Genomic DNA, 72,089 nt, shown 5'->3' with positions numbered 1-72,089 from the left:
TTATTTCAAAGTACCAGGTGGCTCCAGCTGGGCTAGGGCAGAGTGAGTGAAGGAGAGAGGAGGCCAGAGAGTTAGCCAGGAGTTAAAATCTGGTAGAGTCTCTCCAGGCCAAGGACTGGGGTTTTTACTCTGGGTGAGACCAGAAGCCCCTGACTGGCAGGCTTTGAGCTGAGGAATCACACAGCTCACACAGTACATCAATGGCAAAGAAAATCTAAATTTTCACAGATATGTTTGGGTGAGGAAATCAAGGCCAAATTTAAAGTGTGGAAGTCTAATCGGATGACTGATTTGAACACAAAACACCTGCCATAAGGCTTTCCCCTACATTTACTGCCGGCCTGTCAGCCAGAGATGTTGACCCACCCTTTTCGAGCTATGCTGCCCTAAGTGGAAAGAGGGAAAGGTGATCACCAGCAGGAGTCCCAGGATCCCCGAAGTCAAACCTGAATGACTGCACAGAAGGAATAATCATGCTTTTGCCTGAGGTAGGTTCTCCCCATGAGTCACCCTAGGGAGGTTGCTGTGTAACGAGTGAACTTCCTCTTCAACATTGTCCTAACACCAGACGCAATGACGACGTTTGTGGAGATCTCTTTTCCCACACTCGGTGTGAGCACAGTTGAGCAAAAGTAGTTTGTTCCCTTACCCTCACCACCACTACCAAATTGCTTGTGAACAGTGTTCGTTCATTCATGGATGCCCTACTGTGTTTCCTTTGCTTGTCTGTTTCGCTGTTTGGTGTGCTATTTATCGTCTGCTGCTCCTCCTTCGGAGAGGAGATTGACCTTTTGCTTTACCCTCGCCTGTTATAGGTGTTGGAACTATTTTTCTTTGTCTTGGGATTTTGTTGACAATGGTGAAACCATAGGGGGAAATTGACAGAAACATAATTTTGCGGGGGGGCATTAACATCTCCCTCTCACTGTTCACTGGATTAAAAAAAAAATGAGTAAATGTGGAGGATGTTGGCAATATATATTTATTCATGCAACAAACATTTACGGAGGACCTCCTCCATGCCAGTCACTATCGAGACAAAGTAGTGAACCATGAGACACACGTAATAAACAACCACAAGTGCCACAACAACTGCCCTGGCTTGGAAGAGCTTGCCTTCTAGTGGACGGAGACAAGCAAACATCCTAACAAGGAAGCAAATCGCATAACTTGTGTTGAAGGAACAAAGTAAGACAAGGTAAAGGGGAATTGTACGTGTGGTGGGGAGGGGCACTTGAAATAAGATGTTTAGGGGTGAGCCACATTGAAAAGTGACGTTTAATCAAAGACATAAAAGCGACAAGGGAAGGAGTCAAGCAGAGGCATTCATTATATGATCTGATTGTATGTTCTAATAGCATTTTTCTGGCTGCCGGATTGACGATCAGTGGGCCAGTTTGGGGGGGGGGGTCGGGGGGGGGTTTAGCGGGTTGGCGGGAGGGAAGGGGAAGCAGAGAAATAAGTCAGGAAACAATTTCGGTGTGCTGGGGCAGGGAGGGGAACAGATGGTGGCTCGTAACTGGATGTTAACAGGGGAGGTGGTGACAAGTGGTCAGATTCTGGGCCTATTTTGATCAAAAGAGCTCACGGGACGGGAATCTCCTAACAGGCTGAAAAATGAGCGGTTGAGTACAGCAGCAGCATGAGGGGCCACTCTCAAGTCTATGGCACCACAGCTGAATGAATAGAGTTGTCATTACCCTGCAATGGAAAATACCGCAGCTGAAGACGGTTCATTTGGGGAAGATGGGGAAGTTCAATTTTGGGCTTGTGAATTCGGGTTGACTCCTAGGCAGTGTTCCCAACGAACTAGAAAGGGAGGTCATCAGCTAAGAGCGAGGCCGGGAGAGGCGGTGTTGGAGGTTTTGAAGAGAGAAAATAAGTTGTGGAATGGAAGGGTGGACAGGATTGGGGGCATGAGAAAAATAAGTAGGTTGAGCATTGGAACTAAACATCTTGTGGAAGGGTGTTTTGGTTTAAAATAGCGACATGGGGTGTTTCAAGACCAGACAAAGGTCACTCTGGATGATCCCATCAGAAAACTAGCTCTTGCTGGCCTGCCCGCTCTGTGAATACAGGTTTGCTCTTGCTGGAGAGGGTGGTACGGATAGGCCCGAGTGAGTGAAGAAATCAGTAATCCGGGTTTACGTCCTCAGTTGTGCGGAAGCAGCAGGGATGGGCCTAAGACATGCTAGGACACATTTCTCCCAGACGCCTAGCTTATGCAGAACTGCACTCTGAGTTTTTGCTCACAGAGGAAAGAGCTCTCACACCGTTAGGCAATTCGTCCCAGATCTGAAAGCGAGAGAGACAGGTTGGAAAGGGCCTTCAGAGAACGAAAAAGGAAAACCGGTAAGCCGCGCCATCTTGTAAGCAATGGGAGATAAGCAGGGACTGGCTTATGGACAAGTTTCAAAGCCCTGCTGGCCAGCTTGGTCCAAACTGCTGTATGAATATTTACAGATCCTACAAAGTGCTTTCTCCGAGACCCTGATGCCAGAATTGAGGGACTAAGAGCCACGCGACAGCGCGAGGAAGGAAGACTTCTCTAAGTACTGCCAGTGTAAGCATGTCAGAGAACAGGAATGTATATACCCTTTCCCCAGATTGGAACTTCTTCTTCTAGACCAGGCAGACATAGAAATTCTCCTGTTTTATATATGTATACACACACACACACACACACACGGATTGTATATAATACTAAATTATATCATTTTACATACCATAGTATACATTATGTATTATATATACTATGTTCTGTTATTACATACTATTATATTGATATTATATCATTGTATTTAATTCTGTATTATACTGTTACATTTAAATATATCCTATATTAATGTTAAAGGATGGATATAAATATATAAAATTTATAGATTTGTGTGCATGTCTGCACACACATACATGTATATGTGCACATACATATATGTATACACACCTACACACACACACACACACACACACACACAGGGATTTTTCTTCCAGATGAGGCCTCCCTCAAATCTTCTTACTTATGGGTTTGCCAAAAGCAAATCAGATGCAGGGGAGGGTGGAAGTACTGACTGAAATAAACTTAAACTTGGGCCTATAAGCAAACCCCCACACAAGGTTTATCAGACAAACGAAAAATGAAGGGAGGCGATAAGGCCATTTGACTCACTGTCTACACAGTTTTCTGAGGAATTAGCAGTGGTAGCAGCAAAGGGGCCAGCACAAGTGCCTCCCCCTGCCCCCTCCACCACCAATGTCTACTGAAGCCAGGTACCTGGGTCCACAGGTCTTAGAGGGGCAGCCTTCCCCACCAGTTCCCCAAGGGTTAGAAGATTGTATCCATTACCGCTGTTCAGTCTACCCTCTGCCCTCCATGTGTTAGTATACCAGACAACGTCCTCCTTCCTTTCACCATCAGATGGGGATTACTCTGCCTCCCTTTTCTCTGAGTTCCATTGGCCAGGGAGGCTGGGCATTCCACCACAGTTCTGAGTCCTCCCCTTGGAGCTCCTGGCCTGGAGCACCGGAGAATTACACAGAGGCTCTTCTGTCTGTCTGGGCTGCTGTGGGCTACAGCGGGGGCCAGCCAAAGTTTTCCCGAACTTTGTGGAGAAACTGATGAGTACCAGGTGACCCGCCTGAGTTTCCTGCAGTTTTCCCTCCTCCTTGAGTTTCCACAGGGCACCGTGCTTCCTAGTCACCATTCCCATCAGCCCTCCCCAAAGCAGAGATTCGGGTAGCCCCTGAAACTCGGTGAGGATAATTTAATAGCTGATAATCAGTGGGATATATCCTGGTGGTGGGGACTACAAGAGGTATCGTTTGGGATATGGGTTGCCCCCCACCCCACTCCCACTCCCATATTCTACAGAGGCCTTGAAGGGCTGGAACCCTACCCAGTCAAAATTCTGGAAAAAACTTTGGCCAGGAGGGCTGGGGATTTCAGGAGCAGCATCCCACACCCCTGTACTATCTACATGGCCCCAAATTAAAGATATGCTGCCGCTTATACCACCTCCTCTAGGTGCCCATGTTACTCGTCAAACTTTTCCATGAAGCTCAGGAAAATAAAAACGGCCATGGAGATGCCTGGGCATCTTCTCCATTCAACAACATCTGTTCAACGTCCTCCTGCCCCAACCCTGTCACTGGTCTCATACAATTTGTTTTCTCCTTATCCTCATTTCCCATCAATGTCAGGAACACACACCATACCTCTTACAGAGTAAGCAATTAGCTTCCTGGCAAACAGTCCTACATGCCAAAGAAACCAGCAATGTGTGCTCTTAGTAGTAGTTTAGTCATGGAGCACCTGCGGTATTTTACAAATGCGCATCAGAATCACCTGAAAGGTGTTTTTTAGCCACAGATGGCTGGGCCCTGACCCCAGAGTTTCTGATTCAGTAGGTCTGGGGCAGGGCCCGAGGCCTTGCATTTCTAACATAGCACGCCCAGGTGATGCTGATGCTGTTGTTCTGGGGATCACACTTTCAGAAAAAACTGGACTGGAGACAAACCTGGATTGAAACCATGGCCGATTTGTTTAATCCCAGGTAGGCCACCTAAACTAAGCCTTAGTCTCCTCATATATAAAATGGAAACACAAGTACCAGTGTTTCTATTGCTGGTCACTGTTAAGATTAAACGAGGGAATATGGAGAAGGCCCTTGGCATGGGGCCCAGCACACAGCAAACCTTGAACAGAGGTAGGCAATTATTATTACTGTTGTTGCTTGTTGATCAAAACATACCATGGCAGACATTTGGTCCTCGTCTAATCACCTTTTCCCCCATTTCTAGGAGGAATTCTGTCCCCCAAATAATGCAGCTAAGTTATACGCAGACTATGGATGATCCCAAATCTCAGTACTCAGAACATAGAGGATGAATCCTGTCATGGCCTGTACTGGGAGTAAAGGTGGGTGCTGATCATGGAAAGAACCGAAGATCATAGCCACCTGCCACCCACCGTCCAACACCACAGGGCAAAGGCTTGCTGCTACCCTGGCCTAAACCCGCTGGTGTCCTGGATATTTCCACTCAACACAAGTGTGCAGTTGCCCCTCTAACAGGGAATTGGGTGGGTACTCTGTTTAGCATCTACTGTACACTAAAGCAGCCAGTCCCCCCCAACCCCCCCTGCAACTCCCACCTACTCAGGCCATTCACTTGCTTTGTCCATTTACAAGTTCTTTTTCCTCAGATCCAATTTTTGAGGCAGAGGCCTTCGGGATATTTGGACAAACTCTGGAACCCACTGTGGCCATTCTTTCTGAAGGCCTCTTCTTCTTAAACTTCCCTTCACTGTGTACCTCACCTCTACATCAGGGAGAAACCTCAGCCAGTCATCGATCTCTGCAGCTTTTCAGCTAACCTCTCCTCCACACCCAGAACAACTAAGGGATTCCTATTGCTGTCTACACACAGAATATGCACTCATTCACTCATTCAAGTTGAGATGTTGTTGTCAACATGGTTTCACCTTCCTGCTGAACCACAGGGTCCCTTAAAAGGTCACAGCCATAGTCACGTGTGCCGCGTCTATAAAGCCTCCAAAACTACATAGGACCTACTGTACCGTGGGGCCCATTCCAAACTCTTGTCTGGAATTAAAATTCCACTGGAATTCCACCGATAGGACTGCAAGTCCCTGACTGACTCCTCCATTACAGCAAAGCCAAGCCCCATAAATGATCCAGTCTGGAAGGATAAGATCCTAGGACCCGTAGAGAAAGGAGTCCAGAAGGGAAGGCAAACCACAAAGAGGAAGGGAACCAGGCTTCGCCACCCTCTGTGCTCTTTGGGGTTCAGTGGAAAGAGCTCTTTAACCTAAACACTCAAGGCCCTACCCCAGCAGCTTTTGCTGTCCACGCTGTAGTGCCAGCACTTCCCGGTCCTGATCCACTGAGCCCTTCTACTAGTATTTTCTATTCTGATGATCAATCATTTTGAGAGCCTGGGAGCAGGGAATGAAGCAGCAAACATTATCTATATTCTGTGTTAATCTAAGCCTCCGTATTAATAAGGCATGAAACAACGCAAAACCAAGCAGCTTTTATCCTCATCAGTGTCTTCAGAGCCATCCAGGACCACTCCCAACGTCCTCAACGCTCATTTCCTTGAAGACGAAGAATCTGACCACTCAGTAAAAGCGCGTACACGCATCCACCGCATTTCTTTCTGTCTTATCGCCCCGTCTTATTAACCACTATCTGAAATGAACTCGGTAAGTTGTTTCTGTCTCCACTCACTAGAAGGGATGGTACCCGAAACCAGGGCCCTCGTATTCTTACGTGTCTTTGGGTCACCAGGGTCTAAGGCTGTGTCTGGTAGTTAATGGGTGTGTCAGTGAATATTTGTTTTACGAAGGACTGGGCGAATGGATGGGTGGGTGGGTGGGTGGACAGACAGATGGACGGACACACACTGACGGACGACGCCCTTAAAGGGGATTCCAGGGCTAGTGGTCTTTCCCTTTCTCCCACTCAAGCACCTAGGCCCCCACCCACAGAGTAAAGGAACGGCAGAGACTTCCCTCCGAAGAGCCTGAAGGCAGAGACGACACAGCCGGCCGGGCAGTTCCATTTACCACTAACGCGCATGTCCACGCGGAACCGAGCTCGTCCATCTTCCCATTACCCCTCCAGATGACCCTTAGAATGGGTCCGAGAACTAGCATCTTCCTCCTCCTCGCCCCCAATTTTCCCAGTAATGCCCACCACCGCGGAGACCGTAAGGAACTGTCCACAACATAAATGCACGCCACGGGCACTAAAGAGCCGGCCGAATTCCGTACGACCCTAAAGCAAATGGCCACAGTTCCCATCAACCACCGCACTCCCGACCCGGAACTTCCTGCTGCTGCTGCTGCCGCAGTGCGCCTTCGACCGCCGCTTAGTGAACTTTTGGCCATTTGGTGGCAGCATCGCTCCACAATCGCGCCCAACTCCGCTGCTCCCCCGCCCTTCGTTTTCGAAAAAAAAAAAAAAAACGCTCCTCAGAGTCAAAAATTCGACTTCCTCCCCCGCGGAGGCGGTTTTGGTGAATTTCCTTTTTTGCCGAGGGCTCTTTTAGTGAAGCCTTGCACCTCCCACTTCTGACTTACTTTTTTTTAACTGAAGTGTACCCTCTCACCCCTTGGTAGCTGTCTTAAAGTAGCTGATGGATTTTTGTCAGCTGACTTTAACTTTGCCTTAACACAGACAGTAGTCTCATTCTCATGTCTCTGAAGGTTGATTATAATCCCATCCCAGATTCATGGGAAGGACAGCAGTACCTCCTATTGGGTTTTTGGTATCAGAAAGGTGAAGACTATTAGCATAAACCCTGGCTTCCTTAAGAACAATTTTCCTTCTTGGTCGAAAGTCTGTCTTAAAGTGGTCATCACATCTTTCCAAGATAGATCGTAAGCCAAGGTCAAATGCTATAAGACCTCTAGGTAACCATCCTGGTTACCAGAAAACTTCCCCAGATTTTGTTTAATCTGTTCAACTCTATGAAAGAGAAAGGTTTTGAGTAACCTGAAGACAAGGCTCCTTGGCCACTTCAACCACAAGATGCAGCTTGGGGTGGGAAGCCCCTGGATATGTAAGCAGTGAATGGCGAGGGTCACAGGTTGGGAGACATGGATACAAACCAGCTGGCCTGGAAGGAGGGGAAGAGGGAGGAATAGAGGGTGAAGAAGATGGTTTGGGCAGTGCCAGTGCCTTCTGAATTTCCTCCTCACAGAGGGACTTAGCATCTCTTGTTTGGGTGTCCCTTGGCAACTACAAAGAAAGCCATGGGAAAATCTGTGGCACTGAATGTGTTAAAAGACAGGCTAGAAGAAGAAGGTCAGATTGCTGGGGATCAGAGGCTTCATTCAAGAAAGGACTATAGTGAAGATGGTTGTGGCTGGCACAGATGCAACAAGGAAATACATGATAGGAAACTTGAGATGATGAGGTGAGAGACACACAGACTAGTGGTCCCCAGCAGTAATAAAGAAGAGGGTTAAAATAATGAGTTAAAACATTCTCAAGAAAGCATGGGATAGATGGGGAAGGCTGAGAGGACATTCCTTGAAGGTGATGGTCCTCTAGAAATCCAAGTTTGAAGTGGTTGGGGAGATAGGAACCAGCCAAGAAATGGGGCAATTCAAACTGTTGTCCTCTAGAGGAGGCAGATAAGTAGAGTCAGAGGCAAAGTGATTTAAATCACACCACCAAAAGGTGGCGTGCAAGCTGGTGCAGCCACTTTGGAGAATAGTGTGGAGATTCCTTAAGAAATTAAAAATAGAGCTTCCCTATGAACCTGCAATTGCACTCCTGGGTATTTACCCCAAAGATACAGATGTAATGAAAAAGAAGGGCCATCTGTACCCCAATGTTTATAGCAGCAATGGCCACAGACGCCAAACTGTGGAAAGAACCAAGATGCCCTTCAACGGACGAATGGATAAGGAAGATGTGGTCCATATACGCTATGGAGTATTATGCCTCTGTCAGAAAGGATGAATACCCAACTTTTGTAGCAACATGGACAGGACTGGAAGAGATTATGCTGAGTGAAATCAGTCAAGCAGAGAGAGTCAATTATCATATGGTTTCACTTATTTGTGGAGCATAACAAATAACATGGAGGACATGGGGAGACGGAGAGGAGAAGGGAGTTGAGGGAAATTGGAAGGGAAGGTGAACCATGAGAGACTATGGACTCTGAAAAACAACCTGAGGGTTTTGAAGGGGCAGGGGGTGGGAGGTTGGGGGAACCAGGTGGTGGGTATTAAGGAGGGCACGTATTGCATGGTGCACTGGGTGTGGAGCAAAAACCATGAATACTGTTACACTGAAAAGAATTTTTTTTAAAAAGTGGCAGCATGAAAAGGATTGTGTCTCAGCTCTTGGCATGGACACAAGAAAAAGTTAGAGATCAAGTGCCTGAGGTGAAAGCAGCAAACTGTTTGATTATGGACATTACACTCTCAAGTTGGGAGAGCAGGCACCTGCCTCTCTTGCTGGTTTTAATGTTATCTCTTTATATTTAGACATTTATATTATAATGTGTGTTGATGTGGGTCTCTTTGGGTTCATCTTGTTTGGAATTCTGGATTTGGAGGATTTGAAGACTCCTGGATTTCCATGTCTCCTTACTTCCACAGGTTTGGGAAATTTTCAGCCATTATTCCCTCATATATTTTTTCTTTTTTCTTTTTAAAAAAGATTTTATTTATTTATTTGAGAGAAAGAGAAAGAGAGACCTGAGAGCAAGGTGAAATGTAGAGGGAGAAGCAGACTCTCCACTGAGCAGGGAGCCCAATGTGGGGCTCAATCCCCAGGACCCTGGAGGAGCTAGAGGCAGATGCTTAACCAACTGAGCCACCAAGGCACCCTGACCTTCTCAAATATTTTTTCTGCCTCTTTTCCCCTTCTTCTCCTGGGGCCCCAATAATGTGAATTATTCTGCTTAGTGTTGTCCCATGGGTCTGTTACTATATCTTCATTTTTTAAAATTCATTTTACTTTCTGCTGTTCTGTTTTTGTGAGTTTTTTTTTTTTTCTGACTTTCAGATCACTGATTTTTTTTCTTCATTTGTCTGCTATTGAAAACTCTAAAATTTTTTTAGATCAGTTCATGTACTTCTCTGCTCTGTGTCTTCTTGTTGGTACCTTTTAATTTTTTATATTTTGCTGAAGCTCTCACTGTATTCATTCATTCACCTTTCATGTTTGGGAAGCCTTTTTATGACCATTACTTCAAACTCTTCTTGATGTAATTGCTTGTCTCTCCTTTATTAAGGTTTTTTTTTCCTGGGGTTTTATCTTGTTCTTTCATCTGGAACAAATCCCGTGTTTTCTCATTTTGCTTGACTCTCTATATCAGGCAAGACAACTGTCTCTCATAGTTTTTAATGTTGGCCCTTTTTAGGATGTGAACTTTATTATTTATCCTTGTCCTAGTTCTTAGTTGTCTTTCAAACTGTCTGTTCAATTTTTTGAGGCCCCTTTGTGCCCAGAAACACAGCTCCCCTGGCCACCAGAGTCCAGCACTCAAGGGACATCCTCTGTATGTGCTGTATATACCCACTTCTTTTAGGGGACTATGGGGGGTGGGGGTGAGGTGTTCATCTACTGCAGGAGTGGCATAGTTGGATAGAGTATTGTCAGCATTCTCTGACAGTGCTACAGGAGTGGTGTGGAGTGGTAGGCATTAGCAGGTAAGGATAAGAGTGAAAAAATTGTACTTGCTAGCACCAGTGCTAACAAGGTAGAGGGAGAACATAAGAATGGCATCCATTAGTACCTCTGTCCCTGTAGAGATTTTCAACAGGCTTTTGATCCTCTGGAAAATACATTAAGATGAGCAAATGAATCTCCTTCACATGTGATCTAGCTTCTTTTTAAACTGCTCCTTTTGGGGGTACCTGAGTGGTGCATTTGGAAGTATCCAGCTCTTGATTTTGGCTCAGGTCATGATCTCAGGGTCCTGGCGACAATCAGAAGTCAAGCTTTCATTTTTTGCAGAGGGATCTTTTAGTGAAGCCTTGCACCTCCCACTTCTGTCCTTAAATTTTGCTACAACAATGAGAGTGTTAGTGGATGAAAAATTACTCAGGAGGGGAAATTCAGGGTAGGCAGGCTCTTGCTTAACTGGTCAAACAGGATTCTTGCTGAGGAAGGCCAAGGCCTGGAACACCAAGCGCGCAATAGCGATTCTATCGGATATGAAGGTTAGGGAGGTTCTCACCAAATTGACGTAGCAAATATCTGCCTAGGGAGGGCCAAAGTAGAGGCATAGTGGAAAAAGCTCGGAATAGTCTGACTGGAATTTGTTGAAGTAGACTTTGTCAGTAGGACGCATGATCACGTAATATCCTGTTATAGCCTGTCCATGTGGACGTGGACCACTGCATTAACTTATCGTTTGGCATTCAGAATTTTCCTACATAACTGTTTTTGTTTTGTGTTGTTTTTAAAGCTTGAAGGAACAACTTTCCACAAAGCTTTGTTTTTCTGTCTCATTATATCATAATCTTTGTTCTAGCAGTCCTAATCCTTTGTCGGGAATACAAAACTAACAGTTCCAACGAGAGAGCAAGCCCTTTAGGATAGACAGTGTCTCTCTTAATTGAATGTGTATCAAGAAGGATCTAAAACCAAGGGGTGAGAGGGTACACTTCAGTTAAAAAAAAGTAAGTCAGAAGTGGGAGGTGCAAGGCTTCACTAAAAGAGCCCTCGGCAAAAAAGGAAATTCACCAAAACCGCCTCCGCGGGGGAGGAAGTCGAATTTTTGACTCTGAGGAGCGTTTTTTTTTTTTTTTTCGAAAACGAAGGGCGGGGGAGCAGCGGAGTTGGGCGCGATTGTGGAGCGATGCTGCCACCAAATGGCCAAAAGTTCACTAAGCGGCGGTCGAAGGCGCACTGCGGCAGCAGCAGCAGCAGGAAGTTCCGGGTCGGGAGTGCGGTGGTTGATGGGAACTGTGGCCATTTGCTTTAGGGTCGTACGGAATTCGGCCGGCTCTTTAGTGCCCGTGGCGTGCATTTATGTTGTGGACAGTTCCTTACGGTCTCCGCGGTGGTGGGCATTACTGGGAAAATTGGGGGCGAGGAGGAGGAAGATGCTAGTTCTCGGACCCATTCTAAGGGTCATCTGGAGGGGTAATGGGAAGATGGACGAGCTCGGTTCCGCGTGGACATGCGCGTTAGTGGTAAATGGAACTGCCCGGCCGGCTGTGTCGTCTCTGCCTTCAGGCTCTTCGGAGGGAAGTCTCTGCCGTTCCTTTACTCTGTGGGTGGGGGCCTAGGTGCTTGAGTGGGAGAAAGGGAAAGACCACTAGCCCTGGAATCCCCTTTAAGGGCGTCGTCCGTCAGTGTGTGTCCGTCCATCTGTCTGTCCACCCACCCACCCACCCATCCATTCGCCCAGTCCTTCGTAAAACAAATATTCACTGGACACCCATTAACTACCAGACACAGCCTTAGACCCTGGTGACCCAAAGACACGTAAGAATACGAGGGCCCTGGTTTCGGGTACCATCCCTTCTAGTGAGTGGAGACAGAAACAACTTACCGAGTTCATTTCAGATAGTGGTTAATAAGACGGGGCGATAAGACAGAAAGAAATGCGGTGGATGCGTGTACGCGCTTTTACTGAGTGGTCAGATTCTTCGTCTTCAAGGAAATGAGCGTTGAGGACGTTGGGAGTGGTCCTGGATGGCTCTGAAGACACTGATGAGGATAAAAGCTGCTTGGTTTTGCGTTGTTTCATGCCTTATTAATACGGAGGCTTAGATTAACACAGAATATAGATAATGTTTGCTGCTTCATTCCCTGCTCCCAGGCTCTCAAAATGATTGATCATCAGAATAGAAAATACTAGTAGAAGGGCTCAGTGGATCAGGACCGGGAAGTGCTGGCACTACAGCGTGGACAGCAAAAGCTGCTGGGGTAGGGCCTTGAGTGTTTAGGTTAAAGAGCTCTTTCCACTGAACCCCAAAGAGCACAGAGGGTGGCGAAGCCTGGTTCCCTTCCTCTTTGTGGTTTGCCTTCCCTTCTGGACTCCTTTCTCTACGGGTCCTAGGATCTTATCCTTCCAGACTGGATCATTTATGGGGCTTGGCTTTGCTGTAATGGAGGAGTCAGTCAGGGACTTGCAGTCCTATCGGTGGAATTCCAGTGGAATTTTAATTCCAGACAAGAGTTTGGAATGGGCCCACGGTACAGTAGGTCCTATGTAGTTTTGGAGGCTTTATAGACGCGGCACACGTGACTATGGCTGTGACCTTTTAAGGGACCCTGTGGTTCAGCAGGAAGGTGAAACCATGTTGACAACAACATCTCAACTTGAATGAGTGAATGAGTGCATATTCTGTGTGTAGACAGCAATAGGAATCCCTTAGTTGTTCTGGGTGTGGAGGAGAGGTTAGCTGAAAAGCTGCAGATCGATGACTGGCTGAGGTTCTCCCTGATGTAGAGGTGAGGTACACAGTGAAGGGAAGTTATAAGAAGAGGCCTTCAGAAAGAATGGCCACAGTGGGTTCCAGAGTTTGTCCAAATATCCCGAAGGCCTCTGCCTCAAAAATTGGATCTGAGGAAAAAGAACTTGTAAATGGACAAAGCAAAGTGAATGGCCTGAGTAGGTGGGAGTTGCAGGGGGGTTGGGGGGGACTGGCTGCTTTAGTGTACAGTAGATGCTAAACAGAGTACCCACCCAATTCCCTGTTAGAGGGCAACTGCACACTTGTGTTGAGTGGAAATATCCAGGACACCAGCGGGTTTAGGCCAGGGTAGCAGCAAGCCTTTGCCCTGTGGTGTTGGACGGTGGGTGGCAGGTGGCTATGATCTTCGGTTCTTTCCATGATCAGCACCCACCTTTACTCCCAGTACAGGCCATGACAGGATTCATCCTCTATGTTCTGAGTACTGAGATTTGGGATCATCCATAGTCTGCGTATAACTTAGCTGCATTATTTGGGGGACAGAATTCCTCCTAGAAATGGGGGAAAAGGTGATTAGACGAGGACCAAATGTCTGCCATGGTATGTTTTGATCAACAAGCAACAACAGTAATAATAATTGCCTACCTCTGTTCAAGGTTTGCTGTGTGCTGGGCCCCATGCCAAGGGCCTTCTCCATATTCCCTCGTTTAATCTTAACAGTGACCAGCAATAGAAACACTGGTACTTGTGTTTCCATTTTATATATGAGGAGACTAAGGCTTAGTTTAGGTGGCCTACCTGGGATTAAACAAATCGGCCATGGTTTCAATCCAGGTTTGTCTCCAGTCCAGTTTTTTCTGAAAGTGTGATCCCCAGAACAACAGCATCAGCATCACCTGGGCGTGCTATGTTAGAAATGCAAGGCCTCGGGCCCTGCCCCAGACCTACTGAATCAGAAACTCTGGGGTCAGGGCCCAGCCATCTGTGGCTTTAAAACACCTTTCAGGTGATTCTGATGCGCATTTGTAAAATACCGCAGGTGCTCCATGACTAAACTACTACTAAAGAGCACACATTGCTGGTTTCTTTGGCATGTAGGACTGTTTGCCAGGAAGCTAATTGCTTACTCTGTAAGAGGTATGGTGTGTGTTCCTGACATTGATGGGAAATGAGGATAAGGAGAAAACAAATTGTATGAGACCAGTGACAGGGTTGGGGCAGGAGGACGTTGAACAGATGTTGTTGAATGGAGAAGATGCCCAGGCATCTCCATGGCCGTTTTTATTTTCCTGAGCTTCATGGAAAAGTTGACGAGTAACATGGGCACCTAGAGGAGGTGGTATAGCGGCAGCATATCTTTAATTTGGGGCCATGTAGATAGTACAGGGGTGTGGGATGCTGCTCCTGAAATCCCCAGCCCTCCTGGCCAAAGTTTTTCCAGAATTTTGACTGGGTAGGTTCCAGCCCTTCAAGGCCTCTGTAGAATATGGGAGTGGGAGTGGGGTGGGGGGCAACCCATATCCCAAACGATACCTCTTGTAGTCCCCACCACCAGGATATATCCCACTGATTATCAGCTATTAAATTATCCTCACCGAGTTTCAGGGGCTACCCGAATCTCTGCTTTGGGGAGGGCTGATGGGAATGGTGACTAGGAAGCACGGTGCCCTGTGGAAACTCAAGGAGGAGGGAAACTGCAGGAAACTCAGGCGGGTCACCTGGTACTCATCAGTTTCTCCACAAAGTTCGGGAAAACTTTGGCTGGCCCCCGCTGTAGCCCACAGCAGCCCAGACAGACAGAAGAGCCTCTGTGTAATTCTCCGGTGCTCCAGGCCAGGAGCTCCAAGGGGAGGACTCAGAACTGTGGTGGAATGCCCAGCCTCCCTGGCCAATGGAACTCAGAGAAAAGGGAGGCAGAGTATCCCCATCTGATGGTGAAAGGAAGGAGGACGTTGTCTGGTATACTAACACATGGAGGCAGAGGGTAGACTGAACAGCGGTAATGGATACAATCTTCTAACCCTTGGGGAACTGGTGGGGAAGGCTGCCCCTCTAAGACCTGTGGACCCAGGTACCTGGCTTCAGTAGACATTGGTGGTGGAGGGGGCAGGGGGAGGCACTTGTGCTGGCCCCTTTGCTGCTACCACTGCTAATTCCTCAGAAAACTGTGTAGACAGTGAGTCAAATGGCCTTATCGCCTCCCTTCATTTTTCGTTTGTCTGATAAACCTTTGTGTGGGGTTTGCTTATAGGCCCAAGTTTAAGTTTATTTCAGTCAGTACTTCCACCCTCCCCTGCATCTGATTTGCTTTTGGCAAACCCATAAGTAAGAAGATTTGAGGGAGGCCTCATCTGGAAGAAAAATCCCTGTGTGTGTGTGTGTGTGTGTGTGTGTGTAGGTGTGTATACATATATGTATGTGCACATATACATGTATGTGTGTGCAGACATGCACACAAATCTATAAATTTTATATATTTATATCCATCCTTTAACATTAATATAGGATATATTTAAATGTAACAGTATAATACAGAATTAAATACAATGATATAATATCAATATAATAGTATGTAATAACAGAACATAGTATATATAATACATAATGTATACTATGGTATGTAAAATGATATAATTTAGTATTATATACAATCCGTGTGTGTGTGTGTGTGTGTGTATACATATATAAAACAGGAGAATTTCTATGTCTGCCTGGTCTAGAAGAAGAAGTTCCAATCTGGGGAAAGGGTATATACATTCCTGTTCTCTGACATGCTTACACTGGCAGTACTTAGAGAAGTCTTCCTTCCTCGCGCTGTCGCGTGGCTCTTAGTCCCTCAATTCTGGCATCAGGGTCTCGGAGAAAGCACTTTGTAGGATCTGTAAATATTCATACAGCAGTTTGGACCAAGCTGGCCAGCAGGGCTTTGAAACTTGTCCATAAGCCAGTCCCTGCTTATCTCCCATTGCTTACAAGATGGCGCGGCTTACCGGTTTCCTTTTTCGTTCTCTGAAGGCCCTTTCCAACCTGTCTCTCGCTTTCAGATCTGGGACGAATTGCCTAACGGTGTGAGAGCTCTTTCCTCTGTGAGCAAAACTCAGAGTGCAGTTCTGCATAAGCTAGGCGTCTGGGAGAAATGTGTCCTAGCATGTCTTAGGCCCATCCCTGCTGCTTCCGCACAACTGAGGACGTAAACCCGGATTACTGATTTCTTCACTCGGGCCTATCCGTACCACCCTCTCCAGCAAGAGCAAACCTGTATTCACAGAGCGGCAGGCCAGCAAGAGCTAGTTTTCTGATGGGATCATCCAGAGTGACCTTTGTCTGGTCTTGAACACCCCATGTCGCTATTTAAACCAAAACACCCTTCCACAAGATGTTTAGTTCCAATGCTCAACCTACTTATTTTTCTCATGCCCCCAATCCTGTCCACCCTTCCATTCCACAACTTATTTTCTCTCTTCAAACCTCCAACACCGCCTCTCCCGGCCTCGCTCTTAGCTGATGACCTCCCTTTCTAGTTCGTTGGGAACACTGCCTAGGAGTCAACCCGAATTCACAAGCCCAAAATTGAACTTCCCCATCTTCCCCAATGAACCGTCTTCAGCTGCGGTATTTTCCATTGCAGGGTAATGACAACTCTATTCATTCAGCTGTGGTGCCATAGACTTGAGAGTGGCCCCTCATGCTGCTGCTGTACTCAACCGCTCATTTTCAGCCTGTTAGGAGATCCCGTCCCGTGAGCTCTTTTGATCAAAATAGGCCCAGAATCTGACCACTTGTCACCACCTCCCCTGTTAACATCCAGTTACGAGCCACCATCTGTTCCCCTCCCTGCCCCAGCACACCGAAATTGTTTCCTGACTTATTTCTCTGCTTCCCCTTCCCTCCCGCCAACCCGCTAACCCCCCCCGACCCCCCCCCCCAAACTGGCCCACTGATCGTCAATCCGGCAGCCAGAAAAATGCTATTAGAACATACAATCAGATCATATAATGAATGCCTCTGCTTGACTCCTTCCCTTGTCGCTTTTATGTCTTTGATTAAACGTCACTTTTCAATGTGGCTCACCCCTAAACATCTTATTTCAAGTGCCCCTCCCCACCACACGTACAATTCCCCTTTACCTTGTCTTACTTTGTTCCTTCAACACAAGTTATGCGATTTGCTTCCTTGTTAGGATGTTTGCTTGTCTCCGTCCACTAGAAGGCAAGCTCTTCCAAGCCAGGGCAGTTGTTGTGGCACTTGTGGTTGTTTATTACGTGTGTCTCATGGTTCACTACTTTGTCTCGATAGTGACTGGCATGGAGGAGGTCCTCCGTAAATGTTTGTTGCATGAATAAATATATATTGCCAACATCCTCCACATTTACTCATTTTTTTTTTAATCCAGTGAACAGTGAGAGGGAGATGTTAATGCCCCCCCGCAAAATTATGTTTCTGTCAATTTCCCCCTATGGTTTCACCATTGTCAACAAAATCCCAAGACAAAGAAAAATAGTTCCAACACCTATAACAGGCGAGGGTAAAGCAAAAGGTCAATCTCCTCTCCGAAGGAGGAGCAGCAGACGATAAATAGCACACCAAACAGCGAAACAGACAAGCAAAGGAAACACAGTAGGGCATCCATGAATGAACGAACACTGTTCACAAGCAATTTGGTAGTGGTGGTGAGGGTAAGGGAACAAACTACTTTTGCTCAACTGTGCTCACACCGAGTGTGGGAAAAGAGATCTCCACAAACGTCGTCATTGCGTCTGGTGTTAGGACAATGTTGAAGAGGAAGTTCACTCGTTACACAGCAACCTCCCTAGGGTGACTCATGGGAGAAACCTACCTCAGGCAAAAGCATGATTATTCCTTCTGTGCAGTCATTCAGGTTTGACTTCGGGGATCCTGGGACTCCTGCTGGTGATCACCTTTCCCTCTTTCCACTTAGGCAGCTCGAAAAGGTGGGTCAACATCTCTGGCTGACAGGCAGTAAATGTGGAAAGCCTTATGGCAGGTGTTTTGTGTTCAAATCAGTCATCCGATTAGACTTCCACACTTTAATTTGGCCTTGATTTCCTCACCCAACATATCTGTGAAAATTTAGATTTTCTTTGCCATTGATGTACTGTGTGAGCTGTGTGATTCCTCAGCTCAAAGCCTGCCAGTCAGGGGCTTCTGGTCTCACCCAGAGTAAAAACCCAGTCCTTGGCCTGGAGAGACTCTACCAGATTTAACTCCTGGCTAACTCTCTGGCCTCCTCTCTCCTTCACTCACTCTGCCCTAGCCCAGCTGGAGCCACCTGGTACTTTGAATAAAATCTTCTGTCTCTGGGGGATTGAGCCCCCACGATATATTACCATTACCATAGCCACAGACTCCTTTTTTTTTTTTTTAAACCCAGCTTTTGATGGCAAAGCATGATGGCTCTCCAAGTCTGCTTACCCGCTCGTGCGTGCCGACATTTGAATAAAGTGTATCTGTCAGTCAGACCCTCAAGTGCTATGTATATCACTGCACTTTCCACCAGTAGCATCGCTGGTGTACCTTTCTGGCCAATGCTAAATTCTTGTTCTACAGCTCACCCTCTGAGAAGAAATATGGTCACCAGCCACCACTGAGACCATTAGATTGGTGACGACAACTACCTTCCATCTTAGCGCATCCACACTTTCTGCCTGAAAAAAAAAAAGAAGAAGCTCTGAGCCTGTTTACTGGGGCCTTTCTAGAAAACAACAATCGTCATCCTTATGGCCATTTATCTCTGACTTTTTCTATCCTTGTAAATCCACCGAACTTCCAAGGCTCCCTCCTCCAGCCTATCCAGTACGACTGTCCCCTGCCTACTTGGATAATTATTTCCCACAGCCCGCACTGCTAACCCAGGATGGGGAAGCAGAGTCTATGCAGTACGGGAGAGGCTAGACTTTCAGTGGCACTGTGGCACCTCCGAGCCTTCTTTATCCAGAAGGATCCTGCCTGGAGGACTGATCCCCAGAGCCCCTTGGAAAGTGCCCTGATTCGGTCAAAACATTCTAATGAGCCACTCCTTGGAAATCCAGGCCTCTGGAAACCCGTGGCATGGGATTTCATCAATTTGGAGGTGCACAGGAGAGCCGATGGGGTGCACATAGTTTGAGGGTCATGAATTACTATCGGATGGTGCAGGGTCAAGGCCCAGAGGGTTTTTCTCTCTCTTGCTTCCTTTCACCTCAGAGAATGGCCTCAAGAAATGCCTCTGAAGCCAGTTCACTCAGTCTTCTCTGAACAGCACTGCCAGCCCTTCCTTCCAGATCTTGTTCTTGTGTTGAAACCGCCGCCCCCACCGCCCCCCCACCCCCTGCATATGGACTTGACATCCTCACCAGAGACAAGTTGGAAAGCTGGGGAAAGTTACCAGAATGTATTTTTTAAAAGTCAACCACAATCCCACAACCAATGAATGTATCGTCACATTCAGTTCTTAATTTACTCCCTACTGGTCTCTTTCCTGTGGGAGTAAGATAATGTAGTCTGTAACCCACCACCGTGAGATTCAGTGGTGTCCCCTGCTGCATTCCAGACATTGCTGAGCATGTGTGAAGATCTGCAGAAACGGCCTTCCTGCCCCCTGCCCACACACCCCCCATCCTTCATGGAAAAGAAAAAACACTTAACCCCAACATTAGTCAGACAATTAAAAAAAAATCATTTTTGTTATTTTTTTAAGCTTTCATTTGAATTCCGATTATTGGACATGCAGCATAATATTAGTTTCAGGTGTCGGATATTGTGGTTCAACCCCTCCATACCACACCCAGTGCTCATAACAACAAGTGCCCTCCTTAATCCCCACCACCTATTGAACTCACACCATCACACCCTCCACCTCCCTCCCGGTTAACCATCAGCTTGCTCTTTATAGTTAAGAGTCTGTTTCTTGGTTAGGCAATAAAAATTAAAAAAAAAATTAGTCACAGTGAGATACCATTTATTTTCTATCAGAGGTCTCTTTGATTTAAGGACAGAAAAGGATACGAGGAAATTACACCCTAAGGAAGAAGAGAGAACCAGGAAGCCCGGCTTGGGCCACTAACAGCACTCTGTGGCTGTTTGAAGGAAGTGGTGCTATCCCTCACTCAGGTTTGTCCCCTGGCCCAGTTCCTATGGGATCGGCTAGGAATCCAATGAGGGGCTGAGAGTAAAAACTGAAAGAGCTGTTTCCATAATAAGGGAGTGAACTTTTGGGACTTCATCAAGATAAAAAGCTTCTGCACAGCCAAGGAGGCAGCCACGGAATGGGAGAAGATATTTGCAAATGACATTGCAGATAAACGGCTGGTATCCAAGACCTATAAAGAACTTCTCAAACTCAACACCCAAAAGACAAATAGCCCAGTCAAAAAATGGGCAGAAGACACGAACAGATACTTCTGTGAAGTAGTCATACAAAGGGTGAACAGACACACGAAAAAATGCTCAACATCACTAGCCATCAGGGAAATTCAGATGAAAACCACAATGAGATACCACCTGACACCAGTTAGAATGGCCAAAATTAACAAGACAGGAAACAACGAATTTTGGTGAGGAGAGAAGGGGAAGGAGAAAGGGGAACCCTCTTACACTGTCAGTGGGAATGCAAGCTGGTGCAGCTACTCTGGAAAACAGCATGGAGGTTCCTCAAGATGTTAAAAAGAGAGCTACCCTGTGACCCAGCAATTGCACTACTGGGTATTTACCCCAAAGATACAGATGTGTTTAAAAGAAAGGCCACCTGCCCCCCAAGGTGCATAGCAGCAGTGTCCACAATCGCCAAACTGTGGAAGGAGCTGAGATGCCCTTCAAACAGATGAATGGATGAAGAAGATGTGGTCCATATATACAATGGAATATTATTCAGCCATCAGAAAGGATGAATACCCACCATTCGCATCAACATGGAAGGAACTGGAGGGGATTGTGCTGAGTGAAGTAAGCCAAGCAGAGAAAGACAAGTATCATGTGGTTTCACTCTTATGTGGAACATAAGGAATAGCACGGAGGACTACAGGGGAAGAGAGGGAAATCTGAAGGGGGAGAAATGAGAGAGGGAGATGAACCATGAGAGACTCCGGATCCCAGGAAACAAACTGAGGGTTTCAGAGGGGAGGGGGTGAAGGGAGGGGTTAACAGGGTGATGGGTATTAAGACAGGCAGGCACGTGTGGTGATGAGCACTCGGTGTTATATGCAACTAAGGAATCATGGAACACTACATCAAAAACTGATGATGTGCTCTACAGTGGCTAACTGAACATAATTAAAACATAATAATAAAATAGCTAAGATCATCATTCAGAGAGAGAGAGAAAGAGAGAGTGACGAAGCAGTACAAATCACTCAGCACAGCCCAGACAGCTCCCTTTCGTGGTGGGTGACCACCATGTGCAACTAGTGGGCCTGTGGTCAGACCAGCGGTTGCTCCTGTGCCACCAAGCACCACAGGAGCCACTCTCAGAGAGGTCTGCTGGTGATACCTGGCTCCAGAGTCCCAGAATCTTTTTGTAGGTGTGGCTGAATAAAGACAGGATTAACACCAGGTCAGCAGAACAGGCCCATCACCAGTCTCATCCCTGCCTCTTCTCTGGATGCTCCAGAACTCCTGATGAGCTCTGCATCAGCATATTCAGCAGCCCCGGCCAGGGTGTGTGATGGCCACCAAGGTTATCACCAGGCTTGGGCAAGGACAGGCCTGATGGTATATCCTGACATATGATTCCATATCCTCACCCAAGAATGGAATACAATGGAATGGAATGGAATGACAAAGGAGATCTGAAACATGGGCATGGGGAAGGCTTCAGAGGGCTCTGAGTGAAGAATTGACCCAAGTCCTAAAGGACCAAATTGTTCTGACCATTTAGGGAAATACACACACACACGCACACACACACACACACACACACACACACACACAACTGAAGCAAAAACTTTACCACACTTCTAGCTGAGAAAATTTAAAGATGGGGCTTGGATTATCAATGTAAGGGCCGACTTAGCCAGAGCGAGCCATTTTGTTGTTTATGCAGTAAACTTAGGTTGAACCTGCCCCTTCCCCCCAAGAGAAAAGTGCTTAGAAACAGAACTGGTGAAATATGACTGACCAGCCCCTGATAACGGAGCCCACATACAAGGACGTGTCCAGCCAGATGGAAACGTCCAATCAGTGAAAGGGCACGTATTACCTCCCTACCCGCCAAGGATGAGCCAGGCCAGGTGGAAACGTCCAATCAAGGGAAAGCACACGTATTACCGGCCAAGGAGTGTGAGCCCCGCCTTTTGGGCTCCAGACAAATTCTAGCCAAGGTCATAGGCTGAATTAGATGACTATCATGGGGTAGAGTGTAATTCCATTGGCCACCTGTGTGTGGCCAAAGGCTCAACCACATGGCCTTTACTCTATAAAAGTTAGTCTGTGAGACTGGGAGGGGTCGCCTCTTTGCAAGAGACGGCCCTGGCCCGTCAGTTTGATTCCCGATGGTTGGCGCGAAATAAAGCTTTGCTTGACCTTCACTTTGTATCAGTCTCGTCCTTTTGTCTATGGACCCTTTCAGTGGGGGTTCGTCCGGGATGAAACGGCAAGGACTGAGCCAGCATCAGAAAGCCTCCGGAGGTAAGATCTCAAGACCCCTTGAGATCCTATCTGTCTGTTTGTCTGTCTTGTCTGTCTGTCTGTCTGTGGCGCTCCAGGGTAGTAAAGCCCACCGGGGAGAAGCTGGACGCAGCATAGCTCCCAGGGCTGGAGTGGATGTCGGGACGCCTCATCTTGCGGGGGGGGGGGTTGTTGCCAGGAGTTATGGGCCCTCCCAGGCAATCCAGGGACCGAGAAAATCCCCAACATTGGGTGCATCTAGGGGACCAAGTGAATCCGCACCAGTGAGTGCATCTAGGGAACCGAGAAAATCCCCACCAGCAAGTGTGTCAAGGGGACCACAACCGTTGGGTTTACGGATGCACGTAGGGAACCGAGAAAATTCCCCGCTGGGTCAATGGATGCTCATAGGGATCCAAGAAAACTCCCTACAGCGGCAGGTTACCTTTTTAAGCTGGGATTACATCTTGCACATCTTTGGGTTTAACATCTGGTCGAAGAAGGGCCGCTGGGCCTGTGGTTTTCTTTGTCTTGCCTTCTTGTTGCTTGTTGTGTTGTTTGTTGTGTTGCTTGTTGTGTTTAAGAAATGGGGCAAGCAGAGAGTGAGGGGACTCTTTCATCTCTCCATTCCTTCTAATAGATGTAGGGCTTCTCACTCACTCATTTCATGTGTTAAGGGCTATAACTGGGGCCAACTGGGGTTGGCCTAACTCGAGACAGAGACTTTAAGGAATATTCCCAAGCAGCTGCCGAAACTTCCTTTGTTTCGGGGAAGTTCCTTGCCCTCTCTGGCCCGATGTGGACTGCCTAGCCCCCACCCCTTGCTGGTGGGAAAGCATGATGTCTGCTCCTCTGTTGAAGTTGATAAGCTCTAAAACTGGGAATCCTTTCTCTGCCTTCTGGTGGCACTTTGTTTCTTCTGTGTCCCACTTCTCATGTTTCTGCACCAACGTGCGTGCAGCCTGTATGACTAGCCTCTAGATCATGCACCACGGCTGCTCCCCTCTTCACTGTCAGGGAGCAAGAAGAGCAGCCCCTGGACCTAACACCCCCCACTCCAAATCTTCCCACCCATGTCTCAGGTAAATATTCAAAGTGGAGTGGGCCCAGGTGGAACGTAAATCAGTATTTGAACTACGTTAAGTTTGATGGTTTAATTAAGATATACGTGTCTTTTAAGTTATCAGCAGTAAATGTAAAACTTCAGAGTTTACTTAAGATCAAATAAGCTCTCATAATTTCTGTTAAAATCTGTTGAAATCTATTAGCAAAGAGATGACTGAACTGATGGTTAATTGTCTGTCTCAAAGTTTAATGGGTAATTGCTGAAGTAGCTTTCAAAGTCTTTGGTAACCTAAAACTTTAAAGTTTTGGTTGGATGACAAATGGTTTTAAATTATGGACATCTAGGTCTTAACCAAACAGGATAAAATGCTAAGTCATTAATTACTGAAGCTAGGTTTGTGCTTTTGAAATCTGTTGGTAAACATGTTTTGCGCTTAACTGATTCATAAATTTGCCATCTGAAGAATTCTGTTGTAACAGTTCACAATTGGTTAATAACTGATTAAGGCGTTTCTAAGAGTACAAAATTCTGCTAAATGTAACTAAGACTGATGGAAATAAAGAAAGAAACTCTATGGAAAAGTAGATGATATGTAATAAAGATTTAAGGAATGGGAGTACATTTTGTTGAGGGTAAGAGAAGGTAATTTTGTCCTAAATAAGATGGTTGTTTGGAAGGAAATGACTTGGGACAAAACCTGATTGCAAAGGAAAGTTGTAGAAGATTTATGAGATTTATGAAGGGAAATCTTCAGAAAAGGAATTTTAGGTATGGTCAGGACAGACTAAGAGAAAGAAAAAGGGGGGAGAAAATACCAGATGCCTCATCCTGTTTAAATAAGAGAGAAGAACAGCCTCCCAGGTGATTTAGCACTCTCTTGACCTGCCTCCACATAGATTATCCTTCCAAGTGTAAGGGCCATTTGGCCTTGAGAAATTAAGGAAGCAGCCCAACCTTGAGGGACTGGGAAAACACCCTGTTACCATCCTCCATTGTCTGTAACCATAGAAACTCACTCTAATCTGTAAAGAGGGAAAAGGGAGACTGATCACCTCCCATTAGCCAGGGATACCCCAAAAGGGGAGGGTGTCCAACCTGTTTGAATCTGAAGAGTGCCTGACTGTATGAGTGTGTCTGTAGGGCTCCACCGCTTCAGATACGGAGTCTGAGTGAGCTGCACCCTGAGTCTCGCGGGGCGTCATATGGCATAACGGTCATCTACTCCACGGAGTAGCCTGGTCCGGGGTTTATAGGGACAGACCTTAGCTAAGACGCTCCTAAGTTCCCGCGAGGGACGTGAGCAGGACAGCATCTGAAAGATTCCCCTCCCTTTGTTTGCGATGTCATTCACAATGGGAGGGAAACCCAGAAAACTCACATCTTAAGACTGCACGCTTAAAAATAAAAAAGGAAAAGACACTGGTATAGAAAAGCTGGTTTTCTCTCTGTTTGAAAGGGCAAAGTTCTCTTCGGTTAATTGAAACAGAAAGGGTTTTCTCTTTGCCTGCCCAGAAAACCCAGTTTCTATGTTTTGTTTTATCAGGTGTTTAACATCCCTAATTATATTTAGGCATGTGTTTTAAAACTTTCTAAGGTTTTAGCAATTGTTGACAAGATTTAAACCAATAATAAACCTTGGGTTACATTTGGGTAAATGCTGTAACTATTCTAGAGATTCTGTGCATTTCCTAAAGTTTTAGTGTTTTGATAAGGTCAAAGGTCATCACCTGGTAGTTTAGCCATATCTATTCTGAGCTTTTGTCATTTGTAATTGTTTCAGTTCTCTTGTAAGATAAATTCTGCCTTAAAAGAACTTCATATGGGAGACTTTCAGGACAAATACAGGTCTTTGATATATTAAAATCCTGGAATGGAAACGGATAAGAATTTCTGGAAGTAAAAGCTGCATGCGGACTAAACCAGAATTAGCACCATGGAAAGTAATATGGGACTAAACGAACTAAAAGATTATAGTGTTGTATCGGTTATTTTAAACATTGCTGGTTCTCTAATGTTTGTTCTTCCAGACCAAGAACACTTTTTCCTTAAGATATCTGTGACTTACAAAAATGGAAAAATATTTATTTGCAAACGAATCAAGGCATTCAACTTTTCTCTCTATCTAAACCCTCTGAAACCAAAAGGGCTCAGTAAGTATTCTTTCTTCCATGGCAATCAGTCATTTGCATAAGTTCAATAAGAATCTGTTCTCCTTGTAGCAGGACACTATTGGAAGCTGGTTATTTTACCATGGCTTTGACTGGAATGTCATATTTGAAAAGACTCAGATATGACCAGACAGTTTAAAGTGAAAAAGGAACTAAGGTTGACTTTATGAAACCTGGAGCCATAAAGCCCCTTGGGACTGTTGGCCTGATACCTTGCTTACAGAGTTCCCAGCAGCCTCACCAGGTGAGTAAAGAATGTCACTCCTTGGTAGGTGCAGAGTCTCATGAAGAGGCATTCGCCCAAATCGACAGGTTTTGCAGGCATGCCTGATGGCAAGTACGTGGCTTGGCTTCTGGCCCGGAGAGGCTACTCAAAAGTTCAACCTAGAGATTCCTTATAAGAAGTTCCACCAAAGCAGATTCTAAAATGTCTATATGATCACACTCACTGTTCTTGCTGAGCTTATGTAAATAATTAGGCCAAGTTTGTTAAAACTGGACTTATTTTTCAAATAAATAAGTCCTGATTTAGCTATCTCTGGAAATGAGGGTTATTTTAGAGAGAAAAATTATGTTTTCATAACATGCCTTTATGGATGTTAAATTCTAGATTTGGTTGTATTTAAATGTTTGTCTGTCTAAGCTAGACAACCTAAGGTAAACTTTAGAGGAAGATTTAAAATATTTACAAAAGTGGGTTAAACTAGACTATGAAGGGGACTGGGCTAAGACTAGGAAGAAATTAGTAAGCCAAATACATCAGGGCACTCATTTGGGGACATGCAAGCTCAAGGAGCTCATGGGCAAGCAGTTTCAGGTTTCTAAATTATGGCGTATGGCTCAGGATATGGTTGATAGATGTGCGCAGTGTCAGGTGGTAAATGCGGGAAGAACTAGAATGGGAAGAGGGAAAAGAGAAAGAGGTAAGGAGCCAGAGATTTCTTGGGAAATGGATTCTACAGAGATGAAACTGGGAAAATATGGACACAAGTATATGTCAGTTTTTATGGATACCTTTTCAGGCTGGGTTAGAGGCCTTTTCTGCCAAACACGAGATGGCAGGAGTGGTAACCAAAAGCTACTAGAGGTTTGGGTTACCTCTCACGATCGGGTCAAACAATGGCCCTGCGTTTGTGAGTTCAGTCTCACAAGCATTGGCCAAGGCCATAGGCACTAATTGAAAACTACATTGTGCCTACTGGCCCCAGAGTTGCGGGCAAGTAGAGAGAATGAACTGGACTCCTAAAGAGACCTTGACAAAGCAAATTCTAGAGGCTGATGGTGGATGGGTGACTCTCCTTCCTTTCGCCCTCCTCACGGCGTGATGTACACCCTATTTAAACAAGGTGGCCCCATTTAAAATAATGTTTGGGAAACACCCCCACCCCTCGCTCTGCCCTCGGCTACAAGAGGTTGCCCTAGCAAAAATGACTGATCAGTCTGTACTCCAGTCACTGCAGGCATTACAGTCTGTCTTAAAAAGAGCCCACGCAGGGATCCGAACTGCCCACACTGAAACAGAGATGGAGCTGGAACCACATCCTTACCAACCCGGGGACTTGGTTTGAATGTGCCGCCGCCAAGTGGAAAACTTGGAACCTCGTTGGAAGGGACCATTTACTGTCATCCTGACCACCCCCACAGCAATAAAAGTAGAAGGCATCCAGGCCTGGATTCATGAGGGTCACGTCAAACGAGCCAAGGACGAGGACGCCCCCCAGAGATGGAAGCTGTTGCCCATGGACCCCGCTGACCGTGGACTAAAGCTAAGACTCAAAAGACTATGAGTTCATTGTTGCTCCTATTGTTACCTGTTTTTGTAAAAGCTTTTGAGTCACCTCATAAGACAGAAAAGTATAGGTGGGAAATTAAACAAACGAAATTAGGAGAAATGAAAAAGGTTATACAAAGCGGTGAATGGCTGACCCATCAGCTAACGATGCAATTTAATGTAACCATATGTCAGTTGGCCCCTGTAACTCCTTGTGTCACGCATGCCTCTTACTACATGTGTCCTTACACAGGGACTCATACAGGGTGTGGAAGAGCTTCAGACTATTACTGAGCACGGTGGGGATGTGAGACAATAGCCTCTGATTGGGGAATAAACCGTGACCCCCATATAACAGTAGTACCCATCAGAACAGATAGCTGTGTAACACAAAAGGAATTTGGTAAAAATTTAGCCACAAGGATCTTTCCTTCAATTGCATCCCACCGATTTGGAAAATATTGTACAAATATATCTATTACAATCATCAACCCCAAAGATCGTCTCTGGGAATATGGCCGATCTTGGGGCCTTAGATATTATGAACCTGATGCAGATAGAGGAGGGCAATTCACCATCCAGAAGATAAAAATTCGAGAACTGCTTCGGTCTCTAGGGATGAACCCAGTTTTAAATCCTCCCAAGCCATTACAACCAACCAAGCTACCCGCCACGTCTACGCCGAGGGAAACTATCATAAAAAATAAAAGAGAAAAGGTTGACAATGGCAATAATGCTATAAAAAGTTTCACTCCCACTGGTAGATACAATGTTAATTTTTTGAATGCTTCAGGTCCTAATGTCACCCGCGACTGCTGGCTATGTTTAAATCCTCAGCTCCCATACTATATTGGCATGGGGGCCAATCTTACTATAGGGACCCAAAAGGGCCAAATTAAAAATGAAAGCTCTCATGACTCCTGTGGATGGGGAAAAATACCTAGACTAACTTTAGGAGATAAAAGAGCTAAGGGACTTTGCTTTGCAACATGGAAAGGGAAACAATCTTCCCAATACAAAAACTTATGTGAGGTTATAATAGTCCCTGCTGTCTTCACTAATTTCCTTAAGGCCCCTGCCGGGGCCTGGTTTGCTTGTAATTTGGGGCTCACGCCATGCCTTAATCTTGCTTTATTCCAAAACTCTTCATGGAATGAGCTCTATATAACAGCTCACATCCTTCCCCAAGTAGGTTATTATAAGGGGGTCGAAGGATTCCAGCATCTTACTGCAGGGACAGGGCGAACAAAACGTGAGGTCCCCATCCTAATTCCAGCATTAGTGGCTGCAGGAATAGCGGGGTCGACAGCAATAGGAACCGCAGCCTTAATAAAAGAAAAAGTAGATTTTGAGGCTCTGGGATCCCAAGTAGATGCTGATTTACGTCACATGCATGAAAATATAGATAAGCTAACTGATTCCCTAAGCTCTCTAGCCGAAATGGTACTGCAAAATTGAAGGGGGCTTAACATACTATTCTTAGAAAAAGGGGGACTTTAGGACTCCCAGGGATGATCTGAAAATTTATGCAACTGGTCTCCATGGATGACTTCCCTAATATCAGCAATTACAAGCCCCTTAATCTTACTATTATTGATGTTCCTCTTTGGCCCTGAAGGAGCAGGAGGCTGGCTGAGGACAAAGCAAAAGCTGGCGCCTTGCACACACCCCCCTTCACCCGCTCCCCTCCATATGTGTAGCATTCCTCAGGCACCCCTGACTGTCATAAAATGATAAATGGTTAACTTGCTGAGATCACAATCCTGCAAGACAGGATTTGGTTTGCAAATGTCCTTGAGATTTACAAACAAAGAAGTTACCTTATCAACAGCCCAATTTCCAGGGACACAGAACTCAGTTCCTCAAGCCCTAAAGTCACCCTCCCCTCCATAAAAAAACCGAAGGAGGTGGAGGTAGAAGGAAAAGTAAATAAAGTTCAATTTCTTCTAAACCTAAATCTCATTAACAAGGATGCTTGATAGCCGGAATGTAACATTCCACCAGGAGACTCCCAATTGTCTTTACTTGATAGTAACCAGGCCTTCAATATCCTGATAGTGCTTTTTTCCGCATGCGTGGGCTAACTGGCCAGTTCTGCTTCTGTAAGATTGCTTTGTCTGCTTTCACGCGGGGTCCCCTGACCCAATTCACTGACGCCAAGTATGCCTGTTCAAACTGTCAATCAATCAGCTCAGCCCCACCCGAAACTTGTTTGTACCTGTCTATAAAAACCCTGCACCAACCCAGCTCTGGACCTCTCGGCGTTATCGGCAACGAGCGGCGCAGAGGTCCAGGTTCGAACCCGCAATAAACGACCCTTGCTGATTGGCTTTGACTCACGTCTCTGGTGGTCTTTTAAGGTGGGGGTAATACTCTATTGGCATTTCAGCCCCTGCACTATAAAGGCCCTGATGTCATTTATACCAAAAAAAAAAAAAAAAAAGGATTGGGGCTATAAAGATGCTAATCTTATAGACTCAATATAACCCCTTACAACAGGGGGGCATAGAATCTTCAAAGATTTGACTAATCTCCAAAGAAAAGGGGGGAATGTAAGGGCCTACTTAGCCAGAGCGAGCCATTTTGTTGTTTATGCAGTAAAGTTAGATTGAACCTGCCCCTTGCCCCCAAGAGAAAAGCGCTTAGAAACAGAACTGGTGAAATATGACTGACCAGCCCCTGATAACGGAGCCCACATACAAGGACGAGTCCGGCCAGGTGGAAACGTCCAATCAGTGAAAGGGCACGTATTACTTCCCTACCCGCCAAGGATGAGCCAGGCCAGGTGGAAACGTCCAATCAAGGGAAAGCGCACGTATTACCCGCCAAGCAGTGTGAGCCCCCCCCATTTGGGCTCCAGACAAATTCTAGCCAAGGTCATAGGCTGAATTAGATGACTATCATGGGGTAGAATGTAATTCCATTGGCCACCTGTGTGTGGCCAAAGGCTCAACCACATGGCCTTTACTCTATAAAAGTTAGTCTGTGAGACTGGGAGGGGTCGCCTCTTTGCAAGAGACGGCCCTAGCCGGTCAGTTTGATTCTCGATGCTTGGCGTGAAATAAAGCTTTGCTTGACATTCGCTTTGTATCAGTCTTGTCCTTTTGTCTACGGACCCTTTCAGTCAAGTGTTAGGAACATTAAAAACTTTCACGTTTCTGTAAAAAATGATCTGCGATTACAAGAAATAAAAAAGGAAAGAAGGAGCAGGGGAAGAGGAGGAGAGAGAGGGAGGGAGGAGGGAGAGAGAAACAGAGAGACAGAGACACACACACAGAGGATAAAGACAAAAGATGGAAAGAAGGGAAAGAGAAAAAAGTGACTATGGAGACCAGCCATGCGCTTAAGTTTGTTTTTCTCCTTGAAACCCAGGGCCGCTGCCTCTAAAGCCCAAAGTCCTGATGATAACCTTCTGGTACTGTTGCTTGCTGAGTGAAGCTTTTCAGAGCTTCCCTTGAGTAAAAGTTATGACCCGCTGCAGCAAGACAGGCATGACTGGGGTCTATGCCCAGCCAATGTGACAGCCCTAGTTCACCATAGCACCAGGAAGTCACTGCTGGACCCACAAGTACCCTGGCTAACCTAGACCTATTTCTCTCCCCTTCATTGCCCCAGGCCTTCCTCTCCCATAGGGGATGTGGAACAAAGGAACATTTGCAGAGGGAAGAAAAAAAAAAAATCTCTGGAGCCTCAGTCTGAACTGTGTCTGCAAAGTCCATGGCATTCTGAATGATCAAGAACTTACTGAGCATTTACTAGGCTCTAGGCCTTATGCTAAGGGCTCATACGTTCACTCATTGTATAATTCCATCATCAAAACAATCAAGTGAGGCAAATGGGACTATAACCTCCCCTTTGGAAGTGAGGAAACCAAGGCTCTGTGAGCTTTAGAAACCTGCCTAAGGTCACACAGATAAGAAAACTCAGGTGCAGGGGCACCTGGGTGGCTCACTTGTTAAGCATCTGCCTTCAGCTCAGGTCGTGATCCCAGGGTCCTGGGATCAAGCCCTGCATTGGGCTCCCTGCTCAGCAGGAAGCTTGCTTCTTCCTCTCCCACTCCTCCTGCTTGTGTTCCCCTCTCTCGCTCACTGTATCTCTCTCTGCCAAATAATAATTAAAATCTTAAAAAAAAAATTCAGGTGCCTCTGAAATACAAGATGACATACTTTAACCTGTAACCATCATGGCCCTGAGATTCAAGAGGAGAATGAGGTTGGTAATGCCCAAGGAGGAGGTGATTTTTAAATCTGGCTTGATTTCAAATCACTTGGAACCACCCCTGCTGTGCTTAGGGAGGCACCTTCTCTCTCTCTCTCTCTCTCTCTCTCTCTTCCTTCTTTCTTAAATTAACATATAATGTATCATTAGCCCCGAGGGGTACAGGTCTGTGAATCGCCAGGTTTACACACTTCACAGCACTCACCATAGCACATACCTTCCCCAATGTCCATAACCCCACCACCCTCTCCCTACCACCCCTCCCCCCAGCAACCCTCAGTTTGTTTTGTGAGATTCTCTTATGGTTTGTCTCCCTCCCGATCCCATCTTCTTTCATTTATTCTTTTCCTACCCCCCAAGCCCCTCACATTGCATCTCCCCTTCCTCATATCAGGGAGATCATATGATAGTTGTCTTTCTCCGATTGACTTATTTCGCTAAGCATGATACCCTCTAGTTCCCTCCACGTCGTCGCAAATGGCAAGATTTCATTTCTTTTGATTGCTGCACAGTATTCCATTGCGTGTGTGTGTGTATACATATATATGTATATATATATCTCACATCTTCTTTGTCCATTCATCTGTTGTTGGACATCTAGGTTCTTTCCATAGTTTGGCTATTGTGGACATTGCTGCTATAAACAGTCGGGTGCAGGTGCTCCTTTGGATCACTACATTTGCATCTTTAGGGTAAATAAGCAGTAGTGCAATTGCTGGGTCATAGGGTAGCTCTATTTTCAACTCTTTGAGGAATCTCCATGCTGTTTTCCAGAGTGGTGGCACCTTCTCTCTTAAACATCTAGACACACACACACACACACACACACAACTGACTGGTGTGGGGCAGTCCGAGTCCCATGTGATCCAAGCTCAGCAGTTCACAGAATGATTATTTCCTTACCCTTACTCATGAACAATATTAAATGAACATTCCCAGAATTTTCTTGGAAACTTAATGTATCAGAAGCTTCCAACTTTAGCCCCAAGTGTGTTCACTTCAGTTGGGCAGATTCCACCACTCCCCTGAGGATAACTTAGAACCCTTCTCTGTCTTCCCATAATGCCCTGGATGTATTGTTATCGATCCATTCACCCAACAAATAATCATGGAACTCCTCTCATATATGCCAGCCGCTGTATTACTCCATGGAATCTCTGTCATTCCAATTACTACTTTTTTCTTTCTTTTCTTTTTTTTTTTTTTTTTTTTTTTTTTAGCTATCAGTTTCAATGTAACAGTAACTCTCACTAGGATGAGTGTCTTGTGGGGCACCTGGGTGGCTCAGCTGATTAAGTGTCTGCCTTCTGCTCAAGTCAGGATCCCAGGGTCCTGACTCCTTACTCAGTAGGGGGCCTCCTTCTCCCTCTCCTTCTGCCTGCTGCTTCCCCTGCTTTGCTCTGTCCCTCTCTCTCTAATAAATAAATAAAATATTAAAAAAAAAAAGATGAGTGCCTTGTAAGAAGGCACCTCGCATTACTCACTCTTCTATACCTAGGTCTTAGCCACATATGGGCACACCTCTGAGTAGGCTATCAATGAACACTGGATATTGGATGAAAAATTTCACGAGGTTATCTATTGCATGTAAAAATTAGGAAGACAAAGAGGAGATAAAGCAGATACTAGATGGCATGTAAACCCCACTGAGGGTAAAGAGATGATGCCACATGGAAGGTGGGGTACCCAAAAGGGGAGCTCTTATAATTCCCACAAACACCCTTGGCAAAATAAACCAGGGTCTGTACGCTCAGATAAGAGCATGTCTTAAGTAGGATGGCAAAATAACATCCAACCCTATAATAGGAGCCCTCTCTTCTTAGTCTCAGGTCTGCTGTGTGGGTGGGGTGGGGGGAGGGTCTGCCTGTCCATACTGTGTGTAACACAATCCCCTGGAACGCCAGGGACATTAGAAGTGAGAAGTGAAATTCTTCCTTTTAGGAATGGACACCGTCTACTAGGATTCACTGTACTGTCTTGCCTGTCTCTTGAAGTATTACAAGTTCTGAGTCCCCAAAACCTGCCCAGGAGGAGTGTTGCTACTCCAGACCTCCGTTCTTCCTTACCATGCACACGTTTGAAGGGCCAACTTTGGCCTCCAGTTGCCCTACAGCTAGCCGATTTTATCTGTGAATTCTGTTGACAGGACCCACCCAGCATTCTGCAGGTTCCACTCATTTACCAGACAATGCCGCCTTTGTTATCAGACAGGGGTCCTTCCCCAGAGGCCAAGCAAGCCAAGCACTGACACCAGCTTTGAGGAGGGCAAAATGGATTTTACTGCAGGGCGTCAAGCAAGGAGACAGGAAAACATTTCTCAAATCCACCTTCCCAGATGGCTGGGGTTCGTTGTATAGCAGGTCAGGGTGCCAAGGGGTACGTAAGGTTGAATGGAATATCCTGATTGCACATAAGGACAAAGGGAGGTGTCCTCCTTTCTGAGCATGTGCATTCGAGAATCATGCCTCTTCATGGGACACACATTCAGAAAATGGTGGCAGAAGCATGATGAACGGGGAGAGATCTCGGGGTGTGTTGTCACAGAGGTTACTCTCGTTCACTCTTGGTCCCCTCCACGCAGCTGCAAGAATTCTTCTCCGTTAGCTCCAGTCTTAGCTAGTCTCATCCCTGCTTGGTCACCTACTGCAAAACAGACTCAGAACTCACTCAAATTAGCCAGAGTTTCTTTAGGATAGGATGATCAAACGTCTGTTGATGTGTCGGTTTCACTTTCAGTTGGTCACTTTTTGCTGCGGAGGTGTAGTTTTGTTTTTTTTTTTTTCTGGACAAGGAGCCTGAATTGTCTCTTGGTCCCTGGTATAGTGTTCCGGGATCATGCAGGCCTTCGGACTTGACGTTGGGCTGCAGGGGGCAGCAGGGAGCAGCTCCTCCTTTCTTTATGCCGCTACTGATTACTAGGAAATAAAAGCATAGTTTTCATGAACCGAGCAGCTTTTCTACATTAGGTTTCACACTCCATCATTCGTCTCAGAATAACTCTACAAGTTGAGTATGCCTCTTCATTTAATATTCGAAAAAGAAAAAGAGGGAGGGAGGGAGAGGGAGAGAGACCCTGTACAGAAACAGTAGATGGAGGAATTAAGACTTGATTCAAGGTCCAAGGTTATCACTAATTGATATTATGGATATCCAGTGGTGTTTCTTGAGTTTTGCTTCCTGAGAAGCAAATCTGTTCCTCAGCAACACAAGGGCAGTAGCTGGAGTCCATGGCCAGCCTGGTGGTAGGCACTATCTCATTACACAGCACCCCTGGGAACCCTAGAGCTACTTTTGATGGCAAGGGGGTAGGAGAGAGGGAGGTGAGACTGTGGACAGGACACAAAGCTGAGAGGGACTTACGGAGACTAGTGAATGGCCGTACCTTCATTTCAGTAAGGGAGAGGCAGTGGTGGTGTCAGTGGCACGACGTCAACCCTTCCTGGCCACTGCAATCCAGGACAGAGCGAGATTTTCAGGGACTTGTGAGTCCCTATGTCAAAAGGGACGCAGTGCCCTGTGTCACCTCCTGTAACAGCTGTGTCAGATGGCCAGGATGGCATCTTAAGGGGCCGGTGTACTTCCTCCTGACCACAAAACAGTCCTGGAATACAATCACCACACTCACAGGCAACAGCCCCGGCAAGATGGCGCCAACCATCTCTTTCACCTGGCCCTTGCTACATTGTGTAAATCAGGTTTTCTGTTTTCAGGGAACACTCTCTCACATGATTTCTGACCACAGCCCCGGTTTTGTTTTGTTTTTTCCCTCTCAACTTTTAGTCATAAATTTCGAGGCCAATCAAATTTGCTTTCCTGTCTTTAGTCCAATAGCCAAACAGTCTGTGAGAACCACACCCCTGGATACAATCTGCCTATTTAGCTACTTGATTCCTGTTTTGTATCCCAGTGACCTCATTGCCCCAGGACACCCTACCTCATACCATTTATAGCTTCTAGCCTGTCTGCATGGATTGGACTCTTTGCTCCTTTCATGTATTTATGTATTTATTTGAGGTGCACTTTGTCTCGTTACTGTATCTATTTAAGACTTTATTTGTTGGGGGGGGGGAGGGAGAGCATGAGCAGGGGGAGGGGCAGAAGGAGAGGGAGAGAGAAAAACAGACTCCCTGCTGAGTGCCGAGCCAGGTGCGGGTCTCCCTCTTAGGACCCTGAAATCATGACCTGAGCCAAAGTTGGATGCTGAATGGACTGAGCCACCACCCGAGCACCCCCAACAATACATTTATTATACATGTTGCATAGATGCTTGACAGTAATGTGTGTTATAAATTGCTAGCTTCAGGTTTCAGAAGTTCTCCATAAAGTCAAGTTTGTTCCCGTGTTCAAAACTTCTACTAAATTCTTAGTAAGTTGTTGGCTGTTTGGGCCGTCAACTGCCAAGCAACATGTTAAAATAGTCCACTATTTTTCTGGATTTGTCCATCTCTGTTTGTAATTCTTTCAATTTTTGCTTTCAATTTTGAGGCTGTGTTACAGTGAAGTTTCTGGGACAAGTTCCAATCTGGGACAGCCGCCCGGGGTCATTGTTGCACTCCCTCCTGACCACAGACCACACCCCATGAACACAGTCACTCAAGATGTCGTCTCTAAAATTCTGTCTTGGCATGAAACGCACTTACTATAAGATGAATCCACCCCTGTGGGTATTGTGAACCACACCTATCACAGAAAAACACTTTTACTACCCAGATTTTATAGTTCTATGGTTGACTAACTCACATGGCTTCTGACCATACTCCTATTTTTCCTCCCAACTTTTAATGACCAGTTGCAAGGTCCTTCAAGTTTGTCTTCCCATCTAGTCTGACAGCCATCAAGACCATGTGGTCCATATTTTTAAGGAGTATCTACATGGCTTTACCACCTGCAAGTAGAAGCACTCACCCAACTGCCTTGCCAATGACAAACATATTTGAAAATGGAACGTGCTTTTCCTTTACATGTCAGGAAAAGGAAAATTTCCTTTTCCTTCTTCTACTCTATGGCACTCTAGCTCCGGCACTTACAGCTTTCATTTTCTCCACACCCCTGTTATCCCTGGCATTGCCGATTCCTCGGCACCTTTGTCAGGACTGGTGATGCCTTTGGCTCTACCCGTGGCGTGTCTTAGAAGGTAGCTGAAGGTCAACTCAGTGGTGCCCCTCCAGAAGGAGAAAGAATCATCCCAGTTGAACTCCCATCTCCATTTTTCTTACCCTACACCAAAAGGTCTTTCTGCAATATAGCTCTTAAAGTCCACCAATTCGCTTCTTTTAGGTACTGTCTTTTGTTCCTGGCCCACTCCTCATCCCCTTATTTTAATAGCCAGCTGCCTTGAGTCCATCTGAAACAATAGGTTCGAGTGCAAAGGCCAAACGCTTATTTTGATAGCTCTGCCTGGCCTGGCAATGGGAAAGGCTCTCGATGACAGTTTCATCTCCAGCCGTTTGCGGGTACAGATCTTCCAATCTTGTGAGGACCCCAATTCCTGGTCCGTGAGAGTGTCTAAGGCTGTGAATATTTGAGCAACGAGAAGTTCCCTGATTTAAAAAAAAAAAAAAAGTCAAATAATTCTAACACACCATGTGCATGGTGTACATAATTATGAGGTGGGTTTCTTTTTTTAATTTAAAGGCAATTAATGTGCCCAAAGCATTCGATAAAGCGAATTACCTAAGTGCTTTCTCAGGTTAAAGGCCGGTTGTGTTTCTTAAGACCCTATTCCTATTCAGTTGTTATGTACGGATTTGGCCATCATCATGAGCCTACCCTTCCATTTTACTGTTGTCAATTGACCTCCTGGTCAGGCCTCCACATTCACTAACGTCCAGCATCCCTGTGGATGACCTGTCTTACCTTCAAACCTCTGGGTTACATACAGACTGCTATCCTTGCAGATTCATGTCCTCTCCTTATAGCTGTTCCCTGAAAACGTCCCTCCACCTCCTTTAGATCAGTTCTTCCTTTCCTCTGAGCTGCTCTGCGGGACTTCTAAGACATTCTTCTCAAAACAAGACTTGAGCACATTCCTTCTTGCTCTCAGCTGCCTTCTTGTGTTTCACAGAGAAAACAGAAAGCTTCTGGAGGGAACACCTCCATTTCCTCTTTCTGCTGACTGTCTCCATTCGGTTTCTCTGGAGATACACCCAGCTCACCGTCCAGGACAGTCTTCTCTATAAGGCCAATTCACCTGCCAGCACATTTAAGTCTCTCTCAACCTAAAATAATAATTTAAAAAGTCCCTGAGTTTCCTCAGAAAATTAAAAATAGAATCTTACTTCTTGGTGTAAATCCCAAAGAACCGAAAACGGGGTGTCGAAGTGATATTTTCACACCCATGTTCATAGCAACATTACTCATGATAGCCAAAAGGTGCAAGCAACCCAAATACTCATCGATGGGTGAATGGATAAACAAATAACAACACAATGTGGTATATATATATGAATATTATTCAGCCCTAAAAATAAAGGAAATACTCTCACCTGGCAGTAACATGGATGAACCTTGAGAACATTATACTAAGTGAAATAAGCCAGTCGCAGAAAGACAAATACTATATGATCGCACTTGTATGGGGGTATCTAAAATAGTCAAATTCATAGAAACAGAAAGGTGGTCGTTGCCAGGGGTTGAGGGGAGGGGGAAATGGGAAGTTGTTTAATGGGTGTAGTTTTTCTGCTCTGTGAGGTGAACTAATTCTGTCACACAGCAGTCTGGATAAACTTAACACTATTGAACTGTATGCTTAGAAATGGTCGAGAGGGTAAATTTTTCTGTTACATGTATCTCACCACAATTTTTAAAAAGTCCCTGGACCTCGTGTCCCTATCCAGCTTCAACTCTTTGGAAGAGTCCTCTATGGTCATTGCCATCTCTTCTTTAACTTCCACTCTCTTCTCAGCCCACTGCCACCAGACTCCTGCCCTCACCATTCCACTAAAACTGCTCTTGCTAAGGTTGTCCATGACCTCTCGATATTGTGGGCTTTGTGTACTCAACCTAGGATATTGGACACGATTCACCCCCACCCCGTTTCATTCTTTTTCCCGGCCTTTTTTTCTTCTTCATAAATCGTTCTTTCTTTGGCATGTTGATCTTCATGTCTTCGTAGTTCTTCAGTTTCCTTTGAACAGCTCAATCCAACCTAAAGACATAGCTATCAGATTTACATCTCTGATCAGATGTCCCTCTTACTAGTCCACTCCGTCTGTATGTCCCATAGGCTCTTCAAACTCAACTCTTCAAATTCAACTCATCATCCCTCCTCTTGTTTTGGGGGGTTTTGTTTTTGGCTCAATGCTTGCATTCCCAAATCTTATTCTGAAATTTGGGACTCATACTGGAATCGTGTTTATTCTTTATTTCCCGTATCCAATTAGTCATCAAGTTCTATGGATTCTTTTTCCCCTCTTAATTCGCAAAGTCATCTCAACTGCTATATCCTCAGCTTAGCTTTTAATTCCTATTCATTTCAGTGCCTTTAAATTGGTCTCTCTGATTCCAAAATTGCTATCCTGAAATCTGTCTTGTATGTTGTATTTTAATGATCTTCTTAAGACTTAAGCTTAATCTGGCAGCTGTCTACTTGAAGCTCCCTATCAGCTTCCCATTGCTTTTAGGTTAATGTGTCAAATTTCTAATATTCAGTATAGATAGTCCAACTTTTCCATCAAAATCGTAAATGACTAGGGGCGCCTGGTTTGCTCAGTGGGTTAAAGCCTCTGCCTTTGGCTTGGGTCGTGATCCCAGGGTCCTGTGATCCAGCCCACCATAGGGCTCTCTGCTTTGCAGGGAGCTTGCTTCATCCTCTCTCTCTCTGCCTGCCTATCTGCCTACTTGTGATCTCTGTCTGTCAAATAAATAAATAAATAAATCTTTTTTAAAAATCGTAAATGACTACACACATACCGCTTTTTTGGGGGCGGGGGTATTTGCTTCAAGGTCCCATGGTGTTTAGTTCTCCAGTGCCTTTGTACATGCACTCTCCTCTCCCTGGAGTGTCGTTCCCTGCCTTCGTTGCCTGCTTTTCTGGTTGTCCTTTCTGACTCCGTTTTTGTAACCCTTATTTGTGTTCCCATAGTGCATGATGCTATTTCGAGATGACTACTTTATATGCTATCTCACTGTATGTATTTCTTCCAAAATGGGGACTAAATTCTTCATCCCTCTACTTCATTGTCTAGCACCAAGCTTGTTTGTGATTTACTCCTTATTTGGAGTATTGGGGTGTGTGTATGTATTGGTACATGAGCCTGCTTGCAGTAATGTAGAGAGTGAATCCGAATCTCTGCTGGGCACTCAGCGCAGTGGGCACGCGAAAGGTTTTAAACTAAAGCTTTTCGGAAGATCACCACCGATATTAAGGAGCATTAAACTATCTGTGACATCGGAAGCATCCCATATTGTGCAGCAGCGCAACACCTTTGCGCGAGCGCAGGGTGAATGAGGAGGGGCCAGGGACAACTATGGAGGTTGCGCGCAGGCGCACCCGGAAAGAAAGCCTCTCTTATTCGGCCCTCCCTTTCCAACCAGCTGCCGGCCGAGTTTGCAAATAGTCATTTCCGGGAAACAGGCGCTTGCTTTGTGGGGTGCAACATGGAGACGACCAGTGGAACTGCTGAGCCGGTGAGACGCTGCTCTGGGATCGGGTGGGTGGGGAAGCCGAGAGGGGTCGAGCTTTGAACACCATCTCTCCCCCTTCTTGTTCCCTTCCCAGGTTCCCGGGGAACTGGCGTCTGTGGCACATGCTCTTTCTCTCCCAGCCGAGTCTTACGGCAACGATGTGAGTATGACTCACCCCCAGCTCCCACTTAAACAGTTAGCTTGGTATGTCTGCAGGGCCTGCCACGAAACTGTAACCTCCTGATGTCTTCTGTGAACCCTCTCCATGCCCGACAGAAACGGAGGTTTCTCATTCATTTTAACCTTTTTGGTCCACAAACCGAGGACAGATGCCGGTGGAGGTAATTCTCTAACTTTGCTGCAGTAGAACCAACCAACTGAGAAGCTTTTATATTTTCAGTTGTCCAGGTCACAATCTATACCAATTAAATCAAAATATTGGGGGGGGGGCGGCGGCGGTGAGAGTCAGAAACTGCTATTTTTTAAAGGTTACTGAATGATTTCATTATTCAGTAAAGTGGCACTGAATTATGATATGTCTTGTTTAGATTAAGAAGAAAGCATATGATATTTTTGAGATACAAGACACAGGGACATGAGAATAGTATTAACAGTCAAATAAAAATGTGATTGATGTATGTTAGGTTAGAGTATAAGATCCAAAGGAGTTTAGTCGAAGGAGAAACCCCTAAGAACTGAGACAGCAGTATAGGAAGACTTCACTGAAAAAGTGAATCTCTAACTGAATCCTCCAAGTATAGATGGACACAGGATATGGAGTAAGGCATGGAGGTGAAAATGAAAATGGCTTTGCTGGGGTCAGTGAAATAGATCCATCTGGCTAGAGTGGGAGATTTTAATGGAAGAGGTGATAGGTATTTGGGAAGGCTTATTTAATAATCTAGCCTGCTTCACAATACTGATTAAATTTTAAGTGTTTTGGATGGGGAATTGGCTATCTTTTTTGGGGGGAGGAATTGGCTATCTTATAAACACAAATCTTATAAACAGATTATAACATGTTAGACTATTAAAAGTGAAGGGTATTTCACTTCATTTATCTTACTTTGTTCTCCCAAGGCCTCAGTGATACATGTGAGTATATTGTATCAGTTTTACAATGGTTTAATTGACTCCTGAGAAGGCACTCTATTTACTGCTTTCTGTAGTCTCTCACACTTCACTAGCTGCTGGAAAAAGAACCAGTGACTTATGCTGTTGATTAGATTGTATAGGCAGCTTCTTTTGGTGGGTAGTTTCCTTCATTAAGGACAAAAGTTTTCTATTTTCCAAACCTATTAGTCCAGTTTTTATTCTTTGGCAGTAGTGTTATTGACATTACCTAGACATCCACAGACATCTTTAATTTGTTCTCTAGTAGCAGAATTGGGAGATTCTGACCTGACATTCTTCACTTTTGCAGCCTGATATTGAGATGGCTTGGGCCATGAAAGCAATGCAGCATGCTGAAGTCTACTACAAGGTGAGTTGTCTGTTTTCATTATTAAGCAGAATTAAACATGGAATTGTAGTGTTTGGTTCTCTGCTAATCACTATTCTCAGCAAAACATATGTATTTTGGAGATACTTTTTATTACTGTAAGATTTTACCCACAGAGAATGAGGGAGTGAAAGTGAATTTTGTTTTGACAATGAGGAGTTGTACTTCTTTGCCCAGTGTTCTGCTAACTAGCAAAATGATTCTGTAGTAGGCAATCAATAAATGTTTGATGACTGAATGGACAATTCACAGAGGGCAATAGCCAGGCAGTACTAGTCCCAAAAGGGTTTGAACTGGTAGTATATTATGGCCTTTGAAAACTATGTCATGATTTCATCTGGGACCTCGTCTGCCTGTACTTCCTAATAACTCTTCTGCCCTTAGAACCATAAAGAATTTTCTGGGGAAGGGGGTATAGAAGTGTAGTAAATTAGAGACTAGTTTCTGTTATGTTGTCTTGTGTCTGGCAGCTGATTTCATCAGTTGACCCACAGTTCCTGAAACTCACCAAAGTGGATGACCAAATCTATTCTGAGTTTCGGGAAAATTTTGAGAAACTCAGGATAGATGTGTTGGATCCAGAAGAGCTCAAATCAGAATCAGCTAAAGAGGTAAGAGTTCTCTCAAATATTGCATAGCATCTCACTAACAATTATTGATTGTGAAAGCATTTTTATACATCCAACCTTTTTTCAGTATGTTTTAAGGAAATATGTAAAGAACCAGGGCTTTTATGTAGTTATAATCAACTAATAAGTAAGTTATGAAGCGAAATAAATATTTTTCTGGTATTTGAGTTTTTTATGTACATTGGATGTATTTTTTTCCTTTTTTTTTTTTTTTGACTTGGATAATTTATCCCTTCCTACCCAGGCCTTTCAGGGGAGAAGGAGCAAATTTACTTATGTTATGTTAGTAGTTTAGCTTGGATGGAGAGTTGGCAAATTGGCAAAAAAAGTCTTGAATGGAGAATTGGCAAATAGGATATAGAGAGGTGTCTGAATTCTCCAGATTTAAGTTCTCATTATCATGGGCCATGGATACTAGGAGAACTTAGGTTTCCCATTGCTTACCTGATTATCATACTTTTACAGTGTGCTAAAACTCTTATAGTGGGGAAAATACTTCCCTGAGAGTAGGTCCTTGGTTTGTGATATATGTGACCTTTTAACATTGTTACTGTTAACTGTTAACTCTGTTACTGATCTTGGCAAAAGTACTTCTAGCAATGGACTTCTTTCTTAAAATTTAACTTTGTGACCTTGCCACATACCTGCTGCCTTTGTCTCAATTTGTGCTTCAGTGGGGATGAATAACTATTTTGGGCTGAGTTAACCAATAACTTAAAGACAAAACAATATATATAAGAAGTCAAATTTTAATTCTGTAGCCTAGGATTTAAATATTTTGTCAAGTTAAAATATTGTTTGTGTTGAGAAATACCAGTCTAAGGACAATAGATAGCATAGAAACTCAGTGCTATTGAAAGTAGAAATTAGCTCAGTCCTAGTCTCTTTCACTATGGGTACGTCGCTTACTGAGGAAGTGGAGTCCCTTCTCCTGGCCTGACTTCACCAGCCTCCTGCATTTGTCAGCTAAGGCATCTTTTTTGCCTTTATAGAAGTGGAGGCCATTCTGCTTGAAGTTTGACGGGATTGTAGAAGACTTCAATTATGGTACTTTGTTGCGACTGGATTGTTCCCAGGGCTACACTGAGGAAAACACCATCTTTGGTGAGATTCTTGCCTCTGGAGTGGTTTCTGTATAAGGAAATTGAGGGATCTGGTTTTACTGATGAATTAGTGACATGAATAGTTTGGGTATTATTTTATTTGTTACATATTTAAAGATCATGTTACTTTTCATTGAATAACTATGAGATAAGATGGTTAAGTATTTTCAGCCTCATTTAACAAGATTAGAATTCCACATCTCTGAAGTTTATGACTGTACTGGAATGCTTTGACTGTTAGTTCAGCTTTGTTAATAGACTTCCAGTAGGTTTAGAAAAGTAACTGGGACTAGGACAATAATCAATTCTATTCACATTTCAGCCCCCAGGATACAATTTTTGGCAATTGAAATTGCTCGGAACCGAGAAGGCTATAACAAAGCAGTTTATACCAGTGTTCATGACAAAGAAGAAGAGAAAGAAGAAGGCAACCATGGAAGAGAGAAAGGAACTGACAGTGGACGGGCAGAAGAGAAAGGAGACATCAGAGAAAGAGAAAAAACAAAAACCAACAAAGGAGAAGAAAAAGAGAAAGGAGCCGACAAAGAAATTAGCAAGAGTGGTGAAACAGCTATGTAAGGTAGACAAGGAATAGCCCCCTGGAAGCTATGACCCAATTATATCTACAGATACTACGATGCTACGATGCTACTTGCACAGACCATGTGGTTAAATGTATCTCTTTGTGCAATTGAAAGACATAAAGAAGGACATCTTTCCAGCCTAATAATCAAGAGCTACTTTTGTTGTTCTCTTGTCTGAACCAGCTTAGAGACTATTAGGGTGTTAGTTGAGCATTTTTTGGTATAGTGTTTCTTGGTTCTCACCACTGGTCAAGTAAGAAATTTTACAAATAAATTTCTTTTGGTTCTTATGACTAGATCTATAATTGACTTTTAAAAGATATTTCCAATTATTTGACACTACAGATTTTTTTTCAAGTATATAATCTTTTTGGCATGTCTAACAAAATGATTTTTGCCTATTTTTAAATGCTTATCATTGTTTCCTGCAGTAAAGTTTCCTCAAACCTGTATGTTGTATGTGGTTTGGGGATTAGAAGTCCCTATGTAAGGGTTAATTCCTGCTATTTGAGTCACTATAGCTTTCTGATTTTCTTTGATATATCTGGCAAATATTTGATGAATATTCTATGGAGATAAGAGCTAGGGCCTGAACCTGTCAGACCAGTGAATGAAGCCCAGTTCACATTAGAAGAGCAGGAAACCGGACCTGCTTCAGTACCTGCTTCTCTTCTGGTACCCAAGTTGTTACCCGAAAGCTAGCAGAAATTAATAATTAAATATAAAGCCTGTTAGAGTTACTTCCCTTTTATAATACTATGAACAAGAGCATACATTTACAGAGTAACATAAAATGAAAATTTTTTTTTTAAAGATTTTATTTATTTATTTGTCAGAGAGAGAGTGAGTGAGAGCGAGCACAGGCAGACAGAGTGGAAGAAAGAGTCAGAGGGAGAAGCAGGCTCCCTGCGGAGCAAGGAGCCCGATGTGCGACTCGATCCCAGGACGCTGGGATCATGACCTGAGCCGAAGGCAGCTGCTTAACCAACTGAGCCACCCAGGCGTCCCTAAAATGAAAATTTTTAAATGATATTTTGTCAGACTCCAATAATAGACCAGTTGATTTTATATGGATGGAGGGGTTTCTTCTCATCTCATGACTTTTAAGAGTGTATGTTTCCATTATCTTTATATATGTATAAAGGTTTGTGCATGTCCCATTAGACCTACTGACCTTGATAGCTAAAACTAGTTAGAAGCAGCCGCAATGTTTATAGTGCATACAGTAAATTCTCTTAAAACTCTAACCACAGCATGATCATTTGAGAATGGATTTAGCAGAGCAGAGAAGCGGGAGAAATGAGGCTTTTTCCCCTGGTGGATATAGAAGAAAAATAAAAGTTAAACTTAATTGATGAAGTACTTTCTAGGCAAGAGCTGAACTAGAGATACCTATAGCTAGCAGCAGCAGTTATACACAAAGCAAATAGGTTTCTCTATGGATGCTTTTTAGCCAACTCTTAAAAATATTTAAAACATTTGTTAGACTTCTCATTTTATAGAAAATATCCCTTTAAATGAGTAGGAGAGTGTTAAATACTTCGTGCTAGACAGACTTAAAAATCAAGAACATCCTTTGCTGTATTGACTTTGTGTAGTTCATACATTCTTTTTTTTTTTTTTTAAAGATTTTATTTATTTATTTTACAGAGAGAAATCACAAGTAGATGGAGAGGCAGGCAGAGAGGGAGAGAGAGAGGGAAGCAGGCTCCCTGCTGAGCAGAGAGCCCGATGCGGGGCTCGATCCCAGGACCCTGAGATCATGACCTGAGCCGAAGGCAGCGGCTTAACCCACTGAGCCACCCAGGCGCCCCTCATACATTCTTTTTTAAAGATTTTATTTACTTATTTGACAGAGAGAGACCGCAAGTAGGCAGAGAGGCAGGCAGAGAGAGAGGGGGAAGCAGGCTCCCCACTGACCAGAGAGCCCAATGCAGGGCTCAATTCCAGGACCCTGAGACCATGACCTGACCCGAAGGCAGAGGCTTAACCCACTGAGCCACCAGGCGCCCCCATACATTCTTAAATATCCATGAACATGTGTCCATACTCATTGCCTGAGGAACTAGGGAAGAATAAAGATTACTAGCTGCATACAATTCTGCCTGTGGTAGCCTTTTCCAGATTGCTCACCAGCAAGAAAACTTGCTTAATTACTTCTCTCTGATTTTATGGAGAATAAGAAATAAATCATTGAAAGATTACTTTAAAGTGAGAGGCATCTCTGTCCAAGAACTAGGAAATACAAACTGAGCAAAGGGAGGGGAATAAGAACATGAACACTTCAGCAGTGTTGTAAAGCTAGGAATCCAAGACCATATCCAAGGTCAATGGGGAGAGTGGGCAGAATTCTCAAGGTGGCCTCAAGATTTCCACCCTTGGTATACATGCTCTGTATAATTCCCTATTCCCTCCTGTTGGTGTGGGCAAGCCTTGTGAATATGAGGGGATTCTGTTCGTTCATTTAAGTTATAACCTTTTAATTTTGAGTTAATAAAAATGGAGATTATCCTGGGTGGGTTTGGCCTAATCAGGTGAATCCCTAAGTGGGAAAAGCAGCAGCAGATGTTCACCTGTTGGCCTTAAAAAAGCAAAAAGCTGTGTTACTCAAGGGGGCCATTTGGCAAGGACCTCAGGGTAGCCGCTGAGAGCTGAGAATGCTCCCAGGCTGAGAGCCAGCAAAAAATGGGGATTTCACTCTAGTTGGAAGGAACTAAATTCTACCAATAACCAGCAAGTTTGGAAGAGGACTTAAAGTCTTAGATGAGCTTCAGGCCTGGCTGATACCATGATTTTGGTCCTTTGAGACCCCGAGCAGAGGACCAAGTTAAGCTATATCTGGACTCTTGACCCATAGGACTCTGAGATGGTAATGGGTATTGTGTTAAGCTACTAATTACATGGTAATTTGTTACAGAGCAGTAGAAAATGGCTACAGACTCTGGTACTGGAAGTGGAGTGCTGCTGTATCAAGTACCTAAAATGTGGGAGTGGTTTTAGAATCAGGCGGTAGGTGAAGACTAGAAGAATTTTGAGGACCATGATAGGGAAAGCATAAATTGCCTTAAACAGGCTGTCAGTAGTAATATGGACTTTAAGGATGCTGTAGGCGAAGGCTCAAAAGTAAGGAACGTGCTGTTGGAAACTAGAAGAAAGGGAATCCTCTTAGTAGGTGGTAGCATTATGGTTAGAGGCCCGGAAGTTTGGGATTTGAGTCTTTGCTCTAAATTATTTGGGAGATGTTATCAAGCCAGGCTTGACATAGTATGTAACATCTGTGATTTATTCAGAATGTGGTACCATTATTTATCTCCATGACATCTTTTGGAGGCAGGGAAAGGGCACAGACTAATTTTGGCATTTACAGAAGGGAAAATTGCAGTCATTTTTAAGTTTTAGGCCACTGAATTTGTGGTAATTTGTTACAACAACAATAGGAAACCAATAAAGAAGGCATACTGATCCCTGTTTAAAGGTAGAGACATTTACTACACTGTCATTATTTACTTTGAAACTATAGTTTAAACAAAGATCTTGTGCCAGATAATTGAGACATGAACTGTACCCAAAGCAAGCTTCAATGATTCTAAACCATTTTGAACTTATTCTTCTAAGGAATTCCTGTAGCTGAATCTGTGTGTTAGGTGCCATTAATATAATTGGGAATTCTCTGAGTTTACTTAAAGGTAACAGTACAGGGCTTAGTAATGAGTATGTGCTCATGTGAAGCTTACAGTAGTATTAATAAAACTCGACAGTAACTTCATCAATTATTTGGACTTTAGACAAAATATTTTTCTGGACAGGTGTATTTTATCATTGATGTTTAAAATTGTCAGAGCATGGTGATAATTCAAATAGGCCAGATTTTTGTTGGTTTTATCACTGTTTTTAAATTTTCTACAGATTATACAGTTCTTTTTTTTTAATTTAATTTTATATTTTCAGTGCTAAGATTCATTGTTAATGTACCACACCCAGTGCTCCATGTAATACAGTTCTTTTTGCTTGCACACAATGTGGATGATTCTCACTATCCCACATTGGTACACAATTGCTTTCATACATATTCTTACTCAGATACATAGTCAATATCTTGGGGCACCTGGGTGGCTCAATTGATTAAGCGTCTGCCTTCAGCTTGGGTCATGATCCCAGGGTCCTGGTACTGAGTCCAGTCTCAGGCTCCCTGCTCAGCGGAGAGTCTGCTTCTCCCCCTCCTTTCTGCTTGTGCTCTCTCATGCCATCTCCATCTCTCTCAAATGAAATATTTTAAAAATTGTCAATATCTTAATTGATGATTCACAATTAAGGCATGCACGTATGTTATGTGAATGGCCATTTCCCCATGCCTACATGTTTTTAATCTAGAATTATAGAAGCTTTACAGATGGATATCAACATGATGGTGGTCTCTCGAATTGTACTACTTTCACATGATGACCATTTATATGACTGGCTAGCTTTAAATTTTCCCTACTCAGGATTTCTCTGATATCCGCAATATAAACTGCATTTTTGGGGCACCTGGTTGGCTCAGTTGATTAAGTGGCTAACTTGATTTCCATCAGGTCATGATCTCAGGGTCCTGGGATTGAGCCCCAAGTCAGGATCTGCATTCAGTGGGGAGTCTGGGGATTCTCTCTCTCTCTCTACCCTACCCCCCACTTATACTCTCTCTAAAATAAATAAATATATCTTAAAAAAATATATATATTTATTGCATTTTCTTTAAGTCAGTATGTTTTCATTTTATAAAAATTGAGATTGAATTGGGATGCCTAGCTGACTCAGTGAAGCATGCAACTCTTTTTTTAAAAAGATTTTATTTATTTGACAGAGATCATAAGTAGGCAGAGAGGCAGGCAGAGAGAGGGGGTGAAGCAGACTCCCCACTGATCAGGGAGCCCGATGTGGGGTTTGATCCAGGTACCCTGAGATCATGACCTGAGCCGAAGGCAGAGGCTTTAACCCCCTGAGCCACCCAGGTGCCCCAAGCATGCAACTCTTGACCTTACAGATTTGAGTTCAAGTCCCACATTTCTCATTGTGGTGGCCTCAGGCCCAGAGTAGTGTAGGTGTAATTTGGAAGCCTGATGAATGAGAAGGAAGTGAAAGGTGAAAGAAGAAGAATAAGTGAGAGACATTACCAAAATTTTTAATGAGAATGATAGAAAAAAATGGTTATGACCTATATATATATAGATCTATATATACGCATATATATGTGTGTGTATATATATATATCTATACACACACATAGATCTATATATACACATATGTATATAGATTTATATATACACATACATATGTGTATATATCTATATCTACATATACATATGTATATGTATACACATACATATGTACACATACATATATACACATACATATGTGTATATATAGATCTATATACATATGTGTATATATAGAATTCTATATGTGTATATGTGTGTATATATAGATCTATATATATCTATGTGCATATCTATATATGTGTGTGTGTATATATATAGATATATCTCTATATATATACCCACATTGGGTATAAAGCTTACTTTAAAAAAATTGATATTGAATCATAAAGTAATTTGCCCTCCATCACATAAGTGTGGTATTAGGATTCAGATCCATATCTTTTGGTTATGAATCTTATGGTTTTTCCAGAATCCCACTCTAGATTCAGCTTCTTGCCAGAATAAGACAAGTAATTTGAGTAAGGAATCAAACCATTTAATAATCATAGGCAAGAGCATTCTAGTGTGGAGTGATGTACTGAGGTAGTTTAAGCTCCTCAAATATTTGTAATTTCTCTTTGTCTTTTTCCTTCTTATCTCTGCAAAAGATTCCTTGTTGCATATGCAACTCAGACTTGTTTAAAAAACATTACAGTGTAAACATTATAGTGTATCACTGAATGTTCAGTTTCAAAATTATATTTAAATTTAAATTAAATTTCATTTAATTTCTTCACCTTTCTTATGAACTGAGATTTGGCTGATACATTCCTGCAAGTGTTTTTTTTTTTTTTTTTTTTAAGATTTTATTTATTTATTTGCTAGAGAGAGAAAGGGCACAAGAGGGGGAGCGGCAGGCAGAGGGAGAAGCAGGCTCCCTGTCAAGCAAGGCACCTGATGTAGGACTTGATCCTGAAAGGGTCCGTAGATAAAAGGATGAGACCGATACAAAGCGAAGGTCAAGCAAAGCTTTATTTCGTGCCAAGCATCGAGAATCAAACTGACCAGCCAGGGCCGTATCTTGCACAGAGGAGACCCCTCCCAGTCTCACAGACTATCTTGTAAAGGCCATGTGGTTGAGCCTGGCCACACACAGGTGGCCAATGGAATTACATTCTACCCCATGATAGTCATCTAATTCAGCCTATGACCTTGGCTAGAATTTGTCTGGAGCCCAAAAGGCGGGGCTCACACTCCTTGGCGGGTAATACATGCGCTTTCCCTTGATTGGACGTTTCCACCTGGCCTGCTCATCCTTGGCGGGTAGGGAGGTAATACGTGCCCTTTCACTGATTTGACGTTTCCATCTGGCCGGACACGTCCTTGTATGTGGGCTCCGTTATCAGGGGCTGGTCAGTCATATTTCACCAGTTCTGTTTCTAAGCGCTTTTCTCTTGGGGGCAAGGGGCAGGTTCAATCTAAGTTTACTGCATAAACAATAAAATGGCTCGCTCTGGCTAAGTAGGCCCTTACATTCCCCCCTTTTCTTTGGAGATTAGTCAAATCTTTGACGATTCTATGCCCCCCTGTTGTAAGGGGTTATATTGAGTTTGTAAGATTATCATCTTTATTGCCCCAATTTTTTTATATAAATGACATCAGGGCGTTTATAGCGCAGGCGCCAAAGAGTAACATTAATAATAGTAAGAATAAGGGGCCTGCAATTGCTGTTATTAGGGAAGTCATCCATGGAGAACAGTTGAATAAACTTTCATACCATCCCTGGGAATCCCTGCACTGTTGTTCACGCTCATCTAGTCTTATTTTGACAGCTGTCAAGCTGTCTTTAATGACCCCAGTGTGATTTACCCAAAAGTAGTATTCTTCCCCCAAGGCTACACAAAGTCCCCCTTTTTCCAAGAATAGTATGTTAAGTCCCCTTCAATTTTGCAGTACCATTTCAGCTAGAGAGCTCAGGGAATCAGTCAGCTTACCTATATTTTCATGCATGTGATGTAAATCAGCATCTACTTGGGATCCCAGAGCTTCAAAATCTACTTTTTCTTTTATTAAGGCTGTGGTTCCTATTGCTGTCGACCCCACTATTCCTGCAGCCACTAATGCTGGAATTAGGATGGGGACCTCACGTTTTGTTCACCCTGTCCCTGCAGTAAGATGCTGGAATCCTTCGACCCCCTTATAATAACCTACTTGGGGAAGGATGTGAGTGTTATACAGAGCTCATTCCATGAAGAGTTTTGGAATAAAGCAAGATTAAGGCATGGTGTGAGCCCTGAATTACAAGCAAACCAGGCCCCGACAGGGGCCTTAAGGAAATTAGTGAAGACGGTAGGGACCATTATAACCTCACATAAGTTTTTGTATTGGGAAGATTGTTTCCCTTTCTGTGTCGCAAAGCAGAGTCCCGTACCTCTTATATCTCCCACAGTTAGTCTAGGTATTTTTTCCCATTCACAGGTGTCATGAGAGCTTTCATTTTTAATTTGGCCCTTTTGGGTCCCTATAGTAAGATTGGCCCCCATGCCAATATAGTATGGGAGCCGAGGAGCCAGCAGTCGCGGGTGACATTAGGACCTGAAGCATTCAAAAAATTAAACATTGTATCTACCAGTGGGAGTAAAACTTTTATAGCATTATTGCCATTGTCAACCTTTTCTCTTTTACCTTTTATGATAGTTTCCCTCGGGGTAGAAGTGGCGGGTAACTTGGTTGGTTTTAATGGCTTGGGAGGATTTAAAACTGGGTTCAGCCCTATAGGCCGAAGCGGTTCTCGAATTCTTATCTTCTGGATGGTGAATTGCCCTCCTCTATCTGCACCAGGTTCCCAATATCTAACGCCCCAAGATCGGCTATATTCCTAGAGATGATCTTTGGGGTTGATGATTGTAATAGATATATTTGTACAATATTTTCCAAATCGGTGGGATGCAATTGAAGGGAAGATCCCTGTGGCTAAATTTTTAACAAATTCCTTTTGTTACACAGCTATCTGTTCTGATGGGTACTACTGTTATATGGGTGTCACGGTTTATTCCCCAATCAGAGGCTATTGTCTCACATCCCCATCATGCACAGTAATAGTCTGAAGCTCTTCCACATCCTGTATGAGTCCCTGTGTAAGGACACATGTAGTAAGAGGCATGCGTGACACAAGGAGTTACAGGGGCCAACTGACATATGGTTACATTAAATTGCATCATTAGCTGATGGGTCAGCCATTCACCGCTTTGTATAACCTTTTCAATTTTTGTTAATCCCACTTGTCTAATTTCACATCTACACTTTTTTGTCTGATGGGGTGACTCAGAAGTTTTTATATAGACCAGTAACAATAAACTTAATGAACTCATTTTTTTTGTTTTGTTTTGTTTTGTTTTGTTTTGTTTTTGAGTCTTAGCTTTAGTCCATGGTCAGCAGGATCCATCGGCAATGGCATCCATCTCTGGGGGGCATCCCTGTCTTCTGCTTCTTTGACATGACCTGTGTGAATCCAGGCCGCATGCCTTCTACTTTTATTGCTGTGGGGGTGGTCAGGATGACAGTAAATGGTCCCTTCCAACGAGGTTCCGAGTTTTCCACTTGGCGGCGGCACATTCAAACCAAGTCCCCGGGTTGGTAAGGATGTGGTTCCAGCTCCATCTCTGTTTCAGTGTGGGCAGTTCGGATCCCTGCGTGGGCTCTTTTTAAGACAGACTGTAATGCCTGCAGTGACTGGAGTACAGACTGATCAGTCATTTTTGCTAGGGCAACCTCTTGTAGCCGAGGGCAGAGCGAGGGGTGGGGGTGTTTCCCAAACATTATTTTAAATGGGGCCACCTTGTTTAAATAGGGTGTACATCACGCCGTGAGGAGGGCGAAAGGAAGGAGAGTCACCCATCCACCATCAGCCTCTAGAATTTGCTTTGTCAAGGTCTCTTTAGGAGTCCAGTTCATTCTCTCTACTTGCCCGCAACTCTGGGGCCAGTAGGCACAATGTAGTTTTCAATTAGTGCCTATGGCCTTGGCCAATGCTTGTGAGACTGAACTCACAAACGCAGGGCCATTGTTTGACCCGATCGTGAGAGGTAACCCAAACTTCTAGTAGCTTTTGGTTACCACTCCTGCCATCTCGTGTTTGGCAGAAAAGGCCTCTACCCAGCCTGAAAAGGTATCCATAAAAACTGACATATACTTGTGTCTATATTTTCCCAGTTTCATCTCTGTAGAATCCATTTCCCAAGAAATCTCTGGCTCCTTACCTCTTTCTCTTTTCCCTCTTCCCATTCTAGTTCTTCCCGCATTTACCACCTGACACTGTGCACATCTATCAACCATATCCTGAGCCATACGCCATAATTTAGAAACCTGAAACTGCTTGCCCATGAGCTCCTTGAGCTTGCATGTCCCCAAATGAGTGCCCTGATGTATTTGGCTTACTAATTTCTTCCTAGTCTTAGCCCAGGCCCCTTCATAGTCTAGTTTAACCCACTTTTGTAAATATTTTAAATCTTCCTCTAAAGTTTACCTTAGGTTGTCTAGCTTAGACAGACAAACATTTAAATACAACCAAATCTAGAATTTAACATCCATAAAGGCATGTTATTAAAACATAATTTTTCTCTCTAAAATAACCCTCATTTCCAGAGATAGCCAAATCAGGACTTATTTATTTGAAAAATAAGTCCAGTTTTAACAAACTTGGCCTAATTATTTACATAAGCTCAGCAAGAACAGTGAGTGTGCACCTACCAAGGAGTGACATTTTTTACTCACCTGGTGAGGCTGCTGGGAACTCTGTAAGCAAGGTACCCGGCCAACAGTCCCAAGGGGCTTTATGGCTCCAGGTTTCATAAAGTCAACATTAGTTCCTTTAAACTGTCTGGTCATATCTGAGTCTTTTCAAATATGACATTCCAGTCAAAGCCATGGTAAAATAACCAGTTTCCAATAGTGTCCTGCTACAAGGAGAACAGATTCTTATTGAACTTATGCAAATGACTGATTGCCATGGAAGAAAGAATACTTACTGAGCCCTTTTGGTTTCAGAGGGTTTAGATAGAGAGAAAAGTTGAATGCCTTGATTCGTTTGCAAATAAATATTTTTCCATTTTTGTAAGTCACAGATATCTTAAGGAAAAAGTGTTCTTGGTCTGGAAGAACAAACATTAGAGAACCAGCAATGTTTAAAATAACCGATACAACACTATAATCTTTTAGTTCGTTTAGTCCCATATTACTTTCCATGGTGCTAATTCTGGTTTAGTCCGCATGCAGCTTTTACTTCCAGAAATTCTTATCCGTTTCCATTCCAGGATTTTAATATATCAAAGACCTGTATTTGTCCTGAAAGTCTCCCATATGAAGTTCTTTTAAGGCAGAATTTATCTTACAAGAGAACTGAAACAATTACAAATGACAAAAGCTCAGAATAGATATGGCTAAACTACCAGGTGATGACCTTTGACCTTATCAAAACACTAAAACTTTAGGAAATGCACAGAATCTCTAGAATAGTTACAGCATTTACCCAAATGTAACCCAAGGTTTATTATTGGTTTAAATCTTGTCAACAATTGCTAAAACCTTAGAAAGTTTTTAAAACACATGCCTAAATATAATTAGGGATGTTAAACACCTGATAAAACAAAACATAGAAACTGGGTTTTCTGGGCAGGCAAAGAGAAAACCCTTTCTGTTTCAATTAACCGAAGAGAACTTTGCCCTTTCAAACAGAGAGAAAACCAGCTTTTCTATACCAGTGTCTTTTCCTTTTTTATTTTTAAGCGTGCAGTCTTAAGATGTGAGTTTTCTGGGTTTCCCTCCCATTGTGAATGACATCGCAAACAAAGGGAGGGGAATCTTTCAGATGCTGTCCTGCTCACGTCCCTCGCGGGAACTTAGGAGCGTCTTAGCTAAGGTCTGTCCCTATAAACCCCGGACCAGGCTACTCCGTGGAGTAGATGACCGTTATGCCATATGACGCCCCGCGAGACTCAGGGTGCAGCTCACTCAGACTCCGTATCTGAAGCGGTGGAGCCCTACAGACACACTCATACAGTCAGGCACTCTTCAGATTCAAACAGGTTGGACACCCTCCCCTTTTGGGGTATCCCTGGCTAATGGGAGGTGATCAGTCTCCCTTTTCCCTCTTTACAGATTAGAGTGAGTTTCTATGGTTACAGACAATGGAGGATGGTAACAGGGTGTTTTCCCAGTCCCTCAAGGTTGGGCTGCTTCCTTAATTTCTCAAGGCCAAATGGCCCTTACACTTGGAAGGATAATCTATGTGGAGGCAGGTCAAGAGAGTGCTAAATCACCTGGGAGGCTGTTCTTCTCTCTTATTTAAACAGGATGAGGCATCTGGTATTTTCTCCCCCCTTTTTCTTTCTCTTAGTCTGTCCTGACCATACCTAAAATTCCTTTTCTGAAGATTTCCCTTCATAAATCTCATAAATCTTCTACAACTTTCCTTTGCAATCAGGTTTTGTCCCAAGTCATTTCCTTCCAAACAACCATCTTATTTAGGACAAAATTACCTTCTCTTACCCTCAACAAAATGTACTCCCACTCCTTAAATCTTTATTACACATCTTCTACTCTCCATAGAGTTTCTTTCTTTATTTCCATCAGTCTTAGTTACATTTAGCAGAATTTTGTACTCTTAGAAATGCCTTAATCAGTTATTAACCAATTGTGAACTGTTACAACAGAATTCTTCAGATGGCAAATTTATGAATCAGTTAAGCGCAAAACATGTTTACCAACAGATTTCAAAAGCACAAACCTAGCTTCAGTAATTAATGACTTAGCATTTTATCCTGTTTGGTTAAGACCTAGATGTCCATAATTTTTTTTTTTAAGATTTATTTATTTGTCAGAGAGAGAGCGAGCGAGAGCGAGCACAGGCAGGCACAGTGGAAGGCAGAGACAGAGGGAGAAGCAGGCTCCCTGCGGAGCAAGGAGCCTGATGTGGGACTTGATCCCAGGACACTGGGATCATGACCTGAGCCGAAGGCAGCTGCTTAACCAGCTGAGCCACCCAGGCGTCCTTAGATGTCCATAATTTAAAACCATTTGTTATCCAACCAAAACTTTAAAGTTTTAGGTTACTGAAGACTTTGAAAGTTACTTCAGCAATTACCCATTAAACTTTGAGACAGACAATTAACCATCAGTTCAGTCATCTCTTTGCTAATAGATTTCAACAGATTTTAACAGAAATTATGAGAGCTTATTTGATCTTAAGTAAACTCTGAAGTTTTACATTTACTGCTGATAACTTAAAAGACACGTATATCTTAATTAAACCATCAAACTTAACGTAGTTCAAATACTGATTTACGTTCCACCTGGGCCCACTCCACTTTGAATATTTACCTGAGACATGGGTGGGAAGATTTGGAGTGGGGGGGTGTTAGGTCCCCCTGTTAGGGGCTGCTCTTCTTGCTCCTCGACAGTGAAGAGGAGGAGCTGTGGTGCATGATCTAGAGGCTAGTCATGCAGGCTGCACACTCATTGGTGCAGACATGAGAAGTGGGAGACAGAAGAAACAAAGTGTCGCCAGAAGGCAGAGAAAAGATTCCCAGTTTTAGAGCTTATCAACTTCAATAGAGGATCAGATATCATGCTTTCCCACCAGCAAGGGGTGGGGGCTAGGCAGTCCACATCGGGCCAGAGAGGGCAAGGAACTTCCCCGAAACAAAGGAAGTTTCGGCAGCTGCTTGGGAATATTCCTTAAAGTCTCTGCCTCGAGTTAGACCAACCCCAGTTGGCTTCAGTTATAGCCAGCCATTAACACAAGAAATGAGTAAGGGAGAAGCCCCACATCTATGAGGAGGAACGGAGAGATGAAAATCAGAATCCCCTTACTGTGCTTGCCCCATTCCTTTAAACAAGCAACACAACAAACAACACAAGAAGCAACAAGAAGACAAGGCAAAGACAACCACAGGCCCAGCGTCCCCTCTTTGACCAAATGTTAAACCCAAAAATGTGCAAGATGTAATCCCAGCTTAAAAATGTAACCTGCCGCTGTAGGGAATTTTCTTGGTTCCCTATGAGCATCTGTTGACCCAGCGGGGATTTTTCTCTGTTCCCTACGTGCATCCATAAACCCAATGGTTGCGGTCCCCTTGACACACTTGTTGGTGGGGATTTTCTCCGTCCCCTAGATGCACTCACTGGTGGGGGTTCACCTGGTCCCCTAGATGCACCCAATGTTGGGGATTTTCTTGGTCCCCGGATTGCCTGGGAGGGCCCGTAGCCCTGGCATTCCCCCCCCCCCAAAGATGAGGCGTCCCCGCATCCACTCCAGCCCTGGGAGCTATGCTGCTTCCAGCTTCTCCCCGGTGGGCTTTACTACCTTGGAGCTTCGCAGACAGACAGACAAACATGACAAACAGACAGCTAAGATCTCAAGGGGTCTTGAGATCCTACCTCTGGAGGCTGTCTGACGCTGGCTCAGTCCTCGCCATTTCATCCCGGGAGGAGCCCCCACTGAAAGGGTCCATGGATAAAAGGACGAGACTGATACAAAGCGAAGGTCAAGCAAAGCTTTATTTCGCGCCAAGCATCGAGAATCAAACTGACCGGCCAGGGCCATCTCTTTCACAGAGGCGACCCCTCCCAGTTTCACAGACTAACTTTTATAGAGTAAAGGCCATGTGGTTGAGCCTGGCCACACACAGGTGGCCAATGGAATTACACTCTACCCCATGATAGTCATCTAATTTAGCCTATGACCTTGGCTAGAACTTGTCTGGAGCCCAAAAGGCGGGGCTCACACTCCTTGGCGGGTAATACGTGCACTTTCCCTTGATTGGACGTTTCCACCTGGCCTGGCTCATCCTTGGCGGGTAGGGAGGTAATACGTGCCCTTTCACTGATTGGACGTTTCCACCTGGCTGGACACGTCCTTGTATGTGGGCTCCGTTATCAGGGGCTGGTCAGTCATATTTCACCAGTTCTGTTTCTAAGCGCTTTTCTCTTGGGGGCAAGGGGCAGGTTCAATCTAAGTTTACTGCATAAACAACAAAATGGCTCTCTCTGGCTAAGTAGGCCCTTACAGATCCAAGGACCCTGGGATCATGACCCAAACTGAAGGAAGCTGCTTAACTGAACCACCCAGGTGTCCCTCCCTCAAGTGTTTTGTAGGTTTTTCTTTCTTTCTTTCTTTTTTTTAAAGGCTTTAACTCTGTCTTTCTAAACTTCATACAAGTTTTTCAGGATAAATCACTGGAAGCTCTAATAGGTATTTCTCGTTGGTCTTTACATTGAAAACAGCATAAAGGAAGTAAAAAACACCTTAAGTTAGAGAAGAACAGGTTTTTGCAACTAGAAGGATCTGAGAAGTCCAATTCAAAAGTCTCATTTTTTTTTTTCTGGTGAAAAAGCAAGGCACTGAATTATTGATGTGCTTTACCCAGTTGAAAATCCTCTATGTATGTAGAAAAATGTTTATTAATTTACTTACTATTCTTACTTTTGCAGTTAGACCATGCACCTGTTAGGGTACGGAGTCGACCACCCCTCAATTAGACAGAGAACACTCTCGATAATGCAAGTCACACAGCGAGGTTTATTTCCAGCTAGCTGGGGTCCAAGTATCTGCCCTGCGCAGCGGGTTTCAACAAGGACCCCAAGCACTCAAAGCCAAGGGTTTATATAGCGTTTTCAAGGCACTTCTCCATGGCTACATACATATCTTGTGCCCCACTTTGACAGTTTAATTTTGTTTAACCTTTTGCCACTCCAGCATCACCCTGGCGTCATCCTGGCAGTTAAGTGAGATTTAGGTTTAGAAGAAATTTAACTTTATTTACATTTCCTTCTGCCTCTGCCTCCTTCAGTTTTATGGTGGGAAGGGCAACCTTAGGCCTTGAGGAACTGAGCCACTTTTCTCTGGAAATTGAGCCATCCAAGAGATAGCCCTTTTTGTTGTAAATCACCAGGACATTTGCAAACCAAGGGAGACTCTTGTCTTGCAGGATTGTGATCTCTGCAAGTTAACTATTTGTTTTCCTTAACGTCTGGTCCCTGTGGCGCCATCGCCTAACCGCGCTGGTGGTATCTGATTAAGTTGTTTCTTAGGTTTTAGCTACTTTCTCTTATCTCAAGTTACGTGCGTGCTGGTGTGGGCTGGTTAGGGATGCTCAGTAAAATGGCTTCCCCGTCTTCAGGATGGCCATTCTTATGCTAACCCACTCTTACAGTGCACGGTGCAGGCTTTTGCTTTGCCAAGATGGCTGTTCTTATATCAGGCCTAGACTCGAGGTGGGTACAGCCTTGTTTTTATTGGCCTCAACACCTGGAGGTGGTTTCCAGGATTTTATTTATTTTTTTGCCAGAGAGAGATCACAAGCAGGCAGAGAGGCAGGCAGAGAGAGAGGAGGAAGCAGGCTCCCTGCTGAGCAGAGAGTCTGAAGTGGGGCTCGATCCTAGGACCCTGAGATCATGACCTGAGCCAAAGGCAGCGGCTTAACCCACTGAGCCACCCAGGCGCCCCCAGGACTTGTTTTTTTAAGTCCCTTAGGGGAAGGGGAGCAGGGACAGTAAAATAGGTCCTTACACACCAAGACATGATTCCATAAGATTCCCTTTGTCCTCGATATACCCTGTCCTCAATATACCCTGCTTTCCTGCAGAAAACAGTCTTAAAATCACTATTCTTCTTCATAATTTAGGATTCTTCTGATGTCCTTTCTGTTTACAATAATGTCTGGCCAAACTTACACAATTCTGAGAATTTAGATAATATTTAAAATCAAAATCTCAATAGTTTAAAATTTCCATGTTTTTGGCTTTTTATTAAAGAAAACAAGAGTAATGTCTCTTTCCTAACCTCTGCCTCCTCTGAACTCATTTTTTTTTTTTGGTCATAACCATTTTTTCTTTATCATTCTGGTTTAAAATTTTGGTAATGTCTCTCACTTATTCCTCTTCTTTTACCTTTTACTTCCTTCTCATTCATAAGGCTTCCAAATTACATCTATACTACTCTGTGGCTGAGGCCACCACATTGAACAATTAACTCCAGGGGATGGTATTAACATTTTGGTTTATGTTAATGGAGTCATGCACTGCATAAGCCTGCACAACTATACACAGTGGTCCTGCATGTGGCTGAGACTGCTAGATGCTCACCCAATATTTATTCTCCCCTTCTTTTTTTTAATTTTCCATTATGTTCAGTTAGCCAACATATAGTACATCAGTGGTTTTTGCTATAGCATTCAATGATTCATTAAATGTGTATAACACCCAGTGCTCATAACAACATGTGCCCTCCTTAACACCCATCACCCAGTCACCCCATCCCCTTCTGTTTAATAGAAGGACTCCAAATTTTAGCTTTACATATTTTAGATTAAAAGACTATTTTTGCCAATCTCTTTTGTAGCTAAGTTTAGACATATGACTAAGTTCTGGCTAATAGGAGGCAACCTCAAGTTTGTTTTGTGGATCTTAGAAGAAAGTTGATAAAAGAAAGCTAATTCATCTGATGGGGTCCCTTCCATTCCTTTTCTGCCTTCTGTCTTTCCTTCTTTTTATGGCCTGTAACAAGAATGTGATGAAATGGGAGATAAACCATGGGAGACTCTGGACTCTGGGAAACAAACTGAGGGTTACAGAAGGATGGGAAGTGGGGGAATGGGGTAACTGGGTGATGGGCACTAAGGAGGGCATGTGATATAATGAGCACTAAGTGTTATAAGCACTAATGAATCATTGAACACTATATCAAAAACTAATGATGTACTATATGTTGATTAATTGAGCTTAATAAAAAAGGAAAAAAAGCTTCAGCTTGGATTATACTTGGACTATAAGGTGATCTTGAGGATATAAACAGTTATTTATTCTGCCTATAGTACCATTTGTTTCTTCTATCATGATGTCTTACTTCTACCTTAGCCCAATCCTCAGGGACAACTGGTTGTCTGACAAAGTTAGCATTATTGAACCATTGCAGAGAGAAAGACAGCACATCAGGGAAATCATGGAACACTTTTACAAACAAAGGAAAAATGGAATTACAGGATTTGGAGGAAATAAAGAGTTTAGGTGAAATTTAAAATGAAATGTAAATGTAAATGAAGCATGTCTTGTTAGCCTCACAGCAAAGCAAGGTTGTGTTTAAAGGGGTCAACATCAGGTCCTGGTATGCAAAAGTCAACCAAGAGTTTTGTTTTCTTGGAAATTACAAAGGTAAGATAGATACATATTTTGTTCTGAAACTCCTTACCTGAATCTCTGCACTTGGTTTGTATTTGAAAGTGTCTTTTCTGGGTCAAAGTAACTTATATTCTCCAGGAAGAGATGGATGTTTTATTTTTTCCAATATAATTTCAAACAACATTTCCGATGGTCTATGATTTTAGAGAACAAAGTTTCTTGTTGAGTAAGAAAGAAGTAGTCACTCAAGCAGAAGTTGTTATGAACCTTCAGTTTCACTGTGGCTTGAAAGAAACAATTGTTTCTTAGTAACTTCTTGGCTGGCTTTATCTGTGTCTGTTGTGCTAGCATGATGAATAGCAGCTCAGGTTTTTATTTTATTAGTTGAAGCTAAGTTTTTACTTTCTCACCTCTAACCTCAGTAGTAATATTACTTTGCTTTTCCTTGTAATATACTTTATAGTTTTCACACTATGCTTGTATGTTCCCATTATAAATTAAACTTTAAAATAACCTTCTGAAGTAGGAAAGGAAAAACACAGATGCAGAACCTAGAGGTCAAGGAGGTTATTTGATTTATCTGTGGTGGCATGCGAGCAAATGACTAGGCCAGAACTCAGATTTAATCTCTGGTTTAGATTCCTTTTAGATTCTTAAAGACACTTCTACCTCTCCTTAAACTTTCTCTTTTTGGAAAAGGATTGGTGGATTATATAACCAATGAGCTTAGATTTAGCATTACCTAGCTGCATCACACATATCTATTCAAGAAATAAAAACAAGTGTCTTTTTTTTTTTTTTACTTCTTTCCTCATACGAATATATGGCATAAATTGAAAAACAGAGTAATCAGGTTATATTTACAGTGTAAAGTCTGTAAATAGCAATCAGTGCCTTAAAATATATAACTATTTCAGTAAGATACAATAAAGCTTTTAAAAAAAGAATAATTTTAGGACACTTGAGAGAAATTTCCAATGAAAGAAAGATAAATATAATGTTTAAACTCAAGTGAAACTATAGTTTTTCAACACTATAATGGTTTTATTGAAAGTGCAACATACTATTTGCTATTACTGAAACTGTTCATTTAGTAAATCTGCATGGATAATGAAAAATCTTCATGGTCTGTTTGTCTTCCTATGTATTTATCTATCATCAATCTATCTAATATCTCTATCTGCTTTTGTGTGTGTGATGGTAATAGATGGTTAGAGTTAGTGATCAGACTTCCAACCTGATCATACCTTTGCTTTAACTATTACCTATCCTCTTCTTCCATAAAAAACATACTGTATTGGGATCCTCTTTTCCTGCATCAGTTCTCCATCTTTTTAAATGGTGGGATTGAAAGTTCTTTTTGGAACAAAAAGTAACTACTGTTACTACTGTTAACTGTTGCAGAGCATTCTACAAGGCTAGGGAAAGCTAGAGGGAAAAAAATAGAGATTTTGGCTTGTAGAGCAAAACAGTAACTGAAAGGGCTGAAAGTAAGCATATGGATTAAGGGAGAATCAGCCTTATGGTCCTCTAAACTTTACACTTTTGAAGCCACTTCTGGGTCCTGCAATGGCACCTTGGATTTGTTCTCTTTCTCTCCCCCCCCTGCCCACACTCATTCTTTCCCCTTCCTCTTTTTCTTCCAGTACTCTCAGAGTTTAGGCCATACTTTAGTGAAAAGAATAAAAAGGTTGAAGTCATCAGGCATAAATCATAAACACCAGCTATATAATCCTGGACTAGAGAGTAATTTAATTGGGCTAAGTTTAGATATGTCCAGTCACTGCATCAAAAGGAGATACATCTCCTGTTCCTTTTGAGATTGTATGGTGTAGAAAACTTGACATTCTTTCTCTTAGTACCAGCCATCATCATTATGGCTATTTTAAGGAAGTGAACTCTTCTATGCAAGGGAAAGAGAGGTGGAAGTGGAAATCTTCGGGCTCTTGACTTCACATGTATTCTTCACCAGATGCTTTATCAGTAAAGCCTTGCATTTGGGGGAAAGTAGATTAAGTGGTAAAAAGACAGTAAACCCATAATTTGAATAAAGTATATGAATCTATGTTAGGCCACGGTTTGGTTGTCAGGCCATTTCTGTAATTAGAAAGCATTATCTGTTAAAATAACCTCCTGGGGCTCCTGGGTGGCTCAGTGGGTTAAGTGTCCAACTCTTGATTTTAGCTCAGGTCATGATCTCGGGGTTTTGTGCTCAGCAGGAAGTCTGTTTGAGATTCTCTCTTTCCATCTCCCTCTGCACCTCCCCCTCAAAATATATAAATAAATCTTAAACTCTAAAGGTCATTTATAACTTAGTATGAAATAGTTCAGAGCTTGTTTTGTAATATTGAAATTAACTGAAAAATACAATTAAAAAATGGACAGAGGATCTGAATAGACATTTTTCCAAAGAAAACATCCAGATGGCCAACAGACACATGCAAAGATGCTCAACATCACTCATCATTAGGGAAATGCACACCAAAACCACAGTGAGATATTACCTTACATCTGTCAGATTAGCTAGAATAAAATTGTTAAGAAATAACAAATGCTGGTGAGGATGTGGAGAACAGAGAACCCTCATGCACTGCTGGAAAATAGTATGGAGGTTCCTCAAAAAATTAAAAATAGAATTACCATAAATTCAGTATTTCCACTACCAGATACTTACCCAAGGAAAATGAACACAGTAATTTGAAAAGATATTTGAACAGCTATGTTTATTGCAGCGTTATTTACAATAGCCAAGATATGGAAGCAACTCAAGGGTCCATCAATAGATGAATGGATAAAGAAGATGTGCTACACACACACATACACACACATACAGATACACACACACTGCAATATTACTCAGGCCTTAAAAATGAATAAGATCTTGGGCGCCTGGGTGGCTCCGTGGGTCTCTGCCTTTGGCTCAGGTCATGATCTCAGGGTCCTGGGATCGAGTCCCATGTCAGGCTCTCTGCTCAGCAGGGAGTCTGCTTCCCCCTCTCTCTGCCTGCCTCTCTGCCTATTTGTGATCTCTCTCTGTCAAATAAATAAATAAAATCTTTTAAAAAATTAATAAGATCTTGCCATTTGCAGCAACATGGATGGACCTAGAGGATATAATGCTAAGTGAAATAAGCCAGACAAAGACAATATCATATTATTTCACTCATATGTGAAATTTAAGAAACAAATCAAGTTAACAAAGAAAGAACAAAAGAGACAAACAAACAAACAAAAAAAAACCCAGACTCTTAAATACAGAGGACAAAGTGGTGATAGCCAGAGGGGAGGTGAGTATGGGATGGATGCTCTAGATAAAGAGAATTAAGAGTACACTGATTGTGATGACCACTGAGAAATGTATAGAACCATTATATTGTACACCTGAAACTAATATAATACTGTATGTTAATTAAACTTCAATAAAAAAATTAACTGAGCCACCACCTGGAAGTTTTGATATAATAAGTTTGATAGGCTAGAATAGATTATTCAGGCAAAGATTGAACTGAGTTGAATAGAACAAACTCAGTCCACATGGATACCCATGCCATATGGCAAATACAAATACAAATTTCAACAATTCTGAAATTTGAGCTTAAATTATACTGTGCACTATGGTTATTTTGGTGGTAGATGAAACCAATTAAGTGGCCTGTAATGTGACAGATAAAAATCTGCAGAACAAGCATCTATTTGATACATTTCCAGTTCTGACTGATAAATGTATGTTATGTCACCAACATCCACAGAGCCTAAAAGATATTTTGGTATGAATAGCACTCCATCCCAAAAGGCCAAGCTGAAGATTGTTTATTACAGAAAATTGCATTTCCCACAGTTAAGACATAAGATAGCAAGTGTAAGGGCATATTTTTGAAACTGCTTTCTAATTGTGTGTAAAACACGACTGTTTAGAGACTTTGAATTGCAAAGTTTTTTGCAAAAAGCAATCAATGTCTATTTGTGTATTTGATAAATTGGAATTGCAGTGATCAACTTCAATAAATATCCTTTGATTTTCAGTCAGCCTTATTGTTTAGTTAAAAATATTTCAAATCCAAGCTGTCACCTGAGCAGTTCATCTGCACTAATTGAGAATGTCACGAATTGTAAGCAGTATTGCTAATGGCAAGACACATTTGTTAAGGCCATCCTGAACCAGAAAATTTCACTTAGGTGAACAATTTGCCCTGGGTTGCTTAAAGATGCTAGGGATAATTGCAAAATGAAGGTGACTTTATTAATTTCAGGGTACTTTCTGTATCATATGTAGCACTATATTCCTACTGATGCAGGAGATTTTGTAAACTAAAAAAATAGGGTACTTTGTTAGAGGCAGTAAAAGAATGCATATTCTAATCCCTTGCACTTGGACTCCATAGTTCAAAGAATACTTTTGCATTCATTATCTCATTTAATATTCACAATATCCATGAAGTACATTGAAATAAGCAGGGGACAAACCAAAACTCCAATTTTATATGTGACAAATATGAGGTTCAAAATAGTTGACTTGCTTAATGTCATGTAGATAATTAATTATAAGAGCAAATAAAAAAAAAAGATCAATGTCTTCTTGATCCTAGGCCACTGCCTGTATATTTGTGTATTTGATGAGGTCCAAAAAGAATCTCAGATGAAATGACAGGGGAATCCAAGCACAAAAAAATCAATTTTTATCCAAAGCACAATGTGCAAACACAATGTGCTTAGTTTCTGGTCTGAGTTTATTTCTTTTGGTGATATACTTCTGCCATTCTAATCTAGCATTGGGAGGAATAGGTTTTTTTTTTTTTTTAAAGATTTTATTTATTATTTGTCAGAGAGAGTGAGCACAGACAGACAGAGTGGCAGGCAGAGGCAGAGGGAGAAGCAAACTCCCTGCTGAGCAAGTAGCCTGATGTGGGACTCAATCCCAGGACACTGGGATCATGACCTGAGCCGAAGGCAGCCACTTAACCAACTGAGCTACCCAGTCATCCCGGGAGGAATAATTTAAAAGGAAAAAATAGATTTAAGAATTAACCATAAAAATGTGAAGGTCAGAAACTGCTAATTATTAGCAAATACCTATTCTCCCCCTCCTTTTTGTAATAGAGAAGCTCTGATTTTTAAGTTAGGCACACGACTACTTGGAATAAAAATTACATTTCCTAGGTTACTTTATATCTAAGTATGAGCATATTTTTACAGAGGTGTCTTTAAAGATAGAAAACATACACTGATTCATCTTTTCCCACTGGGGGAGATGGAATATGGACATGATGAATGGAGGTTAAGCAGCCATCTTAGAACCTATGTATTTAAGTTGTCGGAAAAAGATACAAGGAATATGAATTACTGATGAATATGGAATCACCATACTAATCCTAGACTATTTTCCTGTGGATTGCTTTGCTTGAGAAAAAAAAACAAGAATTTTCTATCTTATTAAGCTACTTGTATTTTGAGTTTTCTGGCACTTACAACCAGTACCTAACTCTAAGTTTGATAACATATGCTCTATGTAATGTAATATGTAATATGCCTTAGTTGTGTCTAGTTATATAGTTAGCTATAGTTAGTTATATCTAAAAACTATACTTAACATCCAAGACTTTTAAGTTAAAAAATCTCATGACTGTATTACATAAGATTGAGGGGAGGAAATATGAAACATTGTATAATTCTCTATTTTTGAAACTACATTTTCCTAATACTCCCATCCAATTCTGATAAGCAGGAGTAATGGGAATGGGGGAGTAATAGAATTTTCATACCCACCCACAGGGAGAAGCATATCAGAGTAAGAACAGAGTAAGTAGCAGATGTGCATGGTTTGAAGAATCTCATGATATATTTCTGTGACACACCACACACCTCTCTTCAAAACCATGGATATAGACATTCACTATCATGTCCCTGGATAATGTCCTACACACATGTATACTGATAACATAAAAATCAGTGTCTCTAACCCAAATCTCTCTACTGAGATTCAATATACCCATCTATACCCTAGATATTATCATCACAATGCTTCAAAGATATCTCATTCACTCTCAACATGGCCAAAACTAAATTCCAAATTTTGTCTACTTTATTCAAGTATAAATTAATATACAGTATTGTATTAGTTTCAGGTGTATAATATAAAGACTCAACAATTGTATACATTACACAGTGCTTATCATAATCCATCAATTCCACTATTGAATATCTACCCAAAGAAAACAAAAGACTTATTTGGAAAGATATACACACTCCTATGTTCTTTGCAGCATTATTTACAATAGCAAAGATATGGAAGCAACCAAAGTGTCCATGCATCATACATTAGTGGGATATATAGCATGTATGTGTATGTATGTGCTTGTGTGAGTGTATATACATACATATATGTCTACATATATGTTATACATATGCATACATATATGTTATATATGTGTGTATATATATATACACACATGTTTTTCAGACATAAAAAAGAATGAATTGTCATTTCCAACATGAATGGACCTAGAGGGTATAATGCTAAATGAAATAAGACATATCATCACCATATACATTTTATAAATTTTGTAAAATATCTTTCACATCACAATTCAGTTACTTACTTCTGCTATTATGATTTCTCTAACTTTCATAGTATGACTCAAGTTATCACCTTTTTACTCTAATTCACTTCTAGACATCTTGTTAAAGTCAGTCACTTATATCTGTGAATTTAATCTTTTTAAATTAAATTAAATTAAATTAAAATAAATTTAATCTTTTTTCTTTAACATTGGGATATTAAAAATTCTTCAGTAGATTTTTAAAAAGTAAATGACATAATGCTCATGAAGTGTTCATCACAGTATTTTTTTATAGTGTCTAGAATGTTATAATTGACCAACACAAAATTTAGTCCAAGATAATGGGTTTTCAGAATCTCTGCTCTTGATCATGCTAACATACTTAACTCTCAAGTAGATATTATTTACTCAAAATAATTTTTTATCACACAGGAAACAACAGATGCTGGTGAGAATGTGAACAAAAGGGAACCCTCTTATATTGTTGGTGGGAATGCAGCCACTCTGGAAAAACAGTATGGAAGTTCCTGAAAAACTTAAAAAGATAACTATCCTATGTCCCAGCAATTGCACTACTAGGTATTTACCCAAAGGATACAAAAATACTGATTGGAAGGGGCACATACACCCTGATGTTTATAGCAGCATTACCAACTATAGTCAGATTTTGGAAAGAGCCTGAATGTCCATCAACTGATGAATGGATAAAGAAGATGAATGTAGGAACATAGGGGAAAGGGAAAAAAGAGAGGGAAACAAACCACAAGAGACTCTTAATGATAGAGAACAAAGTGAGGGTTGTTGGTGGGGAGGTTGATAGGGGCTGGGCTAAATGCGTGATGGGTATGAAGGAGGGCACTTGCGATAAGCACTGGATGTTATATGTATGTGATGAATCACTAAATTCTATCCCTGAAACCAATATTACAGAATATGCTAACTAGAATTTAAATAAAAACTTGAAAAAATACATTAAAAATAATACTTTATCAAATGTTGACTTTACTTATTCCCCAAGATAATTGTAGCCATGTTCTGGGGCTAAAGTTGTGTGCTGAAAATGGATTCAGATTTTGTTTCTGGTGTTCATACTTTTTTTTTTTTAGAAGGTTTTTATTTAAATTCCAATTAGTTAATATACAGTGCAGTACTAGTTTCAGATGTATACTTTAGTGATTCCACACACAGAGTACCTGGTGCTCATCACAAGAAGGGCACTCCTTAATCCCCAACACCTATTCAACCCACCCCCCCGACTCACCCCGGCTCTGGTAACCAACACTGTATTCACTATAGTTCAGAGTCTATTTCTTGGTTTGCCTCTCTCTCTCTTTTTTTCCATTTGCTTGTTTCTTTTTTTTATTATTAATTTCTTTTCAGCATAACAGAATTCATTGTTTATGCACCACACCCAGTGCTCCATGCCTTTGCTAGTTTCTTTTGTTTCTTAAATTTCACATATGAGTGAAACCATGTGGTATTTGTCTTTTTCTGACTTATTTTGCTTAGTGTAATACTCTCTAGCTCCATCCACATCATTACAAATGGAAAGATTGTGTTTTTTTTTATGGTTGAGTACTATAGATACAATGGAATATTAATCATGTGTGTGTGTGTGTGTACACGTATATACATATCACATCATTTTTATTCATTCATGAATCAGTGGACATTTAGGCTGTTTTGGCTGTTGTAGATAATGTTGCTATAAATATTAGGGTGCATGTACCCCTTGAATTAGTATTTTTGTATTCTTTGGTTAAATACCTAGTAATATGATTGATGGTAGTAGGGTAGTTCTACTTTCAACCGTTTGAGGTACCTCTATACTGTTTTCCAGAGGGTCTGCAACAGTTAGCATTCCCACCAGCAGTGCAGTGGATTCCCCTCTCTCCACATCCTCACCAACATCTGTTCTTTCTCATGTTATTAATTTTAGCCATTCTGAGTGGTGTAAGGTGATATCTTATTGTATCCTGGATTTGAATTTCCCTGGTGATAAGTGATGTTGAGCATCTTTTCATGTGTCTGTCAGCCATGTGTATGTCTTCTTTGGAGAAATGTCTATTCATCTATTCTACCCATTTTCTATCTGTGTTATTTGTTTTTGGGGTGTTGAATTTGATATTTTATTTATATATTCTGGATACTAACCCTTTATGAGATATCATCTCCCATTCTGCAGGCTGTCTTTTAGTTTTGTTCATTACTTTCTTCACTGTGCAGAAGCTTTTTATTTTGATGAAGTCCCAATAGTTTTTCTTTTTCTTTTTTGTTTCCTCTGCCTCAGAAAATGTATCTAGTAATTAGATGCTAAGACTGTTATCAAAGAGGTTGCTGTCTGTGTTCTCTAGGATTTTGATGGTTTCCTGTCTTATATTCAGGTCTTTCATCCATTTTGAATATATTTTTGTGATGGTTTCATTATTTTGCATGTTCCTGTCCTGTTTTTCAGCACCATTTGCTGAAGATAGTTTCTTTATTCCCCTTGTATGTTCTTTCCTGCTTTGTTGTGGATTAATTGACCATATAGTTGTATCCTGTGACTTTGCTAAATTTGTGCATCGGTTTTACAGGCTTTTCCTGGAGTCTTTGGATTTTCCATGTACAGTATCATGTCATCTGCAAATAGTGTTAAGTTGACTTTAGATTTAGATGCCTTTTATTTCTTTTTTTGTGTGTAATTGCTTGTTGGGTTTGGCCAGAAAACCCTGAAGTGGTGAATGAAAAGATTACTTCAGACACCTTAGTAGGAGAAAGGAGAGGGCCTGGGGACCAGATGCTCTAGTGGCAAAAGGTCTCAAGTCAGACTTTGCTTCCACATTTATTGTGAATGTTATCAAGACAACAAGGGAATAAAAAAGACAAGAAGGAACATGAAATTGTAATAATCAAGATAGTGGCATAGAGAGTATCATGTGACTAGAACAAGCTGTGCTTGTGATGGGCAGGGAGTATGTGGAGTGCATGATCTCCAAAGACAAATGTTTCTCTTAAGTCAAGGATTTACTCCCTGGATGGTATGTTCGAGGGTAGCTATAGCAATGTTAGTGGATATCAAAATGTGGAGACAGCTTTTACAATACTGGATATAAGTACGCTTAGAAACCTGTGTGCCCTTTTGTTTGTTTGTTTTTCTGCTTTTCTTATTTTTATTTTTTTATTAATATATAATGTATTATTTGCATCAGGGGTACAGGTCTGTGAATCATCAGTCTTACACAATTCACAGCACTCACCATAGCACATACAATCCCCATTGTTCATATTCCAGTCACCTCATCCCCCCCTCCCCAACCCACGACAACCCTCAGTTTGTTTCCTGAGATTAAGAGTCTCTTATGGTTTGTCTCCCTCCCTGGTCCCATCTTGTTTCATTTTTCCCTCCTTTCCCCCCACAACCCCCTGTACTGCCTCTCAAATTCCTCATATCAGAAAGATCATATGATAATTGTCTTTCACTGATCAACTTATTTCACTTGGCATAATACCCTCTAGTTCTATCCCTGTTGTTGCAAATGGCAAGATTATGATTTTTATGATGGCTGCATAGTATTCCATTGTATATATATACCGCATCTTCTTTAGCCATTCATCTGTTGATGGACATCTAGGTTCTTTCCATAGTTTGGCTATTGTGGACATTGCTGCTATAAATATTCGGGGTACATGACACTTCAGATCACCACATTTGTATCTTTATGGTAAATATCCAGTAGTGCCATTGCTGGGCCCTAGGGTAGCTCTATTTTCAAATTTTTGAGGAACCTCCATGCTGTTTTCCAGAGTTGGTGCACCAGCTTGCATTACCACCAACAGTGTAGGAGCATTCCCCTTTCTTCGCATCCTCACCAACATCTGTCATTACCTGACTGGTTAATTTTAACCATTCTGACTGGTGTGAGGTGGTATCTCACTGTGGTTTTGATTTGTATTTCCTGATGGCGAGTGATGTTGAGCAACTTTTCATGTGTCTGCTGGCCATTTGGAGGGCTTCTTTGTAGAA

General features: G+C 42.7%; 1 protein-coding gene across 3 annotated transcripts; it reads left to right on the top strand.

Moving 5' to 3' along the window:
- The first annotated feature begins 40,212 nt into the window (after window positions 1–40,212).
- Window positions 40,213–44,468, top strand: PBDC1 (polysaccharide biosynthesis domain containing 1). Of its 3 annotated transcripts, XM_004781561.3 has the most exons (6): window positions 40,214–40,364; window positions 40,456–40,521; window positions 41,785–41,844; window positions 42,333–42,473; window positions 43,484–43,595; window positions 43,917–44,468. In XM_004781561.3, exons 1-6 carry the CDS (start codon window positions 40,335–40,337, stop codon window positions 44,171–44,173), a joined length of 666 nt encoding a protein of 221 aa, XP_004781618.1. In that variant the 5' UTR covers window positions 40,214–40,334; the 3' UTR covers window positions 44,174–44,468. The 3 variants fall into 3 exon arrangements, with proteins under 3 accessions (XP_044943958.1, XP_004781618.1, XP_012905967.1); XM_045088023.1 differs by lacking the exon at window positions 43,484–43,595 and having other exon boundaries at window positions 40,213–40,364; XM_013050513.2 differs by lacking the exons at window positions 40,214–40,364; window positions 40,456–40,521 and adding an exon at window positions 40,533–40,702.
- The last annotated feature ends 27,621 nt before the right edge of the window (window positions 44,469–72,089 follow it).

The sequence above is a fragment of the Mustela putorius genome, unplaced genomic scaffold (assembly GCF_011764305.1).
Source record: "Mustela putorius furo isolate JIRA1106 unplaced genomic scaffold, ASM1176430v1.1 tig00002131_pilon_pilon_pilon, whole genome shotgun sequence".
In the NCBI taxonomy this organism is placed as follows: Eukaryota; Metazoa; Chordata; class Mammalia; order Carnivora; family Mustelidae; genus Mustela; species Mustela putorius.
The sequence above is the reverse complement of the archived record's forward strand: the minus strand, read 5'-3'. Positions and strand labels throughout refer to the sequence as shown.

Coding starts and splice junctions, on each gene's coding strand:
- PBDC1 (XM_004781561.3), top strand. CDS start 40,335: ATGGAGACGACCAGTGGAACTGCTGAGCCG. Junction 42,474..43,483: donor AATCAGAATCAGCTAAAGAG/GTAAGAGTTCTC, acceptor TTGCCTTTATAG/AAGTGGAGGCCATTCTGCTT. Junction 43,596..43,916: donor TGAGGAAAACACCATCTTTG/GTGAGATTCTTG, acceptor TTCACATTTCAG/CCCCCAGGATACAATTTTTG.